Source organism: Silurus aristotelis (genome assembly GCF_946808225.1).
Source record: "Silurus aristotelis genome assembly, chromosome: 7".
NCBI lineage: Eukaryota > Metazoa > Chordata > Actinopteri > Siluriformes > Siluridae > Silurus > Silurus aristotelis.
In genome coordinates this window covers 108,238-180,326 of record NC_139580.1, presented here as the reverse complement: position 1 = coordinate 180,326, position 72,089 = coordinate 108,238, and the positions used below count along the sequence as shown (strand labels likewise).

At 42.2% G+C, this 72,089-nt stretch overlaps 1 protein-coding gene across 4 annotated transcripts; it reads right to left on the bottom strand.

Moving 5' to 3' along the window:
* Positions 1–28,552: 28,552 nt before the first annotated feature.
* LOC310728862 (Na(+)/H(+) exchanger beta-like) lies at positions 28,553–65,988 on the bottom strand. Of its 4 annotated transcripts, XR_014534360.1 has the most exons (14): positions 65,944–65,988; positions 65,612–65,817; positions 53,470–53,930; positions 42,844–43,094; positions 42,524–42,741; positions 42,219–42,421; positions 33,760–33,849; positions 33,417–33,487; positions 33,127–33,303; positions 32,882–32,981; positions 31,069–31,167; positions 30,875–30,944; positions 29,331–29,689; positions 28,553–28,648 (listed from the first exon to the last, which is right to left on the bottom strand). XR_014534360.1 is itself a non-coding variant. In XM_083546704.1 (13 exons), exons 2-13 carry the CDS (start codon positions 65,811–65,813, stop codon positions 29,493–29,495), a joined length of 2,139 nt encoding a protein of 712 aa, XP_083402830.1. In that variant the 5' UTR covers positions 65,814–65,820; positions 65,944–65,988; the 3' UTR covers positions 29,271–29,492. The 4 variants fall into 4 exon arrangements, 3 of the variants coding, with proteins under 3 accessions (XP_083402830.1, XP_083402829.1, XP_083402831.1); XM_083546704.1 differs by lacking the exon at positions 28,553–28,648 and having other exon boundaries at positions 29,271–29,689; positions 65,612–65,820; XM_083546703.1 differs by lacking the exon at positions 28,553–28,648 and having other exon boundaries at positions 29,271–29,689.
* Positions 65,989–72,089: the final 6,101 nt, after the last annotated feature.

Below are 72,089 nucleotides of genomic sequence, written 5' to 3'. Positions count from 1 at the left end.
TGGAACCACACAAAGCGTTGATGAGAAACATCTCCAGCTGCACAGAGTCGCCTCCAATCGAAAAAAAACACTATCCAAATTCAGACCAGGACGAAGTGGGAAGATCCCCGGAGAGAAGAGGAGCAGGAACAGTGGTCACTGGAACCTGAGGAGCATGTTTAACTCGACAGAGAGAGAGAGCGAGAGAGAGAGAGAGAGAGAGAGAGAGAGAGAGAGAGAGAGAGAGAGAAGGATATGGATTATTATGTGTCCTTATTGTTGTATGAAAGTTAATCAAACACCAAGTGTCTACTTTTTAAAGATATTTAAATTGTGTATGTCGCCCACTATTATCAGGAACTGTTAACATTTAAAGTTAAAAAGTGCAGTGGAGAGAATAAGTTTTTTTAAACAAACTCAACAATGTTATAAACTGCAGCACTGCAGAAATCAAGCAGAACCTCATGTAGCTTCTCGATCTCTGTGATATAGGGAAAAATTTTAATAAGAAACTGAGACAGTACACGTGGGCCCACTGCATTGACAACACGCTCTCCCTGGTGAGATTAGATCTATTTTATGGTTTTAAGCGTCAACTGACATATTTTACAAAATGTTTTATTTTTCCAGTAGGCATCTCAGACCACTGTATGGTTCAGTGTACAATCAGTAAAAATAATATAAAACCTAAGAGCAGCTACTGGCATTTTAATACTGCAATTTTAGAAGATGCTAATTTTGGAGTCTTTTATTTTTTATGGAATTGTTTTAATCTGGAGAAGCAGCTTTTAACCCCCTACAGCAGTGGTTAAATGTAACTAAAGTGCAAATCAAAGAATTCTGTCAACAGTACACGCTCAATGTCACAAGAGACATTTCCAGATCTCTAAAAGCTCTAGAGATAGAAATAGTGGAACTCCAGCATTTGTAGGCCACAGGAAATCGAGGGCATATTAAAGCCCTCAAAAAAAAAAAAAGCCAAAATGAACGACCTGCTGGACACTACAGCACAGGGGGCGCTGGTCTGCTCACGTTTTAAAAGTGTCACTAAGATGGATGCTTCTTCTAAGTTCTTCTTCACTTTAGAACAAAAGAATGGATAGAAACGATTCTTGCATGCTGTGCGAACAGAATCAGGGGATCTCGTGTCAGAGCCTTCTGAAATTCGCCAGCAGACAGTCAGCTTCTCTTTGAATCTGTATAGCACAGAGAAGTCAAGGGAAACAGGTGGTGGAGAAGAGTTTCCTCAGAGACCTGCCAAAGTTCACAGAGTCAGTGGCAAGGGTGTTGGCCAGGAAGCTGACACTGTTTGAGCTTCAGAAGGCTCTCCAGAGCATCGAGAACGGGTGGGCACCAGGTACAGATGGTCTCCCTGTCAAGCTTTTCAAGGCGTTCGATATTTGACAATGTATACTTAATTCGTGAAATTTTGGATGTCTCCATGTTATTGGGCTTAAAGACTGGTCTGATTTTTCTAGACCAGGAAAAGGCTTTTGACCGGGTTGAGCATGAATACTTGTGGAAGGTGCTGGAAAGCTTTTGGTTCAACCCTTGTTTCATAGCCATGATCAAGGTGTTGTACATTGAAATTGAGAGTGTGCTGAAGGTTAATGGTGGATTATGTGCCCCTTTTAGAGTGTATAGAGGGATCAGGCAGAGCTGTACACTCTAGCAATCTAACCTCTTTTAACAACTCAGAAAAATTTTCTTTCTGGTTTTAATATTACACACTCTTAATGCTTCACCCTTCCTGTCAGTATATACAGGTGACATGGCTGTAATGGTGCGATCCCAGTCTGATGTGAATGTTTTAAAAGACATTGGTGTTTTATCATCAGCGAAAGTAAACTGGGAAAAAAGTGTAGCAGTTTTAGTGGTGGAGTGGGGAGGTTGGGAGCTGACACTCCCAGGAGTCCTGGTGTGGAAAAGAGGTGGTTTTAAATACTTGGGTGTCTACCTAGGAAGTAAGTCACTACTCAACCCCCCTGCCTCACTACTTAACCCCCCTGCCACACCTGCCTTATCCTCCCTGACTGCTAATGACTTTGCCTCCTATTATGATGAAAAAATTAAGGAAATCTGCCAAACCTTCACTTCCATGTAAGAAAAAAATGATGAGGACAACGAAGATCGTAATGAAGAAGTTTATAACAGCGTAGCAGTGACAAAATACATGAAGCACTTTGGGTTCATCGGAGTCAGAAAGAACCCAGAGAAAACTCTGCCCAGATATTTTATACTGTTCTTCCCTTTGAAGTATAGAACGAAATTTCCATTAAATGTAAATTAGATATAGGACATGCGTGAGGAAACAAAAGGCTGGGGAAGACCATTCTCGGGGGCGGAGGTCAGCAGGTGGTAATCACCAGTATTCACACCTTTGCTGGCGCTGCCCCCCCCAGCAGGTCAGGAAGGGGTATTGTGTAAAGGATAATCATGGTCTCAGATACCTTTTGGTTAGAGATAGTCCTTGATGGCTTGCTACTTCTCCCAGACTGATTCAATCAAGACTATGATTAGGATTGATACAACTGGAATTTTACAATAAACTACATAACTACTTTTTATCAATTTGGAGCCATTTTGCGGATGAGCTGAATTTGATATAGCGTAGGGTGGAATCTGAATTGAGGCAGTCTGTAATTCTTACAGTCCCCCCTTTGATGCTTTTGGCCCTGAAGCATCACATCCACTCCCTTTACACAGATTACACCTCCTGTCTTAGGCAGGTGCCCAGTGGCGGTGAAGCCCTGCCTTAGATTGTCCTCCTTCGGCCCTCAGAGAATCTTACCCGTCATTGGAACATTCACCTCATGCACACCGGTTATCGCTTCATCCCATTCGGCATGCTTACAACGCAGGTTTCTCCTAAAATTTTGTTATATGTAAAATCTTATCCATCATTGGGTCATCAACTTAGGCACACCTGTTTCATCCAATTGAGCAAACGTATTAGACATATCTCTATAAAATATTTGGCTATATGTAAAATTTAATCTGGGTTTGGAATAGAGGCCTTCAGGAACCATCATAACCAATAAAGGCATCTTTACCATGAACAATGAATAATCTGACATCTTAACACAAAATGAATATCATGGAACATAATATATCATAAAAATTGTAAAATTACATACACAAACAGTAAAGTCTTTCATAAACGATGGGAATGTCCTAAAGTAAACATAGAACTGTCTGAAATCTGACATCTTAACATGGAACACATACAACATAATATTTGGCCAATAATGAGGAATATAACATTCATACATACAGTGATCTTAAAAGTTACATCCCAAATTAAACCGGAATAGGAAAAATACAATTCTGGGATATTTTTTATTAAACTAATTGCTCTTCTGGTTTCGAATGATGTCTGTTGATATGGTCTCGTCTTCACCGAACCAGCAGGAAGTGCTGGTTGTAGCTCTGCATATTCTTGCATCGTTCTCGTCACTGGAAAGGACAATGCTACCATCCGTTCAGCCATCTTTGTTTGGTGATTCTGAAAAACTCAGGGAAACAGAAAGAATTGCCGCCTCCCCTTTTCACACATAAAAGTTCTCAGTGTATCTGGAGTTTCCTCTGAAAACACTGGGCACATTAATAATAAATAAATATTGAATGGGATGACAGCCCATTACCAAAGCATCACTTAAGTTGAAGGTGCAGCACCTCTAAATGCTGTGGGAGAAGCATTACATGTTAAAATTCAGCAGTTAACTCTATTCTTTACTGTGGCATTGTTGATGTTACTTATGGTAGAAATTACCCACAATTCCACCTTGAGAGATTGGTTCAACATAATTAACACACACACATTGAATAATCTAATGACTAAACAATTGTTCTATTAGCTCAGCGGTTTCTATCGCCATACAAGCTTAGACCTTTCCTCTTATCTTAGCTTGTCAGCAGTCACTTTAAAACATGGCTAATAGGAGAAAACTTTAGCAGATCATTATCATATTGTAGTTTAAATCTCCAACATAAGATTACTGATTATGGTTAACATTTACAGCTCTGATAGGCCTAAATGCTACAATTCTACCCCAAATCCAGTCTTATGTGACAATTTTTAACTACTTTGGTGTAAATGTATTACAGTGCATTAACAACTACAGCATCACAAAGCCTGCAATAGTTGAAATGAATACACAACAGTAAAAACTTTAGCTATATTAGCTTAAATGCACTTGAGCACATTAACAACTGTTCAACACCAGCTAAATTCACATTAGTCTATATCTATGTTCGCTACACGTGTAACTTATAGCATATGTTTCCATAAGAACACCTGCAAGGACTGAAATTTTAACAATATAAGCTTAATTTCATAGTTGCTTTAAACTAAATACTACTTGGACATCACAGAAATCTTTGTCGGGACCGAAATGCATAAAATGCAGCAAGTCGTTAACCAAGGCAACATTAGCAAACAGAGTTTTTACTCTTAGGGGACAGCTAACCATTTTACTACAGACCCCATAGCCTTATTGAATACTGCTGTGAGTTCACATAAAGGTTCTTTTAGATGCACAGTTACCGGATCTGGGTTATCAGAATGCATATTTCTGTGTCGAAGGAAATAGGGTGGTGGACGTCCCTTTCCTAAAGACCAGCATTTGTGGACTACGTGGACAATCTTGTGGCAAAAGGAACACAATTTACTTTGCTTATGATGCAACTTCAATTGCTCACATTCTTCCGCGGTCTTAAAATCTGGATTCTCAACACCTAGTGCCGATATAACACAAACAGTTATAAATGCAACACTGTCACAATACAAGACAAAACCACACTATGTGTTTAAAACAGTGTCACAGTCCGTCGTACAAAACTGTTATTACCGCGTTTTTCCCAACTACACGTTATCTAGTTGCCTAAAAATAGCTGTGAGTCTATTTACCGATTAAACCTCTGAAATAATTCAAACTAACTGTTCAAAATATTACGCTGTCACAGTACCGCGTTATAACCTAAACCAGTGTACTTAGCCACAGTACTTCGGGCTTAAAACATGAGTTTAAAACAGTGTCACAGTGCGTCGGACACACCACAGTACTTCGGGTTACTGTTTAAACTTTACAGAGCCGCTGTGCGTCGCGCTCTTTACACTACTACCAGTTTCACTTACGTCAGAAACTGTAATAGTACTCTCACAGAAAGTTTTAATTACTTTAGAAACTTAGAAACTTAAGCACTTTGCTTCAGTTACTTTAGAAACAATAAAATTCCAATACAACTCTGCCACCACATTACGTCAGGCTGATTCAGTTCCGTTAGAATCTTACACAGAAATGTACAGAATAGGCTTAAGAACTCCTCCTGCTTATACTGAATAAACTAAATATTTTTCTTGCCCTTAAAATCTTTCTTTTCAAGATTTTTTAAAACAAGGGGTTCCCTGAAATAAAATAAAAGCATAGAAGTAAGAAACTGTTTTCTTACCTTTCCCCACTTTTTTTTTTTTTTTTTTTTCGGAAATCCCTCGCTGGGTGGCTCGCCAATGTAAGAAAAAATGATGAGGACAACGAAGATCGTAATGAAGAAGTTTATAACAGCGTAGCAGTGACAAAATACATGAAGCACTTTGGGTTCATCGGAGTCAGAAAGAACCCAGAGAAAACTCTGCACAGATATTTTATATTGTTCTTCCCTTTGAAGTATAGAACGAAGTTTCCTTTAAATGTAAATTAGATATAGGACAAGCGTGAGGAAACAAAAGTCTGGGGAAGACCATTCTCGGGGGCGGAGGTCAGCAGGTGGTAGTCACCAGTATTCACACCTTTGGTAAAGTCATATCCTTACATGGGTTTTCTTACCACTGCTATGCAGATGACACTCAACTTATCTTTTCCTTCCCTCCATCAGATGCCACAGCTTCCACTCGGATCTTGGCATGTTTGACAGACATATCTTCATGGATGAGCGCTCATCAACTAAAATTCAACCCCAGCAAAACAGAACTGCTGGTCATCCCAGGTGATTCATCTCCAGGTCAAGATCTCTGAATAACTCTTCATGACTCTCTGCTCTCCCCTTCAGCCACTGCTCATAACTTTGGGGTAACTATGGACAATGAACTGTCCTTCTTCTCACATGTCGCTAATGTAGCTCGTTCCTGTCGATTTCTTCTCTACAACATCCGAAGGATTCGATCATTCCTGTCCACACAGGCTGCCCAGGTGCTTGTTCAGTCTCTTGTCATTTGAAGACTGGACTACTGCAACTCTCTGGCAGGTTTTTCCCTGAACGCTATTCGCCCACTGCAAATAATCCAAAATGCAGCTACATGGCTTATGTTCAATCTGCCAAAGTTCTCCCACACCACCCCACTAATGCTTTCTTCACTGGCTTCCAGTAGCGGCACATATCAGATTTAAAACACTGATGCTTGCCTACAAGGCCATAAATGGACCAGCACCATCTTACCTCAGAGACCTCATTACATCTCGCACTGCACCACGCTGTCTGAGATCCTCCAGCACTGCTCGACTGGTACCACCTTCTCTCAGAATGAGAGGTAAGTATACTTCAAGGCTCTTCTCTGTTCTGGCACCGAGGTGGTGGAATGAACTTCCCGTAGATGTCTGTACAGCGGAGTCTCCAGCTATCTTCAAGCTACGATTGAAGACCTACACTTACATTAGCACTTTCCAAGTTTGCTTTGTAAAATTCAAGAGTTATATTTATATTAAGTTTGTAATCTGGTGTACAGTGTAGATTTATTCATTACTAGAGACTCAAAGCACTTTTGTATGTCGCTCTGGATAAGGACGTCTGCTAAATGCCGTAAATGTAAATGTAAGTAACGAGTTTCTAGGTAAAAACTGGGAAGGCACTCTGGAGCACATCAAGGGCAGACTGAGCAGGTGTAAGCCGCTGGTCCCGAAGTCCTACAGGGGGCATACGCTGGTGGTCAACAACCTGGCAGCGTCATCCCTGTGGCACAAGCTGGCATGTGTGGATCCGCTGCCAAACCTGCTAGTCAAGTCAAGTTGGACATAATGGACATAAAATCACACCCTTCCTGGAGTGCAGGGGTGCAGAAGAGATGAACTTTGGGACAGTGTTGGAGAAGCTGCTCTACAGGGCCTGTGTTAGGGTTTTAAATAAGAATAAACTAAGTGGGAGGGTGGACCCACAGTGGAGAAATGTTCATTCAATTCAATTCAATTAATTTTTATTTGTATAGCGCTTTTAACAATGAACATTGTATGTTTATTGTTCATGGTTTTAATGATGATATTAAACCAGAGTGGAGACACTGTACAAACCACCGTTAACCAAAAAAGCTGCCAATGTTTCTCAGTGAAGGATTTTACACTGCATCATCTCTGTAAACTCTTATTTTAAACCCTGATGTTCTACAGGACGGTCCGTTCTGTTCACAGAGAGAAATTGTTTTTCACACTTTTACTCACTGCTCCAGGTTACAGTCACTGTTTGTGCTTTTAAAACGTATTTTAAGTTCCTTTAATGTGAATTTTTACTCTTCAGTGTTTTATTCTTGGTTTTAAGTACGTCAGGAGAAACAAGTTTATGTGCCAACTGATTAATTTTATTTTTGGGCAGGAGAAAATGGTTATATACCTGAGCAGGAAAAACAAAATAACACAAAATGCTGATAATGACACAATCAGAATTTTCTCCAGACTGACGAAATCAAGGGTTTTGATTGATGTTAATGTGTATAAGAGTGTAGGGGATGTGAAGATGTTTGAGGTTGTGTGGTGTTGTAAAGAGGCTCTGTGTTCTGTAAAAGAAGAATTGTATTTTGCACCAGAGCTGAACTAAATGATCACATGCCCATCCACCAACCTTTAACTGTCATTACCTGATTTAATTTTATTTATCAAATTATCTTTATTTTTATTATTATTATTTAAATGAAAAATCAAACCTGATACCATCTGACATTAAACATGACTCAAATAAAGGATTGTAAAAGTAAAAAAAAAAGTCTCTGTCTCTCTTCCCAAACCTCACTGAATATTATATTTTCAGCCAAATTCTAATTTGGATCTCTACACGACATTGAGGTTTTATGGTATAAAAGGTCCTGAGTGCTTCATCTCTCAGTTTATTCATGGCATGTTAAAGTTTCCTGTGGAAGACATTTACAAACCCAGGAAGTTGTAGTGCAGTGTGTGTGTGTTATCTGTTAGTGCTGAATGTAAATGTGTGTTGTGTTCTCTGGGATCTAGAAGTTTTCTGAAACATGAACATTTAGGTTCACTGTCAGAGCCCAGTTCTAACAGGTCCAGGTTCTGTTGTAAGCCATGGGAGACAACAGGAGCAGGTCATCTGCAAGTCAAGTCAAGAGTCAAGAAGGTTTTATTGTCATTTCAACCATATATAGCTGATGCAGTACACAGTGAAATGAAACAACGTTCCTCCTGAACCCAGGTGCTACATAGAACAACATAAAACAAACAGTACAGAACAGAAAAACACAGGGCCGAGAACTAAGATCCTCGCCACATAAAGTGCATGTGTGCAGCTGGTGCAAACAGTGCAAAAGACAACACAAGACAGTGCAAGACAACACAGGACAGTGCAGGACAAGACACAATACACAAAATATAAAAAATAAAAATGGAAATAGCTCCGCCAGTAAAACCTGTCGTAACAGAATAAGGTGCAGTGTAAACAGAAAGATGTAAACAGAATTTGTGCAATTCAGCAGCAGCAGCAATCAAAAATAAAGTGAACAGTGACCAAAGGATTTGGACAGAATATTGTGCAAAATAACAAGTCAGTCAGTCAGTCAGAATCAGCAACAGACAGCATATGTAAACATTTTGCGATAGTGAAAAGTGTGATTGGTATTGAAACCTGGGTGAGCGAAGTGTGTGTGTGTGTGTGTGTGTGTGTGTGTGTGAGAGAGAGAGTTCAGTTCAGTTCTTTGTTGAGGAGCCTGATGGCTTGTGGGAAAAAACTGTTGCACAGTCTTGTTGTGGCGGCCCGAATGCTTCAGGACCGTTTCCCTGATGGTAGGAGAGTGAAAAGTGTGTGTGACGGGGGTGTGTGATCGTCCACAATGCTGTGTGCTTTGCGGATGCAGTGTGTGGTGTAAATGTCCATGATAGAGGGGAGAGAGATTCCGATGATCTTCTCAGCTGTCCTCACTATCCTCTGTAGGGTCTTGCGATCCGAGACGGTGCAGTTCCCAAACCAGGCAGTGATGCAGCTACTCAAGATGCTCTCGATGGTCCCTCTGTAGAACATGGTCAGGATGGGGGGAGGGAGATGAGCTTTCCTCAGCCTTCTCAGGAAGTAGAGACGCTGCTGGGCTTTCTTGGTGATGGAGCTGGTGTTAAGTGACCAGGTGAGCTTGTCCGCCAGATGAACACCAAGGAATTTGGTGGTCTTGACGATCTCCACTGAGGATGATGGGTGTGAGTGCAACGGGACGATAGTCATTGAGGCAGGAGACAGAAGACTTTTTCGGCACAGGAATGATGGTCGTCATCTTGAGGCACTTAGGAACAGTGGCGCTGCTCAGGGAGATGTTGAAGATGTCAGGTGATGTAGTTCGTGATCGCCCGGATGCCCTGCCACATGCGCTGGGTGTCTCCGCTGTCCTGGAAGTGGCCGTCAATTCTCTTGGCGTGTGCGTGCTTCGCCTCTCTGATGGCACGGGACAGTTTGGCCCTTGCTGTTTTCAAGGCCGCCCTGTCCCCTGCTCTGAAGGCAGAGTCTCTTGTTTTTAGCAGCGCACGCACCTTGGCGGTCATCCACGGCTTCTGGTTGGAGCGTGTAGTGATGGTCTTGGAGATAGTCACGTCATCAATGCACTTGACGATGTAGCTGGTCACTGTTGACGTGTATTCTTCCAAGTTGATGAAATCGCCGTTGGTTGCAGCTTCCCTGAACATGTCCCAGTCAGTGCATTCAAAACAGTCCTGGAGAGCAGACATGGATCCTGCTGGCCAGGTTCTCACTTGCTTCCGAACTGGTCTTGAACGCCTGCTGAGTGGTCTGTATGCTGGGATCAGCATAACAGAGATGTGGTCTGAGTAACCGAGGTGGGGGCGGGGCTTCGCCCGGTATGCGCCCCGGATGTTTGTGTAAACAACATCCAGCGTGTTTTCTCCTCTGGTTGCAAAGTCCACATTCTGATAAAATTTAGGGAGCACAGTCCTGAGATTTGCGTAATTAAAATCTCTGGCAAATATAAAGAATCTGTCAGGGTGTGAGTTTTGAAGTCCGCTAATGGCCCCGTAGAGCACACTGAGCGCTTCCTTACCATTAGCGCTAGGTGGTATGTACACTCCAAGCACAATAGCGTTGGTGAATTCCCGGGGTAAATAAAAAGGTCTACATCTCACAACAATGAACTCTGGCAGTGATCAGCAGTAGGTAGAACCAAGCACAGAGTTCTTACACCATTCCGTGTTGATGTAAACACACAGACCGCCGCCGCGAGTCTTTCCGCACAGAGCTGCATTTCTGTCAGCACGAAACGCGGCTAGCCCGTCCAGCTGGATGGCGGCGTCCAGAACTCTGTCGCTCAGCCACGTCTCCGTAAACACAAAAACGCAGCAGTGTCTGTACTCACGCCGAGTAGCTTGTTGGAGTCTGATGTAGTCTAGTTTATTGTCCAGGGAGCAGACATTTGCCAGCAGTAGTGATGGTAGAGCGGGCCGGCTAGGGTTAGCTTTTAGCCTAGCATTAGCACCCGCTCGCTTTCCGTGCTTCTGTTTTCTCGCGCAGCGCTTCCGATTCCCCCTCCTCCGCCCGTCCGCCGCAGGCGATGCCGAGGACTGGAGGCCAGGTTCTCGGAGCACGCCGAGGTCGCGTAGCTTCTGCCGCAGGTCATCATTAATGGTGTTGTTTGGGTTGTTTCTGAGTTCTTTCAGGGTTTTTCGGTTTTACACAGGGACACCGGTTGCCCTGATGTCCATGTGTTGTGTAAGGCGGGCTACAAAGTGAGAGTAGCACCATTTTGGGTCCGGAGTGGCCGCTGTGAGCTACTGCCGTGCCGCCATCTTGGAATTTGAGCATAGATGCATCTCTCTATATTTTTGCTGGCAGGTCTTCCCCTGAACGCTATTCGTCCACTGCGAATGATCCAAAACAAAACTGCATGAATTGTGTTTAATTTGCCCAAGTTCTCCCACACCACCCACTGCTGCTTCTTCACTAGCTTCCAGTAGCTGCACATATCAGATTCAAAACACTGATGCTTGCCCACAAAGCCAAAAATGGACCAGCAACATACCAGTGTAGATTTATTCATTGCTAGAGACTCAAAGCACTTTTGTACATCACTCTGGATAAGAGTGTCTGCTAAATGCTGCAAATGTAAATGTCCTTCTCTGGTGGCTCCATCCTCAGCATTCTCCTACTGATATACCCCATGTCCCTCCTCTGCACATGTCCAAACCATCTCAATCACACCCCCCTCACCTTGTCCCCAAAATGTCCTACATGCGCTGTCCCTCTAATAAACTCGTTTCTAATCCTGTCTATCGTTGTCATCCCCAATAAACATCTCAACATCTTCAGCTCTGCTACCTCCAGCTCCACCTCCTGTCTTTTACTCAATGCCACTGTTTCTAAACCATACATCTCAGGTCTCACCACAGTCCTATACACTTTCCCTTTTACTCTCACAGATACTCTTCTATCACAAATCACTCCTGCTATCACTCTTCTCCACCCACTCCACCCTGCCTGCACTCTTTTCTTCAATTCTCTAGCACACTCTCCATTATTTTGCACTGTTGATCCCAGGTACCTGAACTCCTCCACCTTCTCCATCTCCTTCATTCCAAAGCCCCTTACTCACGCACATTTACTCTGTTCTACTCCTACAGACTTTCATTCCTCTTCTCTCCAGCGCATATATCTCAACCTCTCCAGGATCTTCTCAACCTGCTCACTACTCTCACCACAAATCACAATATCATTCACAAACATCATAGTCCACGGAGACTCCTGTCTGACCTCGTCCATCAACCTGTCCATCACCACTGCAAACAGGAAAGGGCTTAGTACTGATCCTTGATGCAATCAAACCTTCACCTTGAACCAGTCTGTCGTTCCTACTGCACACTTCACTTCTGTCACACTGTCCTCATACATGTCCTGCACCACCCTCACATACTTCTCCGACACACCAGACTTCCTCATACAATACCACAACTCCTCTCTCCACCCTGTCATACGCTTTCTCTAAATCTACAAACACACAATGCAACTCCTTCTGACCTTCTGTTTATTTCTCCATCAACATTCTCAAAGCAAATAATGCATCTGTGGTGCTCTTCCTCGGCATGAAACCATACTGATGCTCACAGATGGTCACCTCTTCTCTCAGCCTGGCTTCCACTACTCTTTCCCATAACTTCATGGTGTGACTGATCAACTTAATTCCCCTGTAGTTACTGCAGATCTGCACATCTTCCTTATGCTTAAAGATCGGTACCAGCACACTCCTTCTCCATTCCTCAGGCATCCTCCCACCTTCCAAACAATCTTGTTAAAACCTTTCCATCCTTTATTGCTCTAACTTGCAGCACATCCTTCCCAGCTCGGTCCCTCTGCCTGGCCAATCGCTAAAAAACCTTTACTCCTTCCTTAGTGTCCAACTTCTCCTACAGCTCCTCATATGCCTTTTCCTTGGCTTTCACCACATCCCTCTTTACCTGCTGCCGCATCTCCTTGTTCTCCTGCCTACTTTTCTCATCACTCTGTCGATCCCAATGCTGTTTCTCCAACCTTTTTCTCCTTATGCTCTCCAGCACTTCCTCATTCCACCACCATGTCTCTTTGTCTTCCTTTGTAATTCCAGATGTCACACCGAGTACTTTTCTAACTGTCTCTCTTAACACTTCGGCAGTAGATGTCCAATCATCCAGCACCTCTTCACCACCACCGAGCCCCTGTCTGACCTCTTGCCTGAACCTCACACTACAGTCTTCCTCCTTCAGTTTCCACCATCTTATTCTTCTTTCAGGCCTTACTTTCCTCTTCTTCTTTTTCTACTTCAGGGTGAAGGTCAGGTTTCTTAATTAGGGGGTTGATACTGCAGTTTGAAGGATTTAGGTACAAAACCAGTGCTAATGGAAGAGTTTATTATTTTAAAACAGGTTCAATTCCCTCTGGAATGATCTGTTTGAGGAAACTTGTAGGCGAGGGATGGAGATGCAGGTTGATGTTTTTGATGAGAAAATAAATGAAATGAAGTCGTTCTCTTGAATAGGAGTAAAACTTTGTAATTGATGGTCTGTTATAATTACACTGCTGTCTACAGGGTTATTTATAAAATAGTCTGGATTTATTTTAATCGTCTGGATTTCTTGCCTGATGTTTTCAACGCTATTATTAAAAAAAGTTGATGAAATCATTACTACCTAATGATGGTGTGCATGTGAGTGCAGTGCTTTTATTCCCTGTTAATTTTGCTGCAGTACAGAATAAAAATCTAGGATTCTGCTTGTTATTTTCTATGAGGGTGGAGAAATATGCTGATCAGCAGCACTAAGAGATTTTCTAGAGATTCTCCTTCCATGCTATTTGAAATACTGTTCATTTGGTTCGACACCATTTACGTTCTAATTTCCAAGTGGTCTGTTTTAAGCTGCGCGTATGAGCATTATTCCACTGTGCAAATTTTTTTCCCTGATCATTTTAGTCTTAATAATAATAATAATGCATTTTATTTCATGGCGCCTTTCAAAACACCCAAGGTCACCTTACAGACAATATACAGGTCATTGCATAAAACAGAACACACAACAGAGAAACAGCATATGCATGTAAAATTCATTTAAATCTCAATAAAACATTTCATAAAAAGGCCGGAATAAAAAGATATTTCTCAAGACGCTTTTTAAACGTCAACAAGCACTCGCTATTGCAAACATCAAGGGAAAGAGAGTTCCATAGGCGGGGGGCAGCATAACTAAAAGATCTGGCACCCATGGTAGTCAGTCGAATCCAAGGTGCCACAAGAGAAATTGAAGATAAAGATCTAAGTGCACGTGAAGGAGTGTAAACATGAAGTTAAGTGAGATATTGTGGTGCAAGATTATGAAGTGCATTATAAGTGAGTAGCAAGATTTTAAATTCTACTCTATACTTTACTGGAAGCCAGTGTAATTGCTGAAGAACCGGAGAGATGTGAGCCGTATAAGGTGTTATAGAGAGAACACGGGCTGCGGAATTCTGAACCATCTGAAGTTTATTCAGCAATTTGAAAGGAATACCTGTGAGAAGTGCATTGCAGTAGTCTAGTGAAGTGACTAGTGCATGAATAAGAACTGCAGTATTATTATTTGAAATAAAGGGAACGAAGACGGTTAATATTACGCAGATGAAAGTATGCACTCCGTGTGATATTATTAATTTGTCCTTCAAAAGATAGTTTGAAGTGGAGGTCCATCATCTAGAGTGTAACAGAATGTTGATTCTAGGTATTTAGTGGCCCAGTCGAGCTCTGCGGGGTCAGACGGAGATCTATTTAATATAATTAAGATCTAAAAAAAAAAAAGTGATGAAATAATGGTCTGAAATAGCTTCTGTGGAATTATGACTACATTTTGTATTTTTAATTCAAATGTTAACAACAAATCGAGAGTGTTTCTCCACTATGAGTGGGTCCTATAACATTCTGATTAATTCTACTGAATCTAGAATAGACACAACTGCTGCTCTTAAGGAGTCTTCCTGATTATCAAAATCAATATTAAAGTCACCAATAATTAATGCTTTGTGTAAAGAAGCAGCTACATTTGTGATGAAATCGGCAAATTCTATGAGAAAATCAGAGTCGGGCCCCTGGGGGTCTATAAATAATAATTAGTGGAATTGTCTGACTGGACCTGCTTTCGGACACTGAATATTTATGTTGGTGTAAAGAACTTTAAATGTTTTACATTTGTGTTTAGTCTTTTGTGTGACGTTTAGATTATTATTATAAATAGCTGCGACTCCGCCTCCTCTGCCATTTAGACGGGGTTGGTGTATGTAACTATACCCAGGAGGACTCGCTTCATTTAATGCTAAATATTCATTCGGCTTAATCCACTTTCTGTCAAACACATTATTTTAAACTCTTGGTCGGTAATAATTTAGTTTATAGTCAGCGCTTTTGACGTGAGAGATCTAATATTCAACAATCCAATTTTTAGATCAGAGGTGCTGCTGTGCGTTCAGTCCTATTTAATTTAATGTTAATCAGGTTACTTGAACAGAATTTCTGAGAATTCCTACATTTTGGTTTTCGCTTGGGGGACAGACACAGTCTCTATTTGGTGGATCCTGAGTGACGACTCTGTGCAGCTAGCAGTCAGTCGGTTTAGCCTGTCTGTCTGCTCCCTGGCCTTTGCTCTGGACAGTCACTTGTTAACTAGTGCTGTTCTGAGACTATGACCTTTCTACAAGAAATTATAGCAGCACTTTTCCGAGTGGGATGGATACCATCCCGCCCTAACAGGCCAGCCTTGCCCTCAAAAATGCTCCAATTATTTGTGAAGCCCACATTGTTTTCAGTGCACCACTTGGACATCCAGCAGTTCAGCGACTGTAACCTGCTGTAGCCTACATTGCTATGTCACATTGGGATGGGGCCAGAGCATATTACTGCATCAGACATTGCCTTTGCTAATTTACACACCTCTATAATATTACTCTTGGTAACCTCTGACTGTTGAAGGCGTATATCATTAGCTCCTGTGTGAAAAACTATTTTAGAGAACCTGTGCTTTCCTAAAAACCTAAGCTGACGTGCTATGTCCGGCGCCCTGGCTCCCGGTATACACATGACCTATTTCACGTCAGAATAGAGTCTCCTATAACCAGAGCTCTTTCAGGTTTCTCAGCAGGTGCTTTACTGAGGAGAGCAAAACTGTTGGACACATGAAGCGAAGAGCGTTAGCTTTGGCTTTGCGAGTATGCCGCCGAGCCATCACCCACTCAACCAGCTGCAAGGGCTCTAATGCATTTGTCAGGGGAATGCTAACTCCACCTAGGGCATCCAGACTTTCCCCTGCAGAACCTGGACTGCTATCGCACTCACTACTTATCTCTAGACTCTGGATGCGCTCCTCTAATGCTAAGATCTTCTCCATTAAAGAGCAAACTAACTTACACTCACAGATAACAGAGAAAGACTGACTAAACATGTCACACTTCACACACTGAATGAGCTGGATGCTCGCCAAAGCAGAAAAACTACGTACCTTAATATGGTTTCTGTAGTGTGTGTTTGTAGTTTTGATGGGAATGGTCTCCTCTCACTTCGAACAGAGAATAAAGCGCTCTTCCAAAAGCAAAAAGAGAAGAAACAGAACCAACGGAAAGTAAAGGATGCAGAAAATCAAAACGATATTTTGAGATTTTAACGCGATGAGAGAGGGGAAAAGAACAAAATTAAAAGATTTAAACGCTGATACAAACACAAAATTCCTGGCAAACAATCAATAACAGGAAGTTACGTCACAACAGGAACTCAATCACTCTTGATACACCCCCCCCCCCCCATGAACAGCATTTGTACATAAGAGTCCTTGTTGTCCAGGTGGGTGAGGGCCAGATGAAGGGTCGTGGAGATGGCATCATCCATGGAACGGTTTGGACGATATGCGAACTGCATGGGGTCCAGGGCGGGTGGAAGCTGGGTCTTAATGTGCCTCATGATGAGCCTCTCGAAGCACTTCATCATGATGGGTGTGAGCGCAATGGGACGATCATTGAGGCAGGAGACAGTAGACTTCCTTGGCACAGGAACGAGGGTCGTCGTCTTGAGGCACGTAGGAACAATGGCGCTGCTCGGGGAGATGTGAAGATGTCGGTGAAGACATCCGCTAGCTGTTCTGCACATTCCCTGAACACTCTGCAAGGAATGTTGTCTGGTTGTCTGCTCTGCATAGAGTTTTCCTCACTTCGAGGTCGCGTAGCTGCTGCTGCATATAATTTTTTATTGTGTTGTTTGGGTTGTTTCTGAGTTCCTGGAGTGTTCTGCGGTGGTACACAGGGACACCGGTTGCTCCAATGTCCATATGTTGCGTAAGGCATGCTACAAAGTGAAAGGAACACCATTTTTGGTCCGGAGCGGCCACTGCCAGCTACTGCCGTGCCCCCATCCGATGCTGTCTAGCTACACTGTCCCCTGCCAACACCTTACAGTCTCCAATCTCCTTTAGGTTTTATCTCCTACATAGAACATAGTCCACCTGTGTGCACCTTCCTCCAGTCTTATACGTCACCCTATGATCCTCCTTCTTCTTAAAACAATTGTTCACCACTGCCATTTCCATCCTTTTAGCAAAATCTACCACCATCTGCCCTTCCACATTCCTCTCCTTAAAACCATACCTACCCATCACCTCCTCATCACCTCTGTTCCCTTCACCTACATGCCCATTAAAGTCTGCCCCAATCACCAATCGTTCTTTCCTAGGTTTACTCTCTCTCTCTCTCTTTTTCTCAGACACACACACACACACACACACACACACACACACACACACACACACACATATACATAATTAATCAAATTCAGTGTTCTAAAAAACTCATCATCAGTGCTTATCTTAATTTTTTTTTGTGTTGAACAGTATTTAAGTTAATACAGAAATGTTACAGAAATATTTACAACACAGGTATTCTATAAGCTATAATTATTTTTTATTTTATTTTAATTTCAACCTGTGTTTGTGTGCATGTGTGTGCATATATTAGGGATTATCTCCATAACTGAGATTGATGTGATTCTATACAATTAATTAAATTTTTTATTTGTATAGCACTTTTACACATATAATGCAGTTAGCATCTTGATGCATTGCCAAAGATACGATACATTAAAGATACATATGAAGCAGCTACCAATGCGATACAATATGATATACCCCCTATTACGACGCAGTGCCATACGATTTCTATTCGATTCAACACGATGCGATTCAATGCAATTCAATTCAATGGAACTAATCTGATGCTCTGCAATTCAGTATAGAACAGATAGTTTGCTTTTTTCTTTGGTTTAGACATACAGCAACTCCAACCCAGGAGTCTTAAAGAATGGTGATAAGTATAGGGTAATATACTGTAATTGATTATGAATAAACACATTACAGTACATAATTTAGAAAAAATAAAAAGCAATTTTACACTACCATAATGTATAAAGAATACAGTATATATGTATGTGGCAGTGGGCACATGGCGATGCACTAAGTTGTGATTGGAAAACTGCTATGTTTGCCTGCCATGCAAAAAGGTCAAATATTTTAACAATTATGTTGTATCATAATAATCATTGTGGGATAGAAAAATTGTAAGTCGATCATAATTCAGGGACTACCTGTATTCTATGTGACTCTCAGGACACGCCGTCTCCGTAGTCTCCGTAGTGCTGTGATACGTCTTATTCACATAGCAGCAATGGTGCTGAGAGAACGGGCTACATGTCAAATATTGGTCACAAATTATTGGTCACTTTCTAAATAATAAAAGTATAGTGCAGCTACTAATAATTATATAGAAATAAATCGCTTTTTACCGACGCAAATATGGTAAAACCGATGCATTGTACATGCATACAAATGCCAACTTGTATCCGATGCACACTTTTTACTTTGATGCATCACATCGTTAACATTTATACTGATGCATGAATGAGTAAATCTAACCATCCCTTATATACAGGACGTCCTCTACTTATGATGGAGATACGTTACGACGAGCCCGTCGTAAGAACAAAATATCGTAATGTAAAGATGGTACTATGACTGTCACAGTCTTTCCTGCTTCATGCTGATTTATAATTGAAATGTTCTGCTCCAAACCAATGGCTTTCCTTTTCTTTTTTTACTAGCAGCAGAAGACGTGCTTGGTGTTTGGTGCTTTTATCATTAAAATTGCTGTTTGAAACAGAATAAAATATACACTGAACAACTTTACTTCATTGCGGGCTAGCGAGAGTTGGGAGTCTCACAGGGTGAGAGATTCGCTAATCACAGCTGCACATCTAACGTGTGTGTGTGTGTGTCTGTTTCAGATCCTCTTGTATCTTCTGATTAGGGTTACAGGGCCAGCAGTGAAAGTCTGCAGGTTTAAAGTTCAGGAGAGAGAGACAAGAGGGAGAGAGAGAGAGAGAGAGAGAGAGAGAGAGAGAGAGAGAGAGAGAGAGAGAGAGAGAGAGAAGGGGGGGGGTAGAGAGAAAAAGAGGGAGGGAGATAGTAATTTCCTGTTAAACTGATATAAAAACAGAGCAGCTCCTGCTGATATAATGTGGGAGTAAACACATTACAAACTCCCTCTAACCCCAATTCAAATATGATACCACCATGTTCTCACACTATTACCCACAGAAATCCACTGTTACTCCATCAGACTATACTCTCATTGACCTCTCACTGTGCTCTCAGTGTACTCTTACTCTGCTCTCAGTAAAATCTCACTTTACTTTTATTGTACTCTCACTGTGCTCTCAGTGTACTCTCACTGTGCTCTCATTTAAATCTCACTTTACTTTCAGTGTACTCTCACTGTGCTCTCATTGTACTCTTACTGTGCGGTCAGTGCACTCTCACTGTAAACTCAGTGTACTCTCAGTGTACTCTCAGTGTACTCTTACTGTGCTGTCAGTATACTCTCACTGTGCTCTCCCTGTACTTTCAGAAAGCTGTGGTACTCTCAGTGAAATCTCACTTTACTTTCAGTGTACTCTCACTGTGCTCTCATTGTACTCTTACTGTGCGGTCAGTGCACTCTCACTGTAAACTCAGTGTACTCTCAGTGTACTCTTACTGTGCTGTCAGTATACTCTCACTGTGCTCTCCCTGTACTTTCAGAAAGCTGTGGTACTCTCAGTGAAATCTCACTTTACTTTCAGTGAACTCTCACTGTACTCTTTGTGTACTCTCAGTGTATTCTTACTGTAATCTCACTGTATTCTCAGTAAGCTCTGTGTACTCTCACTGTAATTTCACTGTACTCTTACTGTACTCTATGATCTCTCAATGGGCTTTCAGTGCAGTCTCACTTTACTCCCAGTGAACTCTCACTGTACTCCCACTGTACTCTCAGTAAGCTTTATGTAATTTCACTGTACTATAAGTGATCTTTAGGAGTGCAGGGAGAGCTACTGAAGACCTTTTTTTGACTCTACTGCAGACAGGAAGAGACTGGACAAGCTGATCAGGAAGTCCTGTACTGATGTTAATGATGAAGAAACAAACCTCAATCATTTGCTCTCCCTGGATCTCACGCATGTGAGTGACTTTCTCTGTGTCTATGACAATCTTTCCATTAACTAATTGTGGTGTAGCCTGTGGAGACACACACACACACACACACACACACACACACACACACACACACACACACACACACAGTATTAGTATTAATGAATCATGATATTTAAACTAATACTAATAAAGTAAAAATTATATTTTTATGTTTTACTCCATTTTCATGGTAAATTGTGTACTTTTACATTTATTGTATTTGGCATATCCCCATATTCAGGGCAACTTAGATTTATCGCTTTTATACAATAAAGCAGCTGTGGGTTAAAGGCCTTGCTCAAGGGCCCAAAAGTGGTAGCTTGGTGTTTTGGGGAACTCACAACCTTTTGATCAGAAGCTTTACCACTTCCCATCTGATTTGTACATGTAGGGCCATAAATATGGAGTGAGCAGTGAAGTGCACTTGCCCGGGTCTTCACCCGATCCATGGTGGTAAATTCGCTCTCTCGGCCAATGGTGAACGAGTTGGTGTTTGTTCGCAGAGGTGTTTTTACTGAGACCACAAAGTCATCTCCAGTTTGCTTTATAATCATCAAAGGCTTTACTTCCCTTATCATCTTCGCCATTAGCTGTGGTACAGCTATACACACACACACACACACACACACACACACACACACACACACACACACAAAAAAAACATGAGGTTTTTGGAAAACAAAACTTTCTGGTTGCAAAAGAATTTACACCCTTTTCATGTAATTCAGCACTCTGTGTTTCTGGGTAAGAGCCCCAGTTCCAGCTGAAGTGATGAAGAACCATAGATTGGTACGGTCACCACCATGCTTAATTGTGGGTTTGCTGCTCTTTGGGCGATAAGCTGTCTTGTCTTTGTGACAAATATTGCTTTAAGAATTTTAAACAGTAAAATGTCAAAAGAATTGTTCAGAAAGATCTGATCTTAAATTACTGTTTATTAGAATCACTTCACTGACAGCTGTGCAAAATTACTTTTGAAGCCTGGTTATGGCAGAAGTTTTTTGAGTTAAATATTAAAAAAGAAATGTGGAAATGATCTGACATGATTTTATCTTCATCTAACAAACATAAAAAAACTACTACTTTTTAACAGGGGTGTGTAAACGTTTATATTAATTGTAAGTTCACTGTTAAACATTATATTTTTTTCCTTGGCCATATTTGACTGATGACATAACCATCTAAAAGACCATCACTGAACCAGATCCGGGGATGACCACAAAAGTGCATGCGCTGCTAAAATCTAGAGACTCCACCTTTAGAGCAGGGGACAAGACTGGCTTAAGAACAGTAAGGGCCAAACTGTCCCGTGCCATCAGAGAGGCGAAGCGCGCACACGCCAAGAGAATCCACGACCACTTCCAGGACAGCGGAGACACCCGGCGCATGTGGCAGGGCATCCAGGCGATAAAAAACTACAAGACATCACCACCTGCTTGTTTATGTGACGCCTCCCTCCCAGATGCGCTGAATGACTTCTACGCATGGTTTAAGGTGCAAAACAGACCACCCCTCCTCCCAGTGACCAGATGCTCTGTCTAGCCACAGCTGAAGTGAGGAAAAGTGCTCAGGGAATGTGCAGAACTGCTAGCAGATGTCTTCACCAACATATTCAACATCTCCCTGAGCAGCACTGCTTTTCCAATGTGCCACAAGACAATGACCATCATCCCTGTGATGAAGAAGTCTACACACATCGCATCAATGAATATCGTCCCATCACTCTCACAACCATAGTGATGAAGTGCTTCGAGAGGTTTGTCATTCAATTCATTTTTATTTGTATAGCGCTTTTAACAATCTTTACAATCTTTACACAGATAATGTGGTTATAAAAATGAAGATGTTCTTTATAAGTGTAAGTGTGTCCCTGATGAACAAGTCGGTGGAGACTGTGGTGAAGGAAAAGCTCCCTGAGATACAGAAAGAAGAAACCTTGAGAGGAACCAGACTCAAGAGGGAACCTTATCCTCATCTGGGTGCCACCGAATGTCCATTTATTACAGATAAACGATGTTGAGGTGCAATGATGGAGATCAGAGCAAACTGTAGTCCTGAGTCAGTGTAGCAGACTGTAGATATTAACTACAGTCCAAATCCATCCTCAAAGCTCCTGTTCTTACAATGGAATTTCATGGCTCTCCAGGGCATGGATGAAAAACCATCCTCAGCTGCACAGAGTTGCCTCCAATCGAAGAGGACATCAGCGGCAGACCAGGCAGACTGGCTGACGTCAGTTCCTGTTTCCTGTTGTTGAACTGTTCACCGGGAATTTTGTTTGTATCGGCGTTTTAAATTTTTTACAGTTTGTTTTTTTGTTTTTTCGCTTTCATCGCTTTAAAATATCTAAATATCGTGTTGATCTCCTGCATCCTTCACTTTCCGTTGGCTCCGTCTCGACTATTTTTGCTTTCGGAAGAGCGCTTTTTTCCTGTTTGAGGGTTTGAAAGCAGTGAGTGGAGGATATTCACCAGAACTACGAACACACACTACAGTAAACACATTAAGGTACGTAAATTCTCTACTATGGCGAACATCCAGTTCACTCAGTGTGTGAAATGTCACATGTTTAGTCAGTCTTTCTCCGTTGTTAGCGATAATTTTATCTGTGAAAAGTGTAAGCTAGTTTGCTTTTTGATGGAGAAGATCTTAGCATTAGAGGAGCACATCCAGAGTCTAGAAAGAAGTAGTGAGTGTGAGAGCAGTCCAGGTTCTGCAGGGGAAAGTCTGGATGCCCTAGGTGAAGGTAATATTCCCCCGACTCCGGCATTAGAGCCCTCGCAGCGGGGCAAAATGGGTGACGACTCGGCAGTATACTCGCAAAGCCAAAGCTAACGCTAAGGCTCGCCCACGGGAGCACCATTCCTCTCCGCTTCACGTGTCTAACAGGTTTGCTCTCCTCAGTGAAGCACCCGCTGAGAAACCTGAAAAAGCTCTGGTTTTAGGAGACTCCATTTTGAGGCACGTGAAATTAGCTAGACCTTTAGGGGCACCAGCAGCACAGGTCATGTGTATACCGGGAGCCAGGGCGCCGGACATAGCAGGTCAGCTTAGATTCTTAGGAAAGCACAGGTTCTCTAAGATAGTTTTTCACACAGGAGCTAATGATAAACGCCTTCGATAGTCAGAGGTTACTAAGAGTAATATTATAGAGGTGTGCAAATTAGCGAAGGCAATGTCCGATGCTGTAATATGCTCTGGCCCCATCCCAATGCGACGTGGCGATGTAGCCTACAGCAGGTTATGGTCGCTGAACTGCTGGATGTCCTAATGGTGCTCCAAAAATAATGTGGGCTTCATTATTAATTGGAGCATTTTTGAGGGCAAGGCTGGCCTGTTAGGGCGGGACGGTATCCATCCCACCCGGGAAGGTGCTGCTCTCATTTCTTGTAGAAAGGTCATAGTCTCAGAACAGCACTAGTTAACAAGTGACTGTCTAGAGCCAAGGCCAGGGAGCAGACAGACAGGCTAAACCAACCGTCTGCTAGCTGCACAGAGTCATAACTCAGGATCCACCAAATTGAGACTGTGTCTGTCCCCCGAGCAAAACCAAGATATAGGAATTCTCAGGAAGTCTGTTTAAGTAACCTGATTAACATTAAATTAAATAGGACTGAACGCACAGCAGCACCTCTGATCTAAAAATTGGATTGTTGAATATTAGATCTCTTACGTCAAAAGCGCTTACTATAAACTAAATTATTACCGACCAGGAGTTTAATATAATGTGTTTGACAGAAACGTGGATTAAATCGAATGAATATGTAGCATTAAATGAAGCGAGTCCTCCTGGGTATAGTTACATACACCAACCCCGTCTAAATGGCAGAGGAGGCGGAGTCACAGCTATTTATAATAATAATCTAAACGTCGCACAAAAGACTAAACAAAAATGTAAAACATTTGGAGTTCTTTACACCAACATAAAATATTCAGTGTCCGAAAGCAGGTCCAGTCAGTCAATTCCACTAATTATTATTTATAGACCCTCAGGGGCCCGACTCTGATTTTCTCATAGAATTTGCAGATTTCATCACAAATTTAGCTCCTTCTTTACACAAAGCATTAATTGTTGGTGACTTTAACATTCATTTTGATAATCAGGAAGACTCCTTAAGAGCAGCAGTTGTGTCCATTCTAGATTCAGTTGGAATTAATCAGAATGTTATAGGACCCACTCATAGTGGTGACACACTCTCGATTTGTTGTTAACATTTGGATTAAAAATAAAAAACTTAGTCATAATTCCACAGTCTGAAGTTATTTCAGACCATTATCTAATCTCGTTTAAAATCTGCCTCAGTCATTGCATTACTACTTCACCACGTTACCGTGTTAAGCGTACTTTCACGTCAGCTACAACAGCGCGTTTTATTAATAATCTTCCCGAAATTACGATATTAGATAGATCTCCGTCTGACCCTGCAGAGCTCCACTGGGCCACTGAACACCTAGAATCAATGTTACGTTATACCCTAGATGATGTAGCTCCACTTAAGACCAAAATGATCAGGGAGAAAAAATTAGCACAGTGGTATAATGATCATACACACACCTTAAAACAGACCACTCGAAAATTAGAACGTAAATGGCGTCAAACAAAATTAACAGTATTTTAAATAGCATGGAAGGAGAATCTCCTAATTTATAGAAAATCTCTTAGTGCTGCTGATCAGCATATTTCTCCACCCTCATAGAAAATAACAAGCAGAATCCTAGATTTTTATTCAGCACGGTAGCAAAATTAACAGGGAATAAAAGCACTGCACTCACATGCACACCATCAATAAGTAGTAATGATTTCATGAACTTTTTTAATAAAATTGAAAACATCAGGCAAGAAATCCAGACGATTAATATAAATCCAAATTATTTTACAAGTAACCCTGTAGACAGCAGTGTAATTATAACAGACAATCAATTACAAAGTTTTACTCCTATTCATGAGAATGACTTCATTTCATTAATTTCCTCATCAAAATCATCAACCTGCATCTCGATCCCTTGCCTACAAGTTTCTTTAAACAGATCATTCCAGAGGGAATTGAACCTGTTTTAAAAATAATAAACTCTTCCATTAGCACTGGTTTTGTACCAAAATCCTTCAAACTGTCAGTTATCCACCCCCTAATTAAGAAACCTGACCTTGACCCATGTCAGTTGTCCAACTACAGACCAATATCAAATCTCCCCTTTATATCCAAAATTTTGGAAAAGGTTGTAGCACAGCAGTTCTGCTCACACCTACTTATGAATAACATTTTTTAAATGTATCAGTGAGGATTTCGGCCTCATCATAGCACAGAGACGGCGCTAGTTAAGGTGGTAAATGACTGTTATTGGCCTCTGATCAGGGTTTTGTTTCTTTACTTGTTTTGCTCGACCTCAGTGCAGCTTTTGACACCATTGATCACACTATACTACTTGCTAGACTTGAGAACGTTGTTGGAATAAAGGGAACAGCTCTCTCTTGGCTCAGGTCTTATTTGACTGATCGCTATCAGTTTGTTGATGTAAATGGTGAGTTCTCCACACTCTCTGAGGTAAAGTTTGGTGTTCCTCAAGGATCTGTCTTAGGCCCACTGCTTTTCTCTTTATATCTGCTGCCTCTTGGAGAAATCATTCATAAACATGAGATTCGCTTCCATTGTTATGCTGATGATACACAGCTATATATTTCAGCAAAGCCAGATGAGAGAGATCAGCTTAACAATGTTGAGGAGTGTGTAAAGGACATTAGACAGTGGATGCTTAATAACTTTCTTCTGCTAAACTCAGATAAGATGGAAGTACTTTTACTAGGACCACATGCAGCTAGAAGCAAACTTTCCGATTACGTAGCATCTCTGGATGGTGTTTCTGTTTCAGCGTGTATGGCTGTTAAAGACCTTGGTGTGATTATTGACCCGAGTCTTTCCTTTGAGTCTCACGTGAATAATATTACGAGGATCGCCTTCTTTCACCTTAGAAATATTGCTAAAATTAGAAATATTATGTCGTTACAGGATGCAGAAAAACTAGTTCATGCTTTTGTTACTTTTAGATTAGACTACTGTAACGCTTTACTGTCTGGGTGTGCGAGTAGGTGCAGAAATAAGCTTCAGTTAGTTCAGAATGCAGCAGCAAGAGTCCTCACTAGATCTAGAAAATATGATCACATCAGCCCTGTTTTAATCATCTACACTGCTCCCAATTACATCTCACACTGATTATAAAATACTACTACTGACGTATAAAGCACTTAACGCCCTCACGCTGCAGTATCTGAGTGAACTTCTGTACCAGGATGATCCTCCATGCCTACTTAGATCAAAAGGTGCAGGATATTTGTTGGTACCTTAAATAATGAAGACTCCAGCAGGGGGCAGATGTTTCTCTTATAAACACCACAGTTATGGAACAGCCTTCCTATCAGTGTTCAGGACTCAGACACAGTCTCAGTGTTCAAGTCGAGGTTGAAAACTTAATTATTTAGTCAAGCCTTTTATCAGTAGATTTTTCTTAGGTAAAGGCTCAGATCTGGAGGGATCATGGATATAGAGTGTTTGGTGAACTGGGATATTTGTATGCTGTCGTCCCCTCACATTCACACGTTCACTCAGGTTTGTTGACAGTGGTGTGGTGGGTCGTCTCTTATCCCAGAGATCCTCATGTCTGTGTTTCCTTCTGGTTCTCCCTTTTAGTTCTGCTGCCATAGCGAGTCTTGCTGGAGTCCAAACTGCACAGTGACTTTAACTCTCATACACCAATAGGGACACTTAATAATCCATATCCTTCTCTTCCTGTCACCCTCTCTCTCTCTCTCTCTCTCTCTCTCTCTCTCTCTCTCTCTCTCTCTGTCGAGTTAAACATGCTCCTTAGGCTCCAGTGACCACTGTTCCTGCCCCTCTCCCCTCCGTGGATCTTCACACTTCTGTGCAGCTTGGGACGGTCTCTCATTAACACCTTGTGTGGTTCCATGTAATTCCGGAGTAGAACGGGTGCTTTGAGGATGGATTGGACTGTAGTAGGTTTTGGCGGTCTGCTGCACTGACTCGGGAGTGCAGTTTGCTTCTGATCATCATCACTGCACCCCGCAGCATTGTATATCTGCTTCAAATGGACATTTGGTGCAACCCAGATGAGGATGGGTTTCCTCTTGAGTCTGGTTCCTCTCAAGGTTTCTTCCTTATGCCATCTCTGGGAGTTTTTCCTTGCCACAGTCGCTCATCAGGGACAAACATACTTACAAAGAACATATTTACGTTTAATCACCACATTATCTGTGTAAAGCTGCTTTGAGACAATGGTCATTGTTAAAAGCGCAATACAAATAAAAATTAATTGAATTGAATTTAATTGAATTGGTAAGAAACTACAGGAAACGTTTGACCTCTGTAATTGCAAACAAAGGCTCCTGTACCAAATATTAAGATTGACTTTCTCAGGTGTTCAAATACTTATTTGCAGCTGTATCATACAAATAAATAGGTAAAAAAATCCGACATTGTGATTTCTGGATTTTTTATTTTAGATTATGTCTCTTACAGTGGACATGCACCTACGATGACAATTTCAGACCCTCCATGATTTCTAAGTGGGAGAACTTGCAAAATTGCAGGGTGTTCAAATACTTATTTTCCTCACTGTATATATATATATTTACACACTGGAGATCAAAATTCGAGAGACACATGCAGTTTTTTTTCTGTTTCTTTGCAAACTCTGATGAATGTAACTGTTGATTTCCTGTACCAAACAAATGTATTATACCCAAATTTTCCAAATTATGTTTATTGGAATATCCTCCCTTAGACTGTATAACACCTTTAAACACTCTTGGCATTTCGGACCAGGTGTTCTTCACTAGTCACTAGAGATTTTTTACTGACCTTGTGATCCCCTTCATTCCAGAGCAGTTCAATAGCATTTAGGATCTCTCAAGCTGAAATGATCCTCTCTTTACTCACAGTCATTTAAATATAAATAACTAATGTGATGTCCAAAATGTATATAAACAGGTTATTTTCTGCTGATGAGTTTATTTTCCTGTTTAAATATGTTGTGGTTTCTATAGTAACAGCTAAATCACATGGTCGTGTTCAGGACATGCTCCTCATAAATTTATAAAAACCAAGTGTAATAATTTCTTTAAGACTTTTTCTTATCATTAATGGAAGGAGTCTCGAGTGACGGTGCTTTGTAACCATTAGAGGTTAAGCTGTAACTTTAAGATGTCTGTAAATTACGTTTCTGTACAGATTACAATAACAATACAAAATTTTACAATACAATTTTATACAGAAGATTACAGTTCATAACAAATAGTTTTGGTGAAGAATAAAGGAGACTTACACACTGCTTTAAGGAACTCCTCAGGATCGTCCTGCTCATACATCTGCCACGTCCCAGTAAAGTCCACTGCCATGACAAGAGAGAACCTTAATACACACACACGCTCTGTTTAACACACACTCTGTTCAACACACTTTGAATGATACAGGGTGTCTTTAACTTTAATACAGTTGTGTTTGTTCACAGTAGTCTTAGTAACATCCTTTGGGGATGGGTTTTATCATCAACACAATCTCACGCGCATGCACACACACACACACACACACACACACACAAAATTTTGTTTGCATCATTTCGACTCCATGGTGAGTTCTGCGTCATTCTCACTCCTGAAGGAATTACACACGTCATTAAAGACTAATTAGTGAAATAAATGTTTATATTTAGTTTATCACTAACCATTTTTATTTACAATCATTTTTTTTTTTTTATAAAACAAATATGACTATCATAAACTAGATTTACACTTACACATGATAACACACTGATTCAAATATAATGATGTAAAGAACTGACAGTCAGTTGTGTGTACACACATTTTAAATCATCTTCACATTAAAAAAGTCACACACATACACACACACACACACACACACACACACACTCTCTCTCTCTCTCTCTCTATCTCTCTCTCTTGATGCGACTGACTAACTGGCATGTCTGTGTTGCAAATGTGTCTGAATAATGAACATATCTGAGTAGTGGATGATGTTACAGTCCAAAAAGACGTGTTGTTTGTTATTCCTATAAGAACCACCTATGAAATACATCTTATTGTCTTTCAGCTAGGAGTTTTGGATGAAGCTGGTGTTGTAACAGTGCATTTATCTTCATTTTCATCTTCATCTTCCTTCTCAATTCTTCTGGCATCTAGGTTAGTTAGAGTTTGAAGAGGTTTCTACTCCTTCGCATCCAGACCAAATGCTTCACTCAGCTTCCAGACTTTTCCCTTTTCTTGTCTGGGAGTCTTCCTGTTTCATCTTTTGTTTTGATGGTTTGTTTTTTATTCACTCCATCTTGAATGTTCTTGATGCTGTCTTGTCTCGGTTGTGTTTTGTTCAGCTGTTTCACTGTGCATGTTGGACTAGAGCCTGGTTCGTTTTCCACATGACTGCTTGGGTTTTCTGCTGGAAAAATAATTACAACACATTTTTTACTACCATCATTTAAAAGTGCATATAGAGTGCGTATAGATGTTCCATTGATGCACTGGTACTGAATATGTCTTTTATGTTTATTTATATATTTCTAGACTAGGTTATAGTTATCCAGAGCCACTTTCATATATCTCATTTATACATCTGAGTAAGTGAGGGCGAAGGGCCTCGCTCAGGGGCCCCTCAGTGGCAGCTCCACATTGTTGCAATTTAAACCCATGACCTTTTAACCGTTTCACCCATGCATTCTGGAATATTCTCCTGGTCATGATGTTATTATGTATGCCCAAAAAAGTTGTTTTACTACATCTTTTACTTTTGCTTTTCATTCAGATTTCTGTTCTTTTTTTTAGGATTTTGTTCTTTAGTTTTACTTTTATTTCTGTCTCTGGTTTTAATTATCAATTATTCATGCACTCATTTTCCTGGTGTGGGTCACTAAAAAGAAAAAGTCCAGCTTTGAGAATCTCGGAACATTATCGAGCAGAAAAGTTGCTCCTGCAGGTCCTGCTTCTGTACATGTTCTCTGTACTTTTGGTGAGTTCTGCACTTCTATCCATCTCATGCTCTCTTTTCTTCCATCACATGTTAATAGACTTTCCAGATGTTTAAACTCTTCTCCGTTTCTCACCTGAACTCAGCTCTCCACTCTCTGACCTTCTACATGCTCCGAGTTTCTTGTACAGAACATAACAGGGGAGTAAGAACATCCACAGAGAAAGTGTACTCGAATAAAGTACATTTTTATTTATTTGTATTAAAGTTTTCTTCCAGAGTTGAATAGGTTTTGCTTCCAGTAAATTTCCTTACAGTTTTTTTTTCTTATTCTCTGTTTAGCATTTTGTTTTGACTTGTTTGGATATTTTTATACTTCTGGATTCGTTTCTTGTTTTTGTTATCCTTCTGACTCTACTTTTTAGTCATAGCTTTTCAATTTTATTTTTGTAGAGTGTTTTTTTACAGCTTCACAGAGATAAAGAGCTTATAAAGTTGGAATGTAGCGGTTTATTGTCTAAAAGTTTGTTCCTCATATCCAGAGGCAGGATCTTCTCTCTTGATGTTTTCTCTTTTTTTAGTTGTGGTTCTCTCTATTTAATTCAAACTTGTCTTTTAAATTCTGGTTCTGGTTGCAGTTCTGTAGTTGTGTATACTTACTGAAGATTAAATTTGCTCTCCTGATCACGGGGGAGTTCCTTTTAGCTGGAAGAGTCAAATAGTGACTCATCTGTGGGAAAACATGTTACACACGATGATCTAGACAATGATAATAATGCAGGGTTTAAACATGTAGGTGGAGTTTAAATTTGTGGGTGGAGTTACTATAAACAGTAGTGTGTTTTGATCCTCACCCTCCGCTCCATCCGTATTCTCTGTCTGTGGAGCTGAAGCTCACGCCACTTGTCCTCCTCTTCCTCTAGCAGCAGTGTGTGTCTACTGTATGAGCGCATCTACACAAACACACACACACACTCAGTGTCTCCACAAATCTGTGTGCGTGTGAATGTGTGTGCTTGTGCATGTGTATGTAGGGTAGAGTTTAAATCTATAGGTGGAGTTTAAATATGTGGGTGGAGTTATAACCTGTGGGTGGAGTGTAAATGTATTAGTGGAGGATAAATATGTGTTTCTCTTATAAACCCGACAGTTATGGAACAACCTTCCAATCAGTGTTCGGGACTCAGACACAGTCTCAGTGTTCAAGTCGAGGCTGAACACATATTTATTTAGTGGAGTGTTTAGTCAGTAGGTGTTTGTGAGGTAAAGGAGCAGATCTGGAGGGATCATGGATATGGAGTGTTTGGTGAACTGGGATATTTGTATGCTGTCTTCTCCTCACTCTCACACGTTCACTCAGGTTTGTTGATGGTGGTGTGGTGGGTCGTCTCTTATCCCAGAGATCCTCATGTCTGTGTTTCCTTCTGCTTCTCCCTTTTAGTTCTGCTGCTGTAGTGAATCTTACCGGAGTCCAAACTGCACAGTGACTTAACTTTCATACAACAATCACGAGACTTAATAATCCATATCCTTCTCTTCTCTCTCTCTCTCTCTCTCTCTCTCTCTCTCTCTCTCTCTCTCTCTGTGTGTCAAGTTAAACATGCTCCTGGGGTTCCAGTGACCACTGTTCCTGCTCCTCTTCCCTCTGTGGATCTTTCCACTTCATCCTGGTCTGCCTTTGGATGATGTTCTCTTCGACTGGAGGCGACTCTGTGCAGCTGGTGATGTTTCTCATCAATGCCTTGGGTGGATCCATGTAATTCTGGAGTAAGATCAGGAGCTTTGAGGATTTGGACTGTAGTTAATATCTACAGTCTGCTACACTGACTCAGGACTACAGTTTGCTCTGATCTCCATCACTGCACCTCAACATCGTTTAACTGTAATAAATGGACATTCAGTGGAACCCAGATGAGGATGAGGTTCCCTCTTGAGTCTGGTTCCTCTCAAGGTTCCTTCCTTCTGCATCTCAGGGAGTTTTTCCTTCACCACAGACGCCACCGACTTGTTCATCAGGGACAAACTTACACTTATAAACATCTTAATTTTTAGCACCTTAATATCTGTGTAAAGCTGCTCTGAGACCAGTTTCATTATTAAAATCAAATTGAATTAAATAACCTGTGGGTGGAGTTTTAAATGTGTGGGTGGTGTTAACAATCTATGGTTGGAGTTATAACCTCTAGGTGAAATATAAATTCATATAAATAAATTTTAATTCATGTTTAATCGTAAAATCTATGAAAGGAATTAAAATCTATGGGTGAAGTTATAGTCTGTCTGTGGTATTTAAATCTGTGGGTGGAGTTTTACTCTAAGGGAAGAATTTAAATCTGTGGGTGGAGTTTAAATCTATAGGAAGAATTTAAATCTGTGGGTGGAGTTTAAATATGTGGATTGAGTTAAAATATCTGGGTGGAGTTAAATATATGGGTGGAGTTTAAATCTAGGAGAGGAATTAAAATCTGTGGGTGGAGTTTAAATCCATTAATGGAGTTTAGGTCTATAAGTGGAATTTAAATCTGTGGGTGGAGTTCAAATCTATGGGTGGAGTTTAAATCTATGGGTAGAGTTATAACCTGTGGGTGGAATTAAAATCTGTGGGTGGAGTTTGAATCTATGGGTGGGGTTTAAATTTATGGGTGGAGTTTAAATGTGTGCACACACCCTCTGCTGTGGTTTCTGCAGGTTTGTTCTGAGAATCTTCCGAATTGCCTCCTCTTGTTGCTTTGTGATCTTCAAGTTCTTCCTCTGACTTTGAACACTCCTGAAAGCACACAAATCAAACACACACTTTATAATAATTATATGTAATTAATTGTTATTTACATTAATTCAGTTCAATTCATTTTTATTTTTTATAGCACTTTTAACAATGGACATTGTCTCAAAGCAGCTTAACACATAATTACATTACTGATGCAGTGGAGGGCAGTGATGGTTTTAATCTGGCTGCAGTTCCACACTCAGCCACTAGGAGAGCCTGCTTCCTCTCCAGTTTATTATAGAAAGAAATAAGCTGTGGTTCCTCACAGTGTTCCCTTGAGACCAACCACTTCCTAATGTAGCGCTTATTAAAGCGGCTTAGCCTGAGACAAAAGGGCAGATAAAGAGGTAGAGAGGGGCAGATAAAGGGGAGGATAGAAGTCATAACTTCTTATTATTGTAGTAGTGTGTTGGTTGTGCTCAGTGTCTTACTGACTTGTCCTTCCAGTGAAGGTGTCCATAATGACCACAGATACACTCCATTCCCATCAGCAGATTGTCAAGAATCTGTACACACACACACACACACACACACACACACACACACACACACACACACAGTGAGGATTTACAGTAATCATACATAGCTGATTAGTTTTATTCCTTTTTGTTCCTGTTCTTTACACATCCTTGTGTTCTACAGCTACAACCGTTGCTATAGAAACAATAACATTTCACACTGAGTGCAATAATATAAACCTGCACTTGGCTGCTGTTTAGAAAACTGATCAACACCTTCTGACCAATCAAAATCCAGAAGGTTAACAGGAGAAAGTGACCTGTGTATGTATTTCCTCATTTATTGTAAACTTGGTGTGGCTTTTCTTCTTCACTGCCAGAAGCTCCACCAACGGCCGAATCGTCATTCCCTGGCACAGAAAACCAAATAAACCAAATAAGAAATCATAGAGGATTATTAATTATAATATTAATATGACAGGGTAAGACATGAAGGTAAAAACTGTGTCTCGTGCCATGCATGAGTGCATCTCTGCAGCTTCACATCTCTCAATTTCACTGTACAATCAATTGGATTGTTTCTTACAGTTATGGCATTTGGTAGACAACTTTTTTCCAGAGTGAGACACATTTATCTCATTTATACAACTGAGCAGCTCTGGAGTTAAGGGCCTCACTCAGGGGCTCAGATGTGGCATCTTTGTGTGGCTAAGATTTGAACTCATGACCCTCAGATCCAAAGGCTAATGTCTTAAGCATGGTGTGCCAACAAGAACCTGACTCTCAACCCTACGAAGACCAAAGAGCTCATTGTGGACTTTGGGAAATCCAACAGCAGGAGACATCTACCTATCAACATCGATGGAACTGAGGTAGAGCAAGTCTCCAGCTTTAAGTTCCTGGAAGTTCACATCTCTGAGGATCTGACATGGCAGCAGAACACGTCAGCTCTGGTTAAAAAAGAACAACAGCGCCTGTACTTCTTGAGAAGTCTCAAGAAATCTTATCTGTCCCTGAGGATTTTAACGAGTTTCTACCGCTGCATCATTGAGAGCATCCTGACCAACTCCATCACCGTATGGTACGAAGGCTCTACTGTGAGTGAACGTAAAGCCCTGCAAAGGGTGGTGAAAACCACCCACCCCATCACTGGCACCCAACTACCTGCCATTGAACAACTTCACCACAGCAGATGTCTGCGCAGAGCTCACAGCATTATCAAGGACTCTTCACATCCCAGTCACAAACTGTTTAACCTCCTTCCATCACGAAGGAGATACAGGAACTTGCGCACCAGAACCAGCAGGTTCAGGGACAGCTTTTTTCCCATCCACCATCACACTACTGAACACTGCCATTACACTACATCGCTAATCACTACAAAACAAAACGAAACACTGTATATAACCTCTGTACAATACATGTACATATTACATACTTTTCTATTACTCATTACATCTGCACTATTTTTATCTATGTATCTTTATATCATTACTGTACATTCTGCCCAACATTTCATTCATTTGTGTATATAACCTGTGTATATTATATATATATATATATATATATATATATATATATATATACACACACACACACACAGTACAGACCAAAAGTTTGGACACACCTTCTCATTCAAAGAGTTTTCTTTATTTTCATGACTATGAAAATTGTAGATTCACACTGAAGGCATCAAAACTATGAATTAACACGTGGAATTATATATGGAATTATATACATAACAAAAAAGTGTGAAACAACTGAAAAATTTCATATTCTAGGTTCTTCAAAGTAGCCACCTTTTGCTTTGATTACTGCTTTGCACACTCTTGGCATTCTCTTGATGAGCTTCAAGAGGTAGTCACCTGAAATGGTCTTCCAACAGTCTTGAAGGAGTTCCCAGAGATGCTTAGCACTTGTTGGCCCTTTTGCCTTCACTCTGCGGTCCAGCTCACCCCAAACCATCTCGATTGGGTTTAGGTCCGGTGACTGTGGAGGCCAGGTCATCTGGCGCAGCACCCCATCACTCTCCTTCTTGGTCAAATAGCCCTTACACAGCCTGGAGGTGTGTTTGGGGTCATTGTCCTGTTGAAAAATAAATGATGGTCCAACTAAACGCAAACCGGATGGAATAGCATGCTGCTGCAAGATGCTGTGGTAGCCATGCTGGTTCAGTATGCCTTCAATTTTGAATAAATCCCCAACAGTGTCACCAGCAAAGCACCCCCACACCATCACACCTCCTCCTCCATGCTTTACGGTGGGAACCAGGCATGTAGAGTCTATCCGTTCACCTTTTCTGCGTCGCACAAAGACACGGTGGTTGGAACCAAAGATCTCAAATTTGGACTCATCAGACCAAAGCACAGATTTCCACTGGTCTAATGTTCATTCCTTGTGTTCTTTAGCCCAAACAAGTCTCTTCTGCTTGTTGCCTTTCTTAAGCAGTGGTTTCCTAGCAGATATTCTACCATGAAGCCCTGATTCACACAGTCTCCTCTTAACAGTTGTTGTAGAGATGTGTCTGCTGCTAGAACTCTGTGTGCCATTGACCTGGTCTCTAATCTGAGCTGCTGTTAACCTGCGATTTCTGAGGCTGGTGACTCGGATGAACTTATCCTCCGCAGCAGAGGTGACTTTTGGTCTCCTTTCCTGGGGTGGTCCGCATGTGAGCCAGTTTCTTTGTAGCGCTTGATGGTTTTTGTGACTGCACTTGGGGACACTTTCAAAGTTTTCCCAATTTTTTGGACTGACCGACCTTTATTTCTTAAAGTAATGATGGCCACTTGTTTTTCTGTACTTAGCTGCTTTTTTCTTGCCATAATACAAATTCTAACAGTCTATTCAGTAGGACTATCAGCTGTGTATCCACCTGACTTCTGCACAACACAACTGTTGGTCCCAACCCCATTTATAAGGCAAGAAATCACACTTATTAAACCTGACAGGGCACACCTGTGAAGTGAAAACCATTTCAAGTGACTACTTCTTGGAGCTCATCAAGAGAATGCCAAGAGTGTGCAAAGCAATAATCAAAGCAAAAGGTGGCTACTTTGAAGAACCTACAATATGACATATTTTCAGTTGTTTCACACTTTTTTGTTATGTATATAATTCCACATGTGTTAATTCATAGTTTTGATGCCTTCAGTGTGACTCTACAATTTTCATAGTCATAAAAATAAAGAAAACTCTTTGAATGAGAAGGTGTGTCCAAACTTTTGGTCTGTACTGTATATTTATATATAGTAGACTGTTTATTCGACTTGCTAATTACTCTTCAATGCCATAGCCTTAAGAACCATTCCTGTACTTCTTAATGATGTCCACATGTCTCTGCACTGCTACTGCCTTATATTTATTCACTGTACATATGCTTCATATATATATATATATATATATATATATATATATATATATATATATATATATATATATATATATATATATATATATATACAGTGATTAAAATAAGTATTTGAACACCCCGCTATTTTGCAAGTTCTCCCACTTAGAAATCATGGAGGAGTCTGAAATTGTCATCGTAGGTGCATGTCCACTGTGAGAAACATAATCTAAAAAAAAAAAATCCAGAAATCACAATATATGATTTTTAAACTATTTATATGTATGATACAGCTGCAAATAAGTATTTGAACACCTGTCTATTAGCTAGAATTCTGATCCTCAAAAACCTGTTAGTCTGTCTTTAAAATGTCCACCTCCACTACATTTATTATCCTAAATTACATGCACCTGTTTGAGGTCGTTAGATGCATAAATACACCTGTCCACCCCATACAATCAGTAAGAATCCAACTACTAACATGGCCAAGACCAAAGAGCTGTCCAAAGACACTAGAGACAAAATTGTACACCTACACAAGGCTGGAAAGCACTATGGGGAAATTGCCAAGCAGCTTGGTGAAAAAAGGTCCACTGTTGGAGCAATCATTAGAAAATGGAAGAAGCTAAACATGACTGTTAATCTCCCTCGGACTGGGGCTCCATGCAAGATCTCACCTCGTGGGGTCTTAATGATCCTAAGGAAGGTGAGAAATCAGCCCAGAACTACATAGGAGGAGCTGGTCAATGACCTGAAAAGAGCTGGGACCACCGTTTCCAAGGTTACTGTTGGTAATACACTAAGACGTCATGGTTTGAAATCATGCATGGCACGGAAGGTCCCCTTCTTTACCCAGCACATGTCCATGCACGTCTTAAGTTTGCCAATGACCATTTGGATGATCCAGAGGAGTCATGGGAGAAGGTCATGTGGTCAGATGAGACCAAAATAGAACTTTTAATAAAGTTAAAATAATTTTTTAACTTTAATAATAATTCCATAATTCCACTAAACGTGTTTGGAGGAAGAAGAATGATGAGTACCATCCCAAGAACACCATCCCTACTGTGAAGCATGGGGGTGGTAGCATCATGCTTTGGGGGTGTTTTTCTGCACATGGGACAGGGCGACTGCACTGTATTAAGGAGAGGATGACCGGGGCCATGTATTGCGAGATTTTGGGGAACAACCTCCTTCCCTCAGTTAGCGCACTGAAGATGGGTCGAGGCTGGGTCTTCCAACATGACAATGACCCGAAGCACACAGCCAGGATAACCAAGGAGTGGCTCTGTAAGAAGCATATCAAGGTTCTGGCGTGGCCTAGCCAGTCTCCAGACCTAAACCCAATAGAGAATCTTTGAAACTCCGTGTTTCTCAGCGACAGGCCGTGTTTCTCAGCGACAGGCCAGAAACCTGACTGATCTCGAGAAGACCTGTGTGGAGGAGTGGGCCAAAATCCCTCTTGCAGTGTGTGCAAACCTGGTGAAAAACTACAGGAAACGTTTGACCTCTGTAATTGCAAACAAAGGCTACTGTACCAAATATTAACATTGACTTTCTCAGGTGTTCAAATACTTATTTGCAGCTGTATCATACAAATATATACTTTCTTTTGGCTTCTCCCGTTAGGGGTCACCACAGCGGATCCTCCGCACGTTTGATTTGGCACGTTTTACGCTGGATGTCCTTCCTAACGCAACCCTCCCCAATTTATCCGGGCTTGGGACCGGCACTGAGAGTGGCTGGGGATGGTTCCCTGACCGGGGATCGAACCCGGGTCGCAGCGGTGAGAGCGCTGCATCTTAACCTCTAGACCACCAGGGGACCTAGCTGTATCATACAAATGAAAAGTAAAAAATCATACATTGTGATTTCTGGATTTTCTTTTGTAGATTATGTCTCTCACAGTGGACATGCACCTACGATGACAATTTCAGACCTCTCCATGATTTCTAAGTGGGAGAACTTGCAAAATAGCAGGGTGTTTAAATACTTATTTTCCTTACTGTATATATATATATATATATACAGTGGGTACGGAAAGTATTCAGACCCCCTTAAATGTTTCACTCTTTGTTATATTGCATACATTTGCTAAAATCATTTAGGTTCATTCTTCTTCCTCATGAATGTACACATAGCACCCCATACTGACAGAAAAAACACAGAATTGTTGACATTGTTGCAGATTTATTAAAAAAAGAAAAACTGAAATATCACATGGTCCTAAGTATTCAGACCTATTCAGACTCACTTATAAAGCACTAAATGGTTTGGCTCCCATGTATCTATCCAGTCTCTTAACACGCTACAATCCGTCACGCTCCCTGAGATCTCAAAACTCTGGGCTTCTAGTAGTTCCTAGAATAGCAAAGTCCACTAAAGGCGGTAGAGCATTTTCACATTTAGCTCCTAAACTCTGGAATAGTCTTCCTGACAGTGTTCGGGGCTCAGATACACTCTCCCAGTTTAAGTGTAGATTAAAAACATATCTTTTTAGCAAAGCCTACACATAACACACATCACACACATCACATCATAACCTTGTGCTCCAGAACATCTGATCACATGCACATTATCAACTTGTGCTGTTAATATCATGAACAGCAGCTACGCTAATTCCTCTCCACTGCTTCTCTTTCTCTCCCCATCCCGAGGCATCCTGAGGTTTGGCCAGCTCCAGTCACGTCCCACCTCGTGAAGATTATGGACCTATGGATGATCATGGAGAAGTAGATGCCGAGTGTTTAAAGGCCCTGGCATGGAGAAGCTGATGCTGGATCTATGATGATCACAAATTGTTCTGTATTGTTGAAAGATTTATGACCAAACTTTTGATGTCACCCATATGAGGATGGTTTCCCCTTTGAGTCTGGTTCCTCTCAAGGTTTCTTCCTCATATCATCTAAGGGAGTTTTTCCTTGCCACTGTCGCCACGGCTTGCTCATCAGGGACAAACGCACACCTTCACCTTCACTGTTTTCTGTAAAGCTGCTTTGAGACAATGTCTGTTGTGAAAAGCGCTATACAAATAAACTTGACTTGACTTGACTTGACCTTTGCTCAGTATTTAGTAGAAGCCCCCTTTTGATCTAATACAGCCAGGAGTCTTTTTGGGGAAGATGCAACAAGTCTTTCACACCTGGATTTGGGGATCCTCTGCCATTCCTCCTTGCATATCCTCTCCAGTTCTGTCAGGTTGGATGGTAAACGTTGGTGGACAGCCATTTTTTAGGTCTCTCCAGAGATGCTCAATTGGGTTTAAGTCAGGGCTCTGGCTGGGCCATTCAAGAACAGTCACGGAGTTGTTGTGAAGCCACTCCTTCCTCCAGAGATGCTCAATTGGGTTTAAGTCAGGGCTCTGGCTGGGCCATTCAAGAACAGTCACGGAGTTGTTGTGAAGCCACTCCTTCGTTATTTTAGCTGTGTGCTTAGGGTCATTGTCTTGTTGGAAGGTAAACCTTCGGCCCAGTCTGAGGTCCAGAGCACTCTGGAGAAGGTTTTTGTCCAGGATATCCCTGTACTTGGCCGCATTCATCTTTCCCTCGATTGCACTCAGTCGTCCTGTCCCTGCAGCTGAAAAACACCCCCACAGCATGATGCTGCCACCACCATGCTTCACTGTTGGGACTGTATTGGACAGGTGATGAGCAGTGCCTGGTTTTCTCCACACATACCGCTTAGAATTAAGGCCAAAAAGTTCTATTTTGGTCTCATCAGACCAGAGAATCTTATTTCTCACCATCTTGGAGTCCTTCAGGTGTTTTTTAGCAAACTCCATGCGGGCTTTCATGTGTCTTACACTGAGGAGAGGCTTCCGTCGGGCCACTCTGCCATAAAGCCCCGACTGGTGGAGGGCTGCAGTGATGGTTGACTTTCTACAACTTTCTCCCATCTCCTGACTGCATCTCTGGAGCTCAGCCACAGTGATCTTTGGGTTCTTCTTTACCTCTCTCACCAAGGCTCTTCTCCCCCGATAGCTCAGTTTGGCCGGACGGCCAGCTCTAGGAAGGGTTCTGGTCGTCCCAAACGTCTTCCATTTGAGGATTATGGAGGCCACTGTGCTCTTAGGAACCTTAAGTGCAGCAGAAATCTTTTTGTAACCTTGGCCAGATCTGTGCCTTGCCACAATTCTGTCTCTGAGCTCTTCAGGCAGTTCCTTTGACCTCATGATTTTCATTTGCTCTGACATGCATTGTGACCTGGAAGGTCTTATATAGACAGGTGTGTGGCTTTCCTAATCAAGTCCAATCAGTATAATCAAACACAGCTGGACTCAAATGAAGGTGTAGAACCATCTCAAGGATGATCAGAAGAAATGGAAAGCATCTGAGTTAAATATATGAGTGTCACAGCAAACAATTCTGTGTTTTTCTGTCAATATGGGGAGCTGTGTGTACATTCATGAGGAAGAAGAATGAAGTTAAATGATTTTAGCAAATGGCTGCAATATAACAAAGAGTGAAAAATGTAAGGGGGTCTGAATACTTTCCGTACCCACTGTATATATATATATATATATATATATATATATATATATATATATATATATATATATATATATATATATATATATATATATATTAGTCGACTGGTTATTTAGCTGCTAATTCTTAAATGCCATAATTTTTTAACCTTCACTTCTGCACATTACTCTTTAATGCCACAGCCTCAGAACCATTCCTGTACTCTAAATTGATGTCCACACGTCTCTGCACTGTTACTGACTTTATATTTATTCACTTTACATATGTTTACATATTTATCACTTGCTGTAAATATGCCAGATATTTATCTGCACTTTTGCATGACTGCTACATTTTTGCACTTCTGGTAGATGCCAAACTGCATTTCGTTGCTGTGTACCTGTACTATGCAATGACAATAAAGTTGTTTGTATGTATGTATGTATGTATGTATGTATGTATGTATGTATGTATGTATGTATGTATGTATGTATGTATGTATCTATCTATCTATCTATCTATCTATCTATCTATCTATCTATCTATCTATCTATCTATCTATCTATCTATCTTAACCACTTAGCTCCCACCTCCCCCACATTCTGACTAAGTTTCACTAAACTACAACTTAAAACTGCATTATTTAAGCAGGTCACGTTGTCATTTTTTCTATTTATATATTTTGTAATATTCTGAATTATGATTCAGAGGAACCATGGCAACTTTAATTTTATTATAACAATTTTTATAATGCAACATTTATTTTCTGCCAACAGCCTTCAATCAAATTAGATTTTTGTCCCTCTATTAGAAAAGGTTTGTGCTTTTCTGCTCTAGGAACTTTTTTAATAAACCTTGTTTTCCTAATTCCATCTCCCATTTTCCAGTTCCTCACTCTGTTCTACCTGCATTCGTGACATTTTAATGATTTGTGATGGTGTGTGTATAGCTCAGACATTACACACACCTGAATGAAGACTGTGAAGAAGATAAGCGTGATTATGGAAGTGAGGAACATGTTCTTCATAGGGAAATGTTCACTGGAGAGCAGAAAGGCCAGAGAGAATGCAATGGCTCCTCGCAGTCCACCGTAGGCCACAATAAACTGATCTTTACCTGTTAACTTCACCATGCGGAATTTATTCATGATGAAGCTCAGTCCCACCACTCCTACACACACACAAACACACACACAGTAATTAATGAAGTAGCTCCTCACATACACAGACATACAGACAGACAGACAGACAGACAGACAGACAGAGAGCTGACCCAGTACACGTGAGATGAGGCAGAGGATGAGGGTAAAGATGATGAAGATAAAGTTCCAGTGATGTGGTCCTGCTACCGTGGAAACGCCGAGGAAGATGAAGATGAGAGTCTCACTCACACTGCTCCACATCTTTAGGAAGTACTTTATTGTGGTGTAAGACTTGTGGGAAATGTTGGCCTCCACATAAGGCCTCATTACGACTCCACATGCAATAAGACTATACACACACACACACACACACACACACACACTGTATACACCACATTACAGAATACTAGAAGAATTACAGACCTGCAGTGTAAAAAAATAAGTAACTCACGCCATGATGCCAGACAGGTGGAACACCTCAGCTGACAGGTATGCCAGGTAGCTGTACAGGAAGACGAAAAGTGGCTCGATGACACGTGAGCATAAGGTGAAACGAGAGGTGACAGCGGCCATAATTCCATAAACCATGCCCACCATGATACCCCCCACTGCCACCACCAGAAAGCTCATTACACCCAATAATGAATCACTGAACTCCACTCGGCCTTTGGCAGCAAACTCCTCAAACAGGTGATACAATACCTAAAGAAAAACACATACTGCATCTTTAATCCTCCTGGCTCAGGTCTTATTTGACTGATCGCTATCAGTTTGTTGATGTAAATGGTGAGTTCTTCACACTCTCTGAGGTAAAGTTTGGTGTTCTGCAAGGATCTGTCTTAGGCCCACTGCTTTTCTCTTTATATCTGCTTCCTCTTGGTGAAATTATACATAAACATGGTATTTGCTTCCATTTCTATGCTGATGATACACAGCTGTATATTTCAGCAATGTTGAGGAGTGTGTAAAGGACATTAGACAGTGGATGCTTGATAACTTCCTTCGGCTCAACTCAGATAAGACAGAAGTACTTTTACTAGGACCACATGCAGCTAGAAGTAAACTTTCCGATTATGTAGCATCTCTGGATGGTGTTTCTGGTTCAGTGTGTGCAGCCGTGTTTGTGAGGTAAAGCAGCAGATCTAAAGGGATCATGGATAAAGAGTGTTTGGTGAACTGGGATCTTTGTATGCTGTTGTCCCTTCACTCGCACACGTCCCCTCAGGTTTGTTGATGGTGGTGTGGTGGGTTGTCTCTTATCCCTCATGTCTGTGTTACCTTCTGGTTTTCCCTTTTAGTTCTGCTGCCATAGCGAGTCATGCTGGAGTCCAAACTGCACAGTGACATTAACTTTCATACAACAATAAGTAGACTTAATAATCCATATCCTTCTCTTCCTGTCATTAGGGTTGCACAAGCCAGTGCACTCTTAGTCCCGGTCCCAAGCCCGGGTAAATGGGGAGGGTTGCGTTATGAAGGAGATCCAGCGTAAAACATGTGCCAAATCAAATATGCGGATCACGAAGGAGAAATTCATACCGGATTGGTCGAGGTCCAGGTTAACAACGACCGCCACAGGTATCGTTAGCCAACAGGGTACTGGTGAAAATTGGGCTACTGTCGGCCGAAGGAGGAGAAGGAGAGGAGTAAGATGTCTACAGAGATGGCAGGAAAAGGAGAAGTGTAGGAGAGTGGAGGTTCGGTTTGGTACTTTAAAAGTTAGTACTATGACTGGTAAAGGGAGAGCGGGAGCTGATATAATGGAGAGGAAAAAGGTAGATATGTAGTGTGTTCAGGAGACCAAGTGGAAAGGGAGAAAGAGCAGGAACATTGGAGGTGTTTAAACTGTTCTATCATGGTGTGGATGGAAAGAGAAATGGTGTAGGGGTGATTCTGAAGGAAGAGTTTAGTAAGTGTGTAGTGGAGGTAAAGAGAGTTTCTAATAGAGTGATGAACATAAAGCTCGAAGTTGAAGGGGCGATGATGAATGTCATCAGTACCTATGCTCTACAAGTGGGCTGTGAAATGGAGGATAAGGAAAAATTCTGGAGTGAGTTATATGAAGTGGGAGAAGGTGAACATAGGAATGAAAGATTGGTGATTGGGGCGGATTTCAATAGGCATGTAGGTGAAAAGAACAGAGGTGATGAGGAGGTGATGGGTAGGTTTTGGCTTTAAGGAGAGGAATGGGAAAGGGCAGATGGTGGTAGATTTTGCTAAAAGGATGGAAATGGCAGTGGTGAACACGTATTTTAAGAAGAAGGAGGATCATAGGGTGACGTATAAGAGTGGAGGAAGGTGCACACTGGTGGATTATGTTCTATGTAGGAGATTGGAGATTGTAAGGTGTTGGCAGGGGAAAGTGTAGCTAGACAGCATCGGGTGGTGGTCTGTAGGGTGGTTTTGGAGGTGAAGAAGAAAAGAAGGAGAGTGAAGACAAAGAAGAATAAGATGGTGGAAACTGAAGGCGGAAGACTGTAGTATGAGATTTAGCGAAGAGGTCAGACAGGGGCTTGGTGGTGGTGAAGAGGTGCTGGATGATTGGGGTACTACTGCAGAAGTGATAAGGGAGACAGTTAGAAAGGTACTTGGTGTGACATCTGGAAATAGAAAGGAAGACAAAGAGACGTGGTGGTGGAATGAGGAAGTGCAGGAGAGCAGAAGGAGAAAGAGGTTGGAGAAACAGAATTGGGATCGACAGAGTGATGAGAAAAGTAGGCAGGATTACAAGGAGATGTGGCAGCAGGTAAAGGGGGATGTGGTGAAAGCCAAGGAAAAGGCACATGAGGAGCTGTAGGACAAGTTGGACACTAAGGAAGGAGAAAAGAAGCAGTTAAAGCAATAAAGGATGGAGATGGAAATGTGTTGACTAGTGAGGAGAGTGTGTTGAGAAGATGGAGGGAGTATTTTGAGCAGCTGATGAACGAGGAAAATTATAGAGAGAGAAGGTTAGATGATGTGGAGATGGTAAATCAGAAAGTGGATAGGATTAGTAAGGAGGAAGTGAGAGCAGCTATTAAGAGGATGAAGAGTGGAAAGTCGGTTGGACCAAATGACATACTGACATGATGTGGAGACATGAGGATGGTTTTAGGCCCGAGAAAGAGCACCACAGACGCATTATTTGCTTTGAGAATTTTGATGGAGAAGTATAGAGAGGGTCAGAAGGAGTTGCATTGTGTGTTTGTGGATTCAGAGAAAGCATACGACAGGGTGGAGAGAGGAGTTGTGGTATTGTATGAGGAAGTCTGGTGTGTCAGAGAAGTATGTGAGGGTGGTGCAGGACATGTATGAGTAGTGAGGTGTGCAGTAGGAACGACAGACTGGTTCAAGGTGGAGTTTGGACTGCATCAAGGATCGGCTCTGAGCATTTTCCTGTTCGCAGTGGTGATGGACAGGTTGAAGGACGAGGTCAAACAGGAGTCTCCATGGACTATGATGTTGCAGATGATATTGTTATTTGTGGTGAGAGTAGGGAGCAGGTGGAGAAGAGTTTGGAGAGGTGGAAGTACACGCTGGAGAGAAGGGGAATGAAAGTCAGTTGGAGTAAGACAGAGTACATGTGTGTGAATGAGAGGGAGGGCAGTGGAGGGGTGTGGTTGCAGGGAGAAGAGGTGGAGAAGGTGGAGGAGTTCAGGTACCTGGGGTCAAAAGAGCAAAATAATGGAGAGTGTGTTAGAGAAGTGAAGAAAAGAGTGCATGCAGGGTGGAGTGGGTGGAGAAGAGTGATAGCAGGAGTAATATGTGATATGTGAGAGTATCTGTGATAATAAAAGGGAAAGTTTATAGGACTGTGGTGTGACCTGAGATGTTGTATGGTTTAGAGACAGTGCCATTGAGTAAAAGACAGGAGGTAAAGCTGGAGGTAGCAGAGCTGAAGATGTTGAGATGTTCGTTGGGAGTAACGACGATGGACAGGATTAGATTACAGGATTAAATGGACAGGATGTATAATGGACAGGATTAGAGTAACGACGATGGACAGGATTATTAGAGGGACAGCGCATGTAGAACATTTTGGAGACAAGGTGAGGGAGGCGAGATTGAGATGGTTTGGACATTTGCAGAGGAGGGACATGGGGTATATCAGTAGGAGAATGCTGAGGATGAAGCCACCAGGAAGTAGGAAAAGGGGAAGACAAAGGAGGAGGTTTATGGATGTGGTGAAGGAAAAAGTGTATATACAAGGTATGCTTATGTACAGTAAACAGTAATCACATAAGGTGGTTGATGTGATTGTCCTTAAAGTGGCTGTGTGCGGTGTGGTATAAAGTGCACTGTGCTGTGCAAGTCCACATTTAAAGTGACAGTCCAGAGTTTAAAGTGTTGTAGTGCGAAAAGAAAAATATTTGCAGAAAAGTGTGATGATGGAGAGTGACCAGCTTTTAGATCCTGGGTGTTTCCTGGTTCAAACTCCGAATGGCCTGCAGGAAGAAGCTCCTCCTCATTCTCTCTGTGTTCGCTTTAAGGGAGCTGAAGCGTTTCCCTGAACGCAACAAAGAAAAGAGTCCATTGTTGGGATGGCTGAGGTCCTTCATAATCTTCCTGGCTCTGGTCCGGCACCGCGTGCTGTAGATGTCCTGCAGTTTAGGGAGCTCGGTGTGGATGGTACGTTTAGCTGAACGCACCACCTTTTGGAGGGCTCGCCTGTCCTGCATGGTGCTGTTTCCGAACCAGGAAGTGATGTTACCCGTCAGAACGCTCTCAATGGTACAAGTGTAAAAATCTTCAGCACCCAAAAGGGTAGTTTAAAGTCCCTTAAGTGTCTCAGATAGTACAGACGCTGCCGGGCCTTCTTCACCAGGGTGTTGGTGTGATGTTGGTGTGATGTGAACACCTGGGTACCGGAAACTGTCCACTCTCTCCACTAGGGTCCTGTTGATGTTTAGTGTTTGGTATGACCGCTCCTGCTTCGTGCTGAAGTCCACTATCAACTCCTTAGTCTTGCTGACGTTCAGGAGAAGGTTGTTCTCCTAGCACCATCTCTCCAGGTTTTTAACCTCCTGTAGGTAGGCCGTCTTGTCATTGTTGGAGATCAGGCCCACCACATCATCAGCAAACCTAATGATGAAGTTAGAGATCCATTGACACAGTGGCAGGCTGTCCCAGGACCCCCAACTTAGAGGTGAGTGTGGAGGGAATTATTGTGTTAAATCCTGAACTTTAGTTCACAAACAGCATCTTTGTATAATTCCCTTTTCTGTAGTCCAGGTGGCTCATCGTAGTGTGGAGGAGATGAGCAATAGTGTCCTCAGTAGAACGATTCTGACTCTACACAAACTGTAATGGGTCCAGTGTGTCTGGTATGCAGTGATGAAGTCTCTGACCAGTCTCTCAAAGCACTTCATCACTACTGAGGTCAAGGCTACAGGGCGATAGTCGCGGGCTGGGGTTTCTTTGGGACAGGACAATGGTGGACTGTTTGAAGCATGAGGGGACAACAGGCTGTTCCAGTGAAAGGTTGAATATCTCAGTGAACACCGGTGCTAGCTGGTCAGTGCAGGCTTTTAGAACCCGACCTGTGATGCCATCTGGTCCTGCTGCCTTCCTGGTATTTACTCTCTTGATTGCCCTCCTCACATCATGCTCTAAAATACTGAACTAAAATACTAACCCTAACCCTCGGCGTGCACTGTTTGTGCCGTTAGCACCGGTAGCATTGTTAGCTGCAGCCTCGAAACGAGCGTAAAAAAGATGTTTAGCTCGTCTGCCAGAGAAGCGTCCGCATTCACCATTCTAGAAGATGGTGTTCTGTAGTCCATGATTGTTCTTAGTCCCTGCCACAGGCTCCTAGAGCCACCATGTTGGAACTGTGACTCTAGTTTCCTCCCGTAGCTTTGCATCCTTCACCGCTCTGCGAACACTGTAAGACGCAGCCTTGTAATCGTCCATGTCCCCGGTGGCGAGCCCCTTGTTGTAGGCAGCAAAGCGGGATCTCAGAGCGTCGCGGATAGTTTTATCCACCCACGGCTTCTGGTTGGGAAACGTTCTGATGGTGGTTTAATGCACTGTATCATCAGCTAGTTTCCCGATAAATCCCACAACCGCTTCCGTAAACATGTTGACGCCTGAACATGTCCCATTGGTCAGTACAGCGCGCAACCTCCCTCTGAACCGGAGCTTCCTGTTTCAGCCTTTGTTTGTAAACAGGCATGAGGAAGATGGCGGCATGGTCCGATTTCCCAAACAGTGGACGTGATTGTGCCTTGTAGCTGCTCTTGAATGGTGTGTAGCAGTGGTCCAGTGTCCTTACACCCCTGGTGGGGCAGGTGATGTGCGGATGAAAGTTCGGTAGTGCGCGCTTGAGGTTGGCACTGTTAAAATCTCCCACCACAATGAGCACAGCGTCCTGATGCTGTGTTTGGTGAAGAGTTAGTGTCTTGTGTAAATCCCATACTGCAGTGTCCGTGTCCGCCTTGAGGTGGAATATAAACGGCACTGACTATGACCGAGCTGAATTCCTAAGGTAGATAAAAGGGCCGACATTTTATGGTCAGTAGTTCCAGATTTGATGTTTTATGGTCAGTAGTTCCAGATTTGATGTAACCCAGCCATTAGGGGGGCACAAGCCAGTGTACTCTTAGTGCCGGTCCCAAGCCCGGGTAAATGGGGAGGGTTGCGTTAGGAAGGGCATCCAGCGTAAAACATGTGCCAAATCAAATATGCGGATCAGAAATGAGAATTTCATACCGGATCGGTCGAGGCCCGGGTTAACAACGACCGCCACAGGTATCGTTAGCCGACAGGGTACCGGTGGAAATTGGGCTACTGTTGGCCGAAGGAGGAGAAGGAGAGGAGGAAGGCGTCTACAGAGACGGCAGGAAAAGGAGCAGTGTAGGAGAGTAGAGGATCGGGTTGGTACTTTAAATGTTGGTACTATGACGGGTAAAGGGAGAGAGATAGCTGATATGATGGAGAGGAGAAAGGTAGATGTGTTGTGTGTGCAGGAGACCAAGTCGAAAGGGAGTAAGGCCAGGAACATTGGAGGTGGGTTTAAACTGTTTTATCATGGTGTGGATGGAAAGAGAAATGGTGTAGGGGTGATTCTGAAGGAAGCGTACAGTAGGAGTGTAGTGGAGGTGAAGAGAGTTTCTGATAGGGTGATGATTGTGAAGGTGGAAGTTGACAGGATGATAATAAATGTCATCAGTGCCTATGCTCCACAAGTTGGCTGTGAGATGGAGGAGAAAGAAAGATTCTGGAGTGAATTAGATGAAGTGGTAGATGGTGTACCTAGGAAAGAACGATTGGTGATTGGGGCAGACTTTAATGGGCATGTAGGGGAAGGGAACAGAAGTGATGAGGAGGTGATGGGTAGGTATGGTTTTAAGGAGAGGAATGTGGAAGGGCAGATGGTGGTAGATTTTGCTAAAAGGATGGAAATGGCAGTGGTGAACACGTATTTTAAGAAGAAGGAGGATCATAGGGTGACGTATAAGAGTGGAGGAAGGTGCACACAGGTGGATTATCTTCTGTGTAGGAGATGCAACCTGAAGGAGATTGGAGACTGTAAGGTGTTGGCGGGGGACAGTGTAGCTAGACAGCATCGGATGGTGGTATGTAGGATGGTTTTGGAAAGTAAGGTTTGAAAGAAGAATAAGATGGTGGAAACTGAAGGAGGAAGAGTGTAGTGTGAGGTTCAGGGAAGAGGTCAGACAGGGGCTTGGTGGTGGTGAAGAGGTGCCGGATGATTGGGCAACTACTGCAGGAGTGATGAGGGAGGCAGCTAGAAAATTACTTGGTGTGACATCTGGAAATAGAAAGCAAGACAAGGAGACGTGGTGGTGGAATGAGGAAGTGCAGGAGAGCATTAGGGGAAAGAGGTTGGCAAAACAGAAGTGGGATCGACAGAGTGATGAGAAAAGTAGGCAGGAGTACAAGGAGATGCGGCAGCAGGTTAAAAGGGATGTGGCGAAAGCCAAGGAAAAGGCATATGAGGAACTGTATAAGAGGTTGGACACTAAGGAAGGAGAAAAGGATTTATACCGATTGGCCAAGCAGAGGGACCGAGCTGGGAAGGATGTACTGCAAATTAGAGCAATAAAGGATGGAGAGGGAAATGTGTTGACTAGTGAGGAGAGTGTGTTGAGAAGATGGAGGGAGTATTTTGAGCAGCTGATGAATGAGGAAAATCAGAGAGAGAGAAGGTTGGAGGATGTGGAGTTGGTGAAGCAGGATGTAGATAGGATTAGTAAGGAGGAAGTGAGAGCAGCGATTAAGAGGATGAAGAATGGAAAGTCGGTTGGACCAGATGACATACCGGTAGAAGCGTGGAGATGTTTAGGAGAGATGGCAGTGGAGTTTTTAACCAGATTGTTTAACAGGATTTTGGAAGGTGAGAAGATGCCTGAGGAATGGAGAAGGAGTGTGCTGGTACCGATCTTTAAACATAAGGGAGATGTGCAGACCTGCAGTAACTACAGGGGAATTAAGTTGATTAGTCACACCATGAAGTTATGGGAAAGAGTAGTGGAAGCCAGGCTGAGAGAAGAGGTGACCATCTGTGAGCAACAGTATGGTTTCATGCCGAGGAAGAGCACCACAGATGCCTTATTTGCTTTGAGGATGTTGATGGAGAAGTATAGAGAAGGACAGAAGGAGCTGCATTGTGTATTTGTGGATTTAGAGAAAGCGTACGACAGGGTGCCGAGAGAGGAGTTGTGGTATTGTATGAGGAAGTAGGAAGGCAGATGATATTGTGATTTGTGGTGAGAGTAGAGAGCAGGTTGAGAAGAGCCTGGAGAGGTGGAGATATGCGCTGGAGAGAAGGGGAATGAAAGTCAGTAGGAGTAAGACAGAGTACATGTGTGTGAATGAGAGGGAGGGCAGTGGAGTGATGCGGTTGCAGGGAGAAGAGATGGAGAAGGTGGAGGAGTTCAGGTACCTGGGGTCAACAGTGCAAAGTAATGGAGAGTGTGTTAGGGAAGTAAAGAAAAGAGTGCAGGCAGGGTGGAGTGGGTGGAGAAGAGTGACAGGAGTGATTTGTGATAGTAGGGTATCTGCAAGAATGAAAGGGAAAGTTTATAGGACTGTGGTGAGACCTGCGATGTTGTATGGATTAGAGACAGTGGCATTGAGTAAAAGACAGGAGGTGGAACTGGAGGTAGCAGAGCTGAAGATGTTGAGGTTTTCGTTGGGAGTGACGAGGATGGACAAGATTAGAAATGAGTTTATTAGAGGGACAGCACATGTAGGATGTTTTGGTGACAAGGTGAGGGAGGCGAGATTGAGATGGTTTGGACATGTGCAGAGAAGGGACATGAATTATATTGGTAGAAAAATGCTGAAGATGGAGCCACCAGGTAGGAGGAAAAGAGGAAGGCCAAGGAGGAGGTTCATGGATGTGGTGAGGGAAGACATGCAGGTAGTTGGTGTAAAAGAGGCAGATATAGAGGACAGGGTGGTATGGAGACGGATGATCCGCTGTGGCGACCCCTAATGGGAGCAGCCGAAACAAGAAGAAGAAGAAGTTCCAGATTTGATGTGCAGGAGCGTGAAAGGGGAATGATGCTCGTGCCGTCGCACCAGTGGTTGTTTACCATCAGACACACTCCACCTTCTCTTGACTTCCCCGACTCCATTGTTCTGTCCATGCGGTAGACCGAGAAAAACTCGGCCGGCTGGATGGCATGGTCCGGTACCGCCATGACCCTTGCCCTGAGGTCGTCGAGTTTGTTCTCCAGTGACTGGACGTTGGCTAACAGGATACTAGGTAAGTGCCCTCAGCATGTTCCTGACACCGGCTTGTTTCCCTCGCGGACGCTGGTACGGGTCGCGTCCTGTGTTCTCCCTCAGGAGCTCGCTCGGCCAGCATGGGTCTGGGTTTAAAAACCGCGAAAGGTAAGTGCATTGTACACCAATAGATATAAGAGTGGCTCTGTCATATCTAATGATGTCCATCTTGTGTAGATGGAACTGTAACTAAGTAAATAAAAGTATAAAATAAATAAAAAAAGAGAAAACGTAGCCGGAGCAGTTGTGACGGCAGCCGACCTCAACGGCGCCATGTTTACCTTAAAAAGAGTTTAAAGAGGCAGATGTAGAGGACAGAAGGGTATGGAGATGGATGATCCGCTGTGGCGACCCCTAATGAGAGAAGCCAAAAGAAGAAGAAGATCCTCTCTCTCTCTCGGTCGAGTTAAACATGCTCCTAAGGTCCCAGTGACCACTGTTCCTGCTCCTCTTCCCTCTGTGGATCTTCCCACTTCATCCTGGTCTGCCTCTGGATAGTGTTCTCTTCAATTGGAGGCAACTCTGTGCAGCTGGTTATGGTTTCTCATCAACGCCTTGGGTGGTTCCATGAAATTCCAGAGTATGAACAGGAGCTTTGAGGATGGATTTTGACTGTAGTTAATATCAACACTCTGCTACACTGACTCAGGACTACAGTTTGCTCTTATCTACATCACTGCACCTCAACACTGTTTATCTGTAATAAATGGACATTCGGTGGCACCCAGATGAGGATGAGGTTCCCTCTTGAGTCTGGTTCCTCTCAAGGTTTCTTTCTTCTGCATCTCAGGGAGTTTTTCCTTCACCACAGTCTCCACCGACTTGTTCATCAGGGACAAACTTACACTTATAAAGAACATCTTCATTTTATCACCACATTATCTGTGTAAAGCTAGGTCCCCTGGTGGTCTAGTGGTTAAGATGCAGCGCTCTCACCGCTGCGACCCGGGTTCGATCCCCGGTCAGGGAACCATCCCCAGCCACTCTCAGTGCCGGTCCCAAGCCCGGACAAATTGGGGAGGGTTGCGTTAGGAAGGGCATCCAGCGTAAAAACATGTGCCAAATCAAACATGCGGAGGATCCGCTGTGGCGACCCCTAACGGGAGAAGCCGAAAGAAAGTTATTATCTGTGTAAAGCTGCTCTAAAACAAAATTCATTATTAAAAGCTCAACACAAATAAACATGAACTGAATTGAATTAATCCATTTACTGCACCTTTAATCCACTCTCCCCATCTGTAGTCCACTCACTTTAATCCCCAAACTGCACCTTTAATCCACTCTCCCCATCTTTAATCCACAAATTGCACCTTTAATCCACAAACTGCATCTTTAATAAACTCACCACAGTAACCGCATCATTCAGCAGTGACTCTCCAAACACCAGAATGTGAAGAAGCTCATTAATGTGAATTTCTTCAAAGACGGCAAGAACAGCAACCGGATCCACGGCAGAGGATATGGAACCAAACAGAAGGCAGGAAAGTAGGTCAACTTCGCCCATCTGACCCTCTATCATCTTACATACTCCATATAAGACCAACCCAACGAAGACAGAGTTCCAGAGTGTTCCCAGCACAGCCAGTGCCAAGATGGAGCCTATGTTCTCACAGAAGGGGCGCAGAGGCAAGAAATAGCCAGCATCCAGGATGATAGGGGGAAGGAGACACAGGAAAAAGATCTCAGTATCCAAAACAGGAAGTGTTTTACCCGAGAGCTTGATGAGAGCTCCTACCATAAGACCAACCATAATCAGCACACAACTCTCAGAGACAAACCGGGACAACCCAGGAATCACGTGGAACCCTGAAAATCAGAGAGACAGAAAACACCTGAGTCCATTGAAGAAACTGTATTTCATCAAATAGAGAATGATTAGAGAAGGTTCACTGAGAAGTTCATTTACAAGCCCAACTGCTGCATTTACAAGCAATCTGTTCAGATCACCGGTGGAAATAAACCTTCTACATTTCTATGTAAAAATGACGTATTTCGCCACAGGCATGTTCATCAAGGACAAACTTACACTTATAAAGAACATCTTGTTCATTTTTTATTATTGCATTATCTGTGTAAAGCTGCTCTGAGACAATGTTCATTATTAAAAGTGCAATACAAGTAAACATTATTTGAATTGAATTGTATTTGTGAGCATGATGACTCCCACAAAATGGTCCTAAACAAATAAAAATAAAAAAAAACAGTTATTTATCTACTAAACAAAAGCAACAATGGGAACTAAAATGAAATTAAACTAAATACAGTGGAACCCGGTTATCTCGACCTCGGTTATCTCGACAACCCTATTAAGTCGACGTTTTTGAAGTGGAACCGCCAAATTCTCGCTTTGTCTAAACATTTTTTATCGGTTATGTCGACTTTTTTATGTCGCCGAACCCTGATATCTCGAGCACAAGGGGGAAAAATTTGCCATTTAACGTCGGTTATCTCGGTGCAGCCGCAGAAGAACTCGCGAAAGTGGCGGAAAAATCAAGTCTTACAGCTGCTCCAGGTGTTGAATTGTATACTGGTGAATCTCTGCTGTTAGTTACTGCACATATGCCTTTTGTTGTTAAATGTTATGCGATTAACGGGAGGCGAAAGCCGCGCTTGGCGGCGCGGAACGTGTGATGAGCAGCAAAATCATAGAATGAACACTGGCAGGAAAGGGGGGGGGGGGCGCTTTGGGAAGAAAGAGTGTGGAAGTTTAGATAGGAGCTGGTGATGATGATAATCGAGCACCATATGTGCGCGATTGAACCCAGCCATTAGGGGGGCACAAGCCAGTGTACTCTTAGTGCCGGTCCCAAGCCCGGGTAAATGGGGAGGGTTGCGTTAGGAAGGGCATCCAGCGTAAAACGTGCCAAATCAAATATGCGGATCACAAATAAGAATTTCATACCGGATCGGTCGAGGCCCGGGTTAACAACGACCGCCACAGGTATCGTTAGCCGACAGGGTACCGGTGGAAATTGGGCTACTGTGCTGGGCTACTGGAAGGCGTCTACAGAGACGGCAGGAAAAGGAGCAGTGTAGGAGAGTAGAGGTTCGGGTAGAGGTTCGGGTTGGTACTTTAAATGTTGGTACTATGACAGGTAAAGGGAGAGAGATAGCTGATATGATGGAGAGGAGAAAGGTAGATGTGTTGTGTGTTCAGGAGACCAAGTGGAAAGGGAGTAAGGCCAGGAACATTGGAGGTGGGTTTAAACTGTTTTATCATGGTGTGGATGGGAAGAGAAATGGTGTAGGGGTGATTCTGAAGGAAGCGTACAGTAAGAGTGTAGTGGAGGTGAAGAGAGTTTCTGATAGGGTGATGATCGTGAAGGTGGAAGTTGAAGGGATGATGATAAATGTCATTAGTGCCTATGCTCCACAAGTTGGCTGTGAGATGGAGGAGAAAGAAAGATTCTGGAGTGAATTAGATGAAGTGGTAGATGGTGTACCTAGGAAAGAACGATTGGTGATTGGGGCAGACTTTAATGGGCATGTAGGTGAAGGGAACAGAGGTGATGAGGAGGTGATGGGTAGGTATGGTTTTAAGGAGAGGAATGTGGAAGGGCAGATGGTGGTAGATTTTGCTAAAAGGATGGAAATGGCAGTGGTGAACACGTATTTTAAGAAGAAGGAGGATCATAGGGTGACGTATAAGAGTGGAGGAAGGTGCACACAGGTGGATTATCTTCTGTGTAGGAGATGCAACCTGAAGGAGATTGGAGACTGTAAGGTGTTGGCGGGGGACAGTGTAGCTAGACAGCATCGGATGGTGGTCTGTAGGATGGTTTTGGAGGCGAAGAAGAAGAGGAGGAAAGTAAGGTTTGAAAGAAGAATAAGATGGTGGAAACTGAAGGAGGAAGAGTGTAGTGTGAGGTTCAGGGAAGAGGTCAGACAGGGGCTTGGTGGTGGTGAAGAGGTGCCGGATGATTGGGCAACTACTGCAGGAGTGATGAGGGAGGCAGCTAGAAAAGTACTTGGTGTGACATCTGGAAATAGAAAGCAAGACAAGGAGACGTGGTGGTGGAATGAGGAAGTGCAGGAGAGCATTAGGGGAAAGAGATTGGCAAAACAGAAGTGGGATCGACAGAGTGATGAGAAAAGTAGGCAGGAGTACAAGGAGATGCGGCAGCAGGTTAAAAGGGATGTGGCGAAAGCCAAGGAAAAGGCATATGAGGAACTGTATAAGAGGTTGGACACTAAGGAAGGAGAAAAGGATTTATACCGATTGGCCAAGCAGAGGGACCGAGCTGGGAAGGATGTACTGCAAGTTAGAGCAATAAAGGATGGAGAGGGAAATGTGTTGACTAGTGAGGAGAGTGTGTTGAGAAGATGGAGGGAGTATTTTGAGCAGCTGATGAATGAGGAAAATCAGAGAGAGAGAAGGTTGGAGGATGTGGAGTTGGTGAAGCAGGATGTAGATAGGATTAGTAAGAAGGAAGTGAGAGCAGCGATTAAGAGGATGAAGAATGGAAAGTCGGTTGGACCAGATGACATACCGGTAGAAGCGTGGAGATGTTTAGGAGAGATGCAGTGGAGTTTTTAACTAGATTGTTTAACAGGATTCTGGAAGGGGAGAGGATGCCTGAGGAATGGAGAAGGAGTGTGCTGGTACCGATCTTTAAGCATAAGGGAGATGTGCAGACCTGCAGTAACTACAGGGGAATTAAGTTGATCAGTCACACCATGAAGTTATGGGAAAGAGTAGTGGAAGCCAGGCTGAGAGAAGAGGTGACCATCTGTGAGCAACAGTATGGTTTCATGCCGAGGAAGAGCACCACAGATGCCTTATTTGCTTTGAGGATGTTGATGGAGAAGTATAGAGAAGGACAGAAGGAGCTGCATTGTGTATTTGTGGATTTAGAGAAAGCGTACGACAGGGTGCCGAGAGAGGAGTTGTGGTATTGTATGAGTAAGTCAGGTGTGTCAGAGAAGTATGTGAGGGTGGTGCAGGACATGTATGAGGACAGTGTGACGGCATTAAAGTGTGCAGTAGGTACGACAGACTGGTTCAGGGTGAAGGTTGGACTGCATCAAGGATCGGCCCTGAGCCCTTTCCTGTTTGCAGTGGTGATGGACAGGTTGACGGACGAGGTCAGACAGGAGTCTCCCTGGACTATGATGTTTGCAGATGATATTGTGATTTGTGGTAAGAGTAGAGAGCAGGTTGAGAAGATCCTGGAGAGGTGGAGGTACACGCTGGAGAGAAGGGGAATGAAAGTCAGTAGGAGTAAGACAGAGTACATGTGTGTGAATGAGAGGGAGGGCAGTGGAGTGATGCGGTTGCAGGGAGAAGAGGTGGAGAAGGTGGAGGAGTTCAGGTACCTGGGGTCAACAGTGCAAAGTAATGGAGAGTGTGTTAGGGAAGTAAAGAAAAGAGTGCAGGCAGGTTGGAGTGGGTGGAGAAGAGTGACAGGAGTGATTTGTGATAGAAGAGTATCTGCAAGAATGAAAGGGAAAGTTTATAGGACTGTGGTGAGACCTGCGATGTTGTATGGATTAGAGACAGTGGCATTGAGTAAAAGACAGGAGGTGGAGCTGGAGGTAGCAGAGCTGAAGATGTTGAGGTTTTCGTTGGGAGTGACGAAGATGGACAAGATTAGAAATGAGTTTATTAGAGGGACAGCACATGTAGGATGTTTTGGTGACAAGGTGAGGGAGGCGAGATTGAGATGGTTTGGACATGTGCAGAGAAGGGACATGAATTATATTGTTAGAAAAATGCTGAAGATGGAGCCACCAGGTAGGAGGAAAAGAAGAAGGCCAAGGAGGAGGTTCATGGATGTGGTGAGGGAAGACATGCAGGTAGTTGGTGTAAAAGAGGCAGATATAGAGGACAGGGTGGTATGGAGACGGATGATCCGCTGTGGCGACCCCTAATGGGAGCAGCCGAAAGAAGAAGAAGAAGAAGAAGAAGAAGAAGATATGTGCGCGATTGATGCCGGGAGCTTCAGAGAAAGCGGCCGAGAAAACACCTGCCACGCCGAAGGGGGCGCCGAAGGGGGCGTGGCAGGTGGATTCCTGACAGTTAACAAACATGTACTGTATGTATTTTTATAGCATGCCTTCATCAAACAAATTGCGGCAATGCTGTTGTGTAAAAAAACCTTTCAAAAACACATGCATGCACATTCTCATTTATTAACGCACATCATGTACATAAAGACATTTCAAGCACGTTAATATACTGCCGCCATATTGATTTTCGTTTATCTTGATCATCGGTTACCTCGATGCTTTTTGGCGTCCCCCTAGGACATCGACATAACCGGGTTCCACTGTGATAAAATGATTTACAGGCACAAGGTCAGAAACGAACTCTTATGTGGTTATTATGCAGTAGAATTCTAGTGCACACAGAGGCACAATTTTGACAAACCTTGCGGGAGCCTTCATGAAAGTTCAGTTGGTAAAGAAGTCTTTACCAAGTTGCATTTGTTTTATATTTTCTTTTTACATGTACTTGAATACTGTGTAGTTTTTACCGAGGCTTGAACTTAAGGAAAAGTATTATTAATGCAAGTTGCTCACCTTTTATATTTATTTGTTTAAATATTATGTATTCAAGTTGTTCAGTTGTTAAAGAAACAAAAACGTTGCAGTTATAGGGGAAGGGGATTGTTTACATTGGGTAGTTGCCAGTTGGTTTACAAAGATGTTTTTTTAAGTTTTTACTCAGGATCCACCAAATTGAGACTGTGTCTGTCCCCCTAACGAAACCAAAATATAGGAATTCTCAGAAAGTCTGTTTTAATAACCTGATTAACATAAAATTAAATAGGACTGAACGCACAGCAGCACCTCTGATCTAAAGATAGGATTGCTGAATATTAGATCTCTCACGTCTAAAGCGCTTACTATAAACTAAATTATTACCGACCAGGAGTTTAATATAATGTGTTTGACAGAAACGTGGATTAAACCAAATGAATATTTAGCATTAAATGAAGCGAGTCCTCCTGGGTATAGTTACATACACCAACCCCGTCTAAATGGCAGAGGAGGCGGAGTCACAGCTATTTATAATAATAATCTAAACGTCACACAAAAGACTAAACAAAAATGTAAAACATTTGAAGTTTTTTACACCAGCATAAAATATTCAGTGTCTGAAAGCAGGTCCAGTCAGACAATTCCACTCATTATTATTTATAGACCCCCAGGGGCCCGACTCTGATTTTCTCATAGAATTTGCAGATTTCATCACAAATTTAGCTCCTTCTTTACACAAAGCATTAATTATTGGTGACTTTAATATTCATTTTGATCATCAGGAAGACTCCTTAAGAGCAGCAGTTGTGTCCAATCATTAAGCCCCTCATAGTGGAGACACACTCTCGATTTGTTGTTAACATTTGGTTTAAAAATAAAAAATTACAGTCTGAAGTTATTTCAGATCATTATCTCATCTCTTTTAAAATCTCCTTCAGTCATTGCATTACTACCTCACCAGGTTACCGTGTTAAACACGTTCACGTCAGCTACAGCAAGGTTTTATCAATAATCTTCCGGAAATGACGATATTCATTAGATTTCCGTCTGACCCCGCAGAGCTTGACTGGGCCACTGAATACCTAGAATCAACGTTTCATTACAGTCTAGATCAGACCTGTACGTCCCTGAGCGTGAGGCCAATCATAAATTACAGGGATGCCCCGAAAATTCGGCCACCGAATATTTTCGGCCGAAATACTTAAATCACCTGAAACAACACGACAGAAACACAATTGTAATGATGCAATAAAAAAGCGCAGCAGCACACGGTTACTGTATCTGGATAAGAGCAACATGTCTGCGTTGTGCGGAGAGCGATGTGCAAAACATGCAATGCTAAAAGTTCAAGAGGGGATGTATCTGCAAAGATTCTCTCCAAGTCGGGTTTAATTTATCACCTGAAATCCAAACATCCCGATTGCCTTCTAAATATGAGAAGACAGGGCGCAGAAAAGTAAAGTCAATCCGAGCATGCGCACTCCGTCTGTAGAGGACGGTTTTGAAAAGGCAGGAACGTTTTCCAGTGATGGTGCCAAGGCAAAAGGCATAACACAAAAACTTCTGGACTTCATTGCCTTAGATCCAGTGGATCGACGGGTTGATCTTTAAAACATTCCCTGTGGATTGCGAAAATAATAATGATTATAATATAATATTATTTATTACACGGCTCTTCTTAATGCTGTAGATTAGAACGTTCCATTCACTTGAATGGGCTTCCAAATGTCTGGCAGTCAATTACTTTAACAGACCCGCTGCTAATTATAAAAACCGCTGTCTGTCTGTCAATATTATGAATGGTAACAAATGAATAATAATAATTTATAATAATAAATAAAAAACTTTTGTAATTGATTTATTCTTTGATTTGCAATGCATTGATTAGTGAGGTGAGTACACACTTATAGCCATAAATGCAATGGTTCTAATAATTGACATAATCTTTTCTTTCGGTGTTTCAGTTTTCGGTTTTGGCCTTAGGTGCCTCATTTTTTGTTTTTGGTTTCGGCCAAGAATTTTCATTTCGGTGCATCCCTAAAATATTATCGTTGGTGTGGCCCTCTGACACAATTCTGGTTTCTCATGTGGCCCCTTGTAAAAATTAATTGCCCACCCCTGGTCTAGATGATGGAGCTCCGCTTAAGACCAAAATGATCAGGGAGAAAAAATCAGCACAGTGGTATAATGATCATACACACACCTTAAAACAGACCACTCAGAAACTAGAACGTAAATGACGTCAAACAAAATGAACAGTATTTGAAACAGCATGAAAGGAGAATCTCCTGAGTTCTAGAAAATCTCTTAGTGCTGCTGATCAGCATATTTCTCCTCCTTCATAGAAAATAACAAGCAGAATCCTAGATTTTTATTCTGTACTGCAGCAAAATGAACAGGAAATAAAAGCACTGCACTCACATGCACACCATCAATAGGTAGTAATGATTTCATCAACTTTTTTAATAATAATAAAGTTGAAAACATCAGGCAAGAAATCCAGACGATTAAAATAAATCCAAACCCTGTAGACAGCAGTGTAATTATAACAGACCATCAATTACAAAGTTTTACTCCTATTCAAGAGAACGACTTCATTTCATTTATTTCCACATCAAAATCATCAACCTGCATCTCGATCCCTCGCCTACAAGTTTCCTCAAACAGATCATTCCAGAGGGAAATGAACCTGATTTAAAATAATAAACTCTTCCATTAGCACTGGTTTTGTACCAAAATCCTTCAGCCTGCAGTATCAACCCCCTAATTAAGAAACCTGACCTTCACCCTGTCAGCTGTCCAACTACAGTCCAATATCAAACCTCCCCTTTATCTCCAAGATTCTAGAAAAGGTTGTAGCACAGCAGTTCTGCTCACATCTACTGAGGAAGAACATTTATGAAATGTATTAGTCAGGATTTCGGCCTCATCATAGCACAGAGACGGCACTAGTTAAGGTGGTAAATGACCTGTTATTGGCCTCTGATCAGGGTTTTGTCTCTTTACTTGTTTTGCTCGACCTCAGTGCAGCTTTTCACACCATTGATCATCATCTCCTGCTTGCTGGACTGGAGAACGTTGTTGGAATAAAGGGAACAGCTCTCTCTTGGCTCAGGTCTTATCTGACTGATGGCTATCAGTTTGTTGGACATTCGAGGCAACCCAGATGAGGATAGGAACTAAGTTTGCAAAATTTGCACAATATAAAGGTTCTGTATTTTGTCTGCAAAATGCATTTAGATTCCTATACTTCATTAGAATAACAGCATTGTTTTGTGTGGCCTTGCAAACCTGTAACACTATTGTGGAATTTTTCTACAATATTCACTCATCATGACAGTAAAAAAGTCTACTGCAGGATTTCATGCATGTAACAAATAAAAAACGGAATATACCGCTGGTATAATTTAGAAAAATACTGCCCAACACTAACAGGAAGATTTTTATTCTACACTTTTGAGCAGGTAAACAACCAAATATTCATTTGTTTCTTTTAAATCTTAAAGGACACAACTACGGTAAATTCCGGACTATTTAACGCACCCATATATAAGCCGCACGCACTGAATTTGACAAAGATTTTTATTTTGAACATAAATAAGCTGCACCTGTCTATAAGTGCTCTCAGTGTACTCTCACTGTGCTCTCAGTGTACTCTCACTGTGCTCTCAGTGTACTCTCACTGTGCTCTCAGTGTACTCTCACTGTGCTCTCAGTGTACTCTCATTGTACTCTTACTGTGCTCTCAGTGTACTCTCACTGTGCTCTCAGTGTACTCCCACTGTGCTCTCATTGTACTCACTGTGCTTTCAGTGTACTCTCACTGTGCTTTCAGTGTACTCACACTGTGCTCTCAGTGTACTCTCACTGTGCTCTCAGTGTACTCTCACTGTGCTCTCATTGTACTCACTGTGCTCTCATTATACTCTCACTGTGCTCTCAGTGTACTCTCAGTGTACTCACACTGTGCTCTCAGTGTACTCTCACTGTGCTCTCAGTGTACTCTCACTGTGCTCTCAGTGTACTCTCACTGTGCTCTCAGTGTACTCACACTGTGCTCTCAGTGTACTCACACTGTGCTCTCAGTGTACTCTCACTGTGCTCTCAGTGTACTCTCACTGTGCTCTCAGTGTACTCTCACTGTGCTCTCAGTGTACTCACACTGTGCTCTCAGTGTACTCTCACTGTGCTCTCACTGTGCTCTCAGTGTACTCACTGTGCTCTCAGTGTACTCTCAGTGTACTCTCACTGTGCTCTCAGTGTACTCTCACTGTGCTCTCAGTGTACTCTCACTGTGCTCTCAGTGTACTCTCACTGTGCTCTCAGTGTACTCTCACTGTGCTCTCAGTGTACTCACTGTGCTCTCAGTGTACTCTCACTGTGCTCTCAGTGTACTCTCACTGTGCTCTCAGTGTACTCACTGTGCTCTCAGTGTACTCTCACTGTGCTCTCAGTGTACTCTCACTGTGCTCTCAGTGTACTCTCACTGTGCTCTCAGTGTACTCACACTGTGCTCTCAGTGTACTCTCACTGTGCTCTTAGTGTACTCTCACTGTGCTCTCAGTGTACTCACTGTGCTCTCAGTGTACTCTCACTGTGCTCTCAGTGTACTCTCACTGTGCTCTCAGTGTACTCTCACTGTGCTCTCACTGTGCTCTCAGTGTACTCTCAGTGTACTTTTACTGTGCTCTCAGTGTACTCACTGTGCTCTCATTGTACTCACTGTGCTCTCAGTGTACTCTCACTGTGCTCTCAGTGTACTCACACTGTGCTCTCAGTGTACTCACACTGTGCTCTCAGTGTACTCACACTGTGCTCTCAGTGTACTCTCACTGTGCTCTCAGTGTACTCACTGTGCTCTCAGTGTACTCTCACTGTGCTCTCAGTGTACTCTCACTGTGCTCTCACTGTGCTCTCAGTGTACTCTCACTGTGCTCTCAGTGTACTCTCAGTGTACTCTCACTGTGCTCTCAGTGTACTCACTGTGCTCTCATTGTACTCACTGTGCTCTCAGTGTACTCTCACTGTGCTCTCAGTGTACTCTCACTGTGCTCTCATTGTACTCACTGTGCTCTCAGTGCTCTCTCACTGTGCTCTCAGTGTACTCTCACTGTGCTCTCAGTGTACTCTCACTGTGCTCTCAGTGTACTCTCACTGTGTTCTCAGTGTACTCTCACTGTGCTCTCAGTGTACTCTCACTGTGCTCTCAGTGTACTCTCACTGTGTTCTCAGTGTACTCCCACTGTGTGCTCATTGTACTCTTACTGTCTATAAGCCGCATGTCTACACTGAAACTAATGAACTTTACACAGGCTTTAATGAAAGACAGTGTCTGTTACGCGGCTTGTATCTAAACAGTAGCAGACCAAGAAAGTCATTGTTCACTGTCTTCCTCCTTCCTTTCACAACTATTTCTCTCGGGAGTTTATCTTTTGGCATCGTCGTGCGTTTAAAAATCACCATCGGTGAATCTTTTCTCTCGATGCAGTGCAGCTCAGAACACAGGTGAAGTGTGTTTTCATGCCCGGTTGTTTTCAGCGTGACGAATGATTCACATTTCCTGTAGACAGTCCGAGTGAGCGGCAGGTCAAACCTCAGAGGAACATCATCCATATTTATGATGTGGTGCGGCCCGATTTAGTGGGAGCGCATCTGATTTAATATAAAGAGTTACATTGGTTCACCTGAACCCGTTCGGTAATATCATTGGTCTAATGTTATGGGGTTCAGTTTTTTGGCTTGAAGTTTGTGAAACCGGGAAAAACCCAGAAAAAAATCTATAAATTAGCCGCTTCATTGTTTAAGCCGCAGAGTTCAAAGCTTGGGAAAAAAAGCGGCTTATAGTCCGGAAAATACGGTATTTAAATTTGTTCTGTGATTCTGCAAACTGAGGATTCATCTGCAACATTCTGTACTTTTATTTTGACTGTCAGAGTTTATGCTTATCATTCACCACACTTCCACTACACTCTTACTGCACCTCCAATCAGCCACTGCAGCATGTGTGCTTTCTGCACCATTTGTACACAGACTGTCACTGCGCCTCTGCTGACGTTTGTTTCTCAGTGGTTTGTTGCTTGTTGCTCTACAGACTAGACTACTTTTGTGCTGGTTGTTATTTTTTGGTTTATTTTGGGTTTTATTTAGGTTTAAATGATTGAAACACAACAACCAGAATTCCAGCATTAAATAAAAAACATCTCATTCCGCATCATTATTACATTTGTACTGTGTGTGTGTGTGTGTGTGTGTGTGTGTGTGTGTGTGTGTGTGTGTGTGTGTGTGTGTGTGTCTGGGTTATCATTCTATGTTGGGTGGAGTTTAGCATCTGACTAAGCCTGATACAGAGGCCTCATGTAGTGTGTGCGTGTGCGTGTGTGTGTGTGTGTTTGTTCCTAAATACTACAGTATTTCAAGATAAATAATGACAGGTGTACAGGTGTAGAGATGAATACAGAGATGTAAACTCCTGAGTGTTACACAGCACTGACACTGGAGACTCCTTCCACACACGTTCAAGCGACGACTGAAGACCTACCTCTGCCTGAAATACTTAAATTAGCACTTTCCAAGTTTGTAGAATTCATGAGTTATATTTATATTAAGTGTGTAATCTTGTGTACAGTGTAGATTTATTCATTACTAGAAACTCAAAGCACTTTTGTACGTCACTCTGGATAAGTGCGTCTGCTAAATGCCACAAATGTAAATGTAAATGTATGTTATTGTACATTACAGAAACACATTTGTCTTTAAGAATGCTGTCATACCAATAAATACTCAAATTTTACAGCCTGCAAACTAAAAGCTGCTATTAAAGAGAAATAAACACCACCTCCTGACCAATCACAGTCCAGAACTAAGGGTTGCTTCATGTCAACAATTTTTGCTTATAATAATAATAATAATAATAAGAAGAAGAAGAAGAAGAAAAACAATCATAATCATCATAATTATTATTAAATTATTATTATTATTGTTATATGAGAGATTATTAAACTCACCGAGTTTCAGTAAGGACGCCAGGAGGATCCACAGACACACTTCAAACGGTATCCGCACGCGCTCATAGTTAACGGTGAGCACCGGGAAAACGTGCGCCCCGGTTACCGAGGAGTTCAACACAGGACCGGGACCAGAACCAGAACCAGAACCGAGCACACAGAGCACACAGAGCCAAACAAAGGCGCGCAGTGGCGCGTGCATGATCCTACTGAATATAACAAATATAAAGATAAATACAAATATATTCAAAAACATCACGCGCACAAAAACAAACAAAAACTGGAACTCTCTTCCGGTAAACATTCAATTACTTCCGCTTATTAATATTTACCTTTATATGCTGCTAAACAGGACAAAGTCTCTCTCTCTCCCTCTCAAACTTTTTACACACACAGGCGGACACACACACACACACACAGACAGGCGGGCACACACACACACACACACACAGACAGGCGGGCACACACACACACACACACACACACACACACAGACAGGCGGGCACACACACACACACACACACACACACACACACAGACAGGCGGGCACACACACACACACACAGCTGCATCTCAATAAATTAGAATACTATTAAAAAGTTGATTTATTTTAGTAATTCAATATAAAAAGTGAAACTGGTATTTTATATATATATATATATATATATTCAATAACCCGGTCATTAGGTCCAGTGCCGGACCCAAGCCTGGATGAATGGGGAGGGTTGTGTTATGAAGGACATCCAGCGTAAAGTGTCAGTGGACTATGATGTTTGCAGATGATATTGTGATTTGTGGTGAGAGTAGGGAGCAGGAGGAGAAGATCCTGGAGAGGTGGAGGTACACGCTGGAGAGAAGGGGAATGAAAGTCAGTAGGAGTAAGACAGAGTACATGTGTGTGAATGAGAGGGAGGGCAGTGGAGGGGTGCGGTTACAGGGAGAAGAGGTGGAGAAGGTGGAGGAGTTCAGGTACCTGGGGTCAACAGTGCAGAGTAATGGAGAGTGTGTTAGAGAAGTGAAGAAAATTCAATTCATGTTTATTTGTATTGCGCTTTTAATAATGAACATTGTCTCAGAGCAGCTTTACACAGATAATGTGGTGATTAAAAGTGAAGATGTTCTTTATAAGTGTAAGTTTGTCGCTTATGAGCAAGCCGGCTGATGACAAAAGGAAGAAACCTTAAGAAGGAACCAGACTCAAGAGAGAACCCATCCTCATCTGGGTGCCATCAAATGTCCATTTATAGCAGATATATGATGTTACGGGGTACAGTGATGATGATCAGAAGCGAAAATTAGTCCTGAGTCAGTGTAGGAGACTGTTGCAAACTGGTCCCCCGAGCGAAAACAAAATGTAGGAATTCTCAGAAAGTCTGTTTTAGTAACCTGATTAACATTAAATTAAATAGGACTGAACACACAGCAGCACCTCTGATCTAAAAATTGGATTGTTGAATATTAGATCTCTCACGTCTAAAGCGCTTACTATAAACTAAATTATTACCGACCAGGAGTTTAAAATAATGTGTTTGACAGAAACGTGGATTAAATCGAATGAATATTTAGCATTAAATGAAGCGAGTCCTCCTGGGTATAGTTACATACACCAACCCGTCCAAATGGCAGAGGAGGCGGAGTCACAGCTATTTATAATAATAATCTAAACGTCACACAAAAAATTAAACACAAGTGTAAAACATTCTGAGTTCTTTACACCAACATAAATATTCAGTGTCCAAAAGCAGGTCCAGTCAGACAATTCCACTAATTATTATTTATAGACCCCCAGGGGCCCGACTGATTTTCTCATAGAATTTGCAGATTTCATCACAAATGTAGCTGCTTCTTTACACAAAGCATTAATTATTGGTGACTTTAATATTGATTTTAATAATCAGGAAAACTCCTTAAGAGCAGCAGTTGTGTCTATTCTAGATTCAGTAGAATTAATCAGAATGTTATAGGACCCACTCATAGTGGAGAAACACTCTCGATTTGTTGTTAACGTTTGGATTAAAAATTAAAAAGAATTCATAGTTCCACAGTCTAAAGTTATTTCAGATCATTATCTTATCACTTTTAAAATCTGCCTCAGTCACTGCATTAGTACCTCACCACGTTACCGTGTTAAGCGTACTTTCACGTCAGCTACAGCAGCACGTTTTATTAATAATCTTCCGGAAATTATGGTATTAAATAGATCTCTGTCAGACCCCGCAGAGCTCGACTGGGCCACTAAATACCTAGAATCAACGTTACGTTATGGGGGGAGTGGTGGCTTCAGCGGTTAAGGCGCTGGGTTGCCGATCGGAAGGTCTGGGGTTCAAGCCCCGGTATCGCCAAGCTGCTACTTTTGGGCCCTTGAGCAAGGCCCTTGCCCCCTTTATGCTCCGGGGGTCCCTTACGAGGAAAATATCAAGGTCTGTGAAGTCGGAGTGACGTGGGGCCGCCTTCCCGTGGGCTCACCACCTGCAGGAGGAACCGTAAGGGACGGTGCTGTGAGGATTGGGCAGCAGTTAAAGGCGGGGGCCTGCTTAGACTGCTGCCCCCGCGACCCGAATTACGGATAAGCGGGAGAAAAAAATGAATGAATGAATGAATGAATGAATGAATGAATGAATGTTATGTTATACTCTAGATGATGACTTAAGACCAAAATGATCAGGGAGAAAAAATGATCACAGTGGTATAATAATCATACACGCAACAGACCACTCAGAAATTAGAACGTAAATGACGTCAAACAAAATTAACAGTATTTCAAATAACATGGAAGGAGAATCTCCTAGAGAGTTCTAGAAAATCTCTTAGTGCTGCTGATCAGCATATTTCTCCACCCTCATAGAAAATAACAAGCAGAATCCTAGATTTTTATTCTGTACTGCAGCAAAATGAACAGGGAATAAAAGCACTGCACTCACATGCACACCATCAATAGGTAGTAATGATTTCATGAACTTTTTTAATAATAAAATTGAAAACATCAGGCAAGAAATCCAGACGATTAATATAAATCCAAATTATTTTACAAGTAACCCTGTAGACAGCAGTGTAATTATCAATTACAAAGTTTTACTCCTATTCAAGAGAATGACTTCATTTCATTAATTTCCTCATCAAAATCATCAACCTGCATCTCGATCCCTCGCCTACAAGTTTCTTTAAACAGATCATTCCAGGGGGAATTGAACCTGTTTTAAAAATAATAAACTCTTCCATTAGCACTGGTTTTGTACCAAAATCTTTCAAACTGCAGTTATCCACCCCCTTATTAAGAAACCTGACCTTCACCCTGTCAGCTGTCCAACTACAGACCAATATCAAATCTCCCCTTTATATCCAAGATTTTGGAAAAGGTTGTAGCACAGCAGTTATGCTCACACCTACTGAGGAATAACATTTTTGAAATGTATCAGTCAGGATTTCGGCCTCATCATAGCACAGAGACGGCGCTAGTTAAGGTGGTAAATGACCTGTTATTGGCCTCTGATCAGGGTTTTGTCTCTTTACTTGTTTTGCTCGACCTCAGTGCAGCTTTTGACACCATTGATCACACTATACTACTTGCTAGACTTGAGAACGTTATTGGAATAAAGGGAACAGCTCTCTCCTGGCTCAGGTCTTATTTGACTGATCGCTATCAGTTTGTTGTTGTAAATGGTGAGTTCTCCACACTCTCTGGGGTAAAGTTTGGTGTTCCTCAAGGATCTGTCTTAGGCCCTCTGCTTTTTTCTTTATATCTGCTGCTTCTGGATGAAATTATACATAAACATGGTATTCGCTTCCATTGCTATGCTGATGATACACAGCTGTATATTTCAGCAAAGCCAGATGAGAGAGATCAGCTTAACAATGTTGAGGAGTGTGTAAAGGACATTAGACAGTGGATGCTTGATAACTTTCTTCTAAGACAGAAGTACTTTTACTAGGACCACATGCAGCTAGAAGCAAAATTTCTGATTACGTAGCATCTCTGGATGGTGTTTCTGTTTCAGTGTGTACAGCAGTCAAAGACCTTGGTGTGATTATTGACCCGAGTCTTTCCTTTGAGTCTCACGTGAATAATATCACCAGGATCTCCTTCTTTCACCTTACAAATATTGCTAAAATTAGAAATATGATGTCGTTACAGGATGCAGAAAAACTAGTTGATGCTTTTGTAACATCTAGATTAGACTACTGTAACTCTTTACTGTCTGGGCCCCAGGAGCATGTTTATCTCAACTGAGAGAGAGAGAGAGAGAGAGAGAGAGAGAGAGAGAGAGAGAGAGAGAGAGAGAGAGAGAGAGAGAGAGAGAGAGAGAGAGAGAAGAGGGTGACAGAAGGAGAAGGATATGGATTATTAAGTGTCCTTATTGTTGTATGAAAGTTAGTGTCACTGTGCAGTTTGGACTCCGGCAAGACAGAGGTAACACAGACATGAGGCTCTCTGGGATAAGAGACGACCCACCACACCACCATCAACAAACCTGAGTGAACGTGTGAGAGTGAGGAGACGACAGCATCCAAATATCCCAGTTCACCAAACACTCCATATCCATGATCCCTCCAGATCTGCTCCTTTACCTCACAAACACCTACTGACTAAAGACTCCACTAAATAAATGTGTTCGACTTGAACACTGAGACTGTGTCTGAGTCCCGAACACTGATTGGAAGGTTGTTCCATAACTGTGGGGTTTATAAGAGAAACATCTGCCCCCTGCTGTAGTTTTCATTATATATTCGAGGAACCACAAGATGCACCTTTTGATCTAAGTAGGCGTGGAGGATCATCCTGGTACAGAAGTTCACTCAGATACTGCTGCGTGAGAGCGTTAAGTGCTTTATACGTCAGTAGTAGTATTTTATAATCAGTGTGAGATGTAACTGGGAGCAGTGTAGATGATTAAAACAGGGCTGATGTGATCATATTTTCTAGATCTAGTGAGGACTCTTGCTGCTGCATTCTGAACTAACTGAAGCTTATTTCTGCACTTACTTCAACACCCAGACAGTAAAGCGTTACAGTAGTCTAATCTAAAAGTAACAAAAGCATGAACTAGTTTTTCTGCATCCTGTAACGACATCATTTATAGTATAGTTGACAATAAATTTGATATGTTATTTCTCACAGAGACTTGGCAGGTACCAGATGATTTTATCCAGCTGAATCTGCTTACCCCTACTGGATATCGACATATGTCAGAACCACGTACAACTGGTAAAGGGGGTGGTCTTGCTGTCATTTTTCGTGCGTCTTTAACTGTCTCTAAACTGGTTTTTTACAATACCACGACATTTGAGTACATGGTTATGAAGTTTGGTATCAAACATCCCGTTGTACTTATATTAATTTACAGACCACTTAAACAACAAAGTGACTTTTTCTCAGAACTCAGTGAACTACTGACCCAAGCATGTGCTGTGTCGTCCCAAGTTATTCTTCTTGGTGATTTCAACATTCATGTTGATACTGCTTGCTCCACTGCCACTCAGCTAAATGTTGTCTTTGACTGTTTTGACCTCATCCAGCATGTTAATTTTCCAACTCATACTCATGGTTACACACTTGATCTTGTTTGTACATCTGGTCTGAATAATATCTCTGTGGACAGTTTAGCTACCCCTCTTTCTGACCATAGACTCATCTCCTTTGATTTTACATCCATCTGTCCAGTCAACCACATCAAAAATCTAACCATACGCTATCGTCATTTAAATACGGTTGACACTAGCTCCTTTTGTGATTCTGTTGCCTCCTCTGCTCTTTCTGATGTGCTAAATTTAACCTGTCCATCTATGATCTATGACAAGTATTGCTGTACTGTTGAAAAATTGTTGGATGAGTTTGCCCCAACTAAGATTAGGTCTGTCCCTATGTCCAGGGGCACAAATAACAGTTTTAAGGGGGGTATGCAAGACAGAAGTTTGGGCCCCCATATATATATATATATATATATATATATATATATATATATATATATATATATATATATATATATATGTTATATTATTATTAATAAAGTTAATATAGTTAAATTTTATTTACAGGGAATGAATTTTATTTCACCAGTGTTATTATTTAAAATGTATGTACGATTAAAAAAAAAAAATAATTGGAAAAAAATTAATTGATGATTGTGGGGCCCCCTAGCGTTCTCTTGGGCCCATATGCCTGGCATACTCTGCACCCCCCCTAACGGCGCCCCTGCCTATGTCCCATTCCTCCCTGTGGTTCAATGCAGAACTTCGAGGTTTGAAGGTAAAATGTAGACAACATGAACGTCTGTTCAGGAAAACTGGTTCAACTGGCCATTTTCTTATATACGCTGAATGCCTTCAGCAATACAAACTCGCCTTAAATACAGCCCGCTCTTCCCATATATCCAGCATCATTAACAAAGCAAACAATAAAATAACCAAAATGTTATTTAGCACAATTAATAAACTGACTCAAGCACCAAAGCACAGCCTTAGTGACTCTGAATCCATGGTT

Bases quoted from the DNA above. Each gene is read 5' to 3' on its own strand.
- LOC310728862 (XM_083546704.1), bottom strand. From the start codon at position 65,813: ATGCACGCGCCACTGCGCGCCTTTGTTTGGCTCTGTGTGCTCTGTGTG. The intron at 53,931-65,611 runs GTGAGTTTAATA...TCTGATTTTCAG, and splicing joins GGCGTCCTTACTGAAACTCG to GGTTCCACGTGATTCCTGGG. The intron at 30,945-31,068 runs GTGAGGATCAAA...GTTTTCCCACAG, and splicing joins GAATACGGATGGAGCGGAGG to ATGAGTCACTATTTGACTCT.